The 72089-nt window shown below is 42.0% G+C and overlaps 3 long non-coding RNA genes across 4 annotated transcripts; 2 read left to right on the forward strand and 1 right to left on the reverse strand.

Moving 5' to 3' along the window:
* Nucleotides 1-672: 672 nt before the first annotated feature.
* On the reverse strand, nucleotides 673-59059 carry LOC123584009. Its single transcript, XR_006705111.1, has 8 exons — nucleotides 58151-59059; nucleotides 57755-57906; nucleotides 31748-31876; nucleotides 14777-14965; nucleotides 6448-6641; nucleotides 6086-6189; nucleotides 5448-5633; nucleotides 673-1072 (listed from the first exon to the last, which is right to left on the reverse strand). It is a non-coding gene; the product is annotated as an uncharacterized LOC123584009 (long non-coding RNA).
* LOC123584008 lies at nucleotides 12644-15267 on the forward strand. Of its 2 annotated transcripts, none has more exons than XR_006705110.1 (3): nucleotides 12644-13062; nucleotides 13531-13634; nucleotides 15062-15267. It is a non-coding gene; the product is annotated as an uncharacterized LOC123584008 (long non-coding RNA). The 2 variants fall into 2 exon arrangements; XR_006705109.1 differs by having other exon boundaries at nucleotides 12776-13013.
* LOC123584010 lies at nucleotides 33143-49112 on the forward strand. Its single transcript, XR_006705112.1, has 3 exons — nucleotides 33143-33720; nucleotides 40484-42145; nucleotides 48890-49112. It is a non-coding gene; the product is annotated as an uncharacterized LOC123584010 (long non-coding RNA).
* Nucleotides 59060-72089: the final 13030 nt, after the last annotated feature.

A 72089-nucleotide genomic window follows, 5' to 3' on the forward strand; every position in this document is an offset into this window, starting at 1 on the left:
ACAGGAACTCTGAGGACATCTATTCACGCTTTCCACACATGTTAATTGGATGCCTGCATGTGTCGGGACCTATTCTAGGAGCTTGGGACACAGTGGAGAATAAAGTAGGTAATCAGTTCTGCCCTTGAGGATCTTGTATTCTAATAGGGGACAAGAATAATAAGGGATAAATAAATAATAAATAAGTAAATTCCATGGCAGGTTCAAAGGAGATGAGCACTTAGAAAAAGAAAAAAAAGATTAGGACAAGGAGGATCAGGAGTGGGTGGTGAAGGGCAGTGTGGTATTAAACAGCGTGGTCTAGAGAGACCTCACTAGAGCAAATTTGAAGGATGTGAGGAAGGTCCCAGAGCATCAGCTTGAGGGAGCCGCTAGAGAAAAGACCTTGGGGAGATGGGTCATGGTCTGTTTAAGGACAAGAACAGGTGTGCCTGGAGCTGGGGAGGCTAGGAAAAGATGTAGGAGGGCACTCAGGGAGTTGACAGGGGCTAGATTCCATAGAATTTTACAGGCTTTTTTTTTTTTAATTTTTAAAAACACTTTACTTATTTTTGAGAGAGAGAAAGAGAAACAGAGTGCAAGTGAGGGTGGGGCAAAGAGAGAGCGAGACATAGAATCCCAAGCAGGCTCCAGGCTCCGAGCTGTCAGCACAGAGCCCAACTCGAGGCTTGAACTCACCAACTGCAAGATCATGACCTGAACTGAAGTTGGAGGCTTAACCAACTGAACCACCTGGGGACCCTGAATTTTACAGGCTTTTACTCTGAAAAATGGAGGATGTATTCATTTCCTGTGGCCACTATGACAAATTACCACAAACTTGGTGGGTTAAAACAATAGAAAAACATTTTCTCACAGTTCCAGGAGTCAGAAGTCCAAAATCAGTGTCCCTGGGTTGAAGTCAGAATATCAGCATGGCTGTGCGCCACAAGGGCTTTAGGGAAGAATCTGTTTTTGCCTCTTCCAGCTTCGGTGCCTCCATGATCACATCGAATCGTCCTGTTTATTGGTCAAGTCTCCCTCTGCCTCCCTTTTATAAGCATACATGTGGGCTGCTCCAGTCTCAGAAGTTCTGGGGGGAGGGGAGAGTGGCAGTAAAGGAGCAAGCCTAAGAAGACGTGACAGCAGATGCTAGGGCCTTTGGGGGCCAGAGACAGGAATGGCTGCTCAGCCCCAGATGCCCTCTGACCCAGCACTGGGGGCTTCCTTCTAAAATACCTGAAAAAGAAAATTACCTGACAGAAAGGACCATAAACTGAAAGGGCCAAGCAAACATCCGAAAGTTCAAAAAGGCTGTGACCATTTAGGGGCCAGGACAAATATTCAGAGTCATAGTCTCCCTGGTGGAGGGTGGAGGGCAGCCAGAGCAGAGACATAGAACAGAGATCATGGCAGTGAGTTATGTGACTCACCTGGGGTGAGGCTGTCCCCAGCTGTTGTCACTAGCCTTCTGACCAGGAGGGAATGAGCCCAGCCCCAGATTCCATCTTGCAACTTGTTCTTCAGAAAACGGATATTCTGCCAAGTAGCCTAGCCTCATACAATTTGGCCAGACCTATTTTGGAGGTTGTCTGACCCTTCCCAGCACTGAGAGGAAATGGGAGAGACTAAAGAATGTGCGTTAAGCGCCTCCAGCTGCTGACATGCTGCTGACAGTGGCAGATAAGAGGAGTTGAGTGGCATACGTGAATGCAAGCTCCAATAGTCCTTGACTTGACTGCATTCAGATGGCTGGTGTGCAGTGTACTTGAAATTATTTATGCAGACCCATCAGCTCTGTTTGGGAAGGCTGATTAATGTTTGCAGGAGTTAGGGAAGAGGCAAATCAAATATTATCATGGCTCACACTGGCCCAGCCCACACACCGTCACCCCTGACCCCAGACACATGGTCCTTGAATGGACTTCCTCTTCCTTTTTGTCATTGTGAAAGAGACTTGTGTCTTAGGGATCCAGGCAACTCTCTGACTATCCAAAGGGCAGGTTTGTATGCTATTAACTCCTGTACTTCCCAAGCAAGGAGAATATATCATTTTTATAAGCACCCAAAATGGAGGTTAGAGCAAAGAACTGTAGCACATTGATATAGTAGGCCCTACATAGTAGGGAAAGCACTCTATTCATGAGATAGGGAGTTGGGTCACTACTCATATTATATTGGGTGGGATTAGAAAAGAAACAATTCTTTCTTTTTTCTTCTTTTGCCTTGCTTCCTTCCTGTCTTCTCTCTCTCTCTCTCTCTCTCTCTCTCTCTCTCTCTCTCTCTCATTTTCTTTTAAAGTATGGAACAATTTTCTCAATGATGAAAATAATTGCACTGGCATTACTTCTGTTTGGTTCTTGTTCCTAGCTTTTTAGGGTTAAATCATCATTCACAGAATAATTTATGGACAATCTGGTATATCTAAGGGTCAGTAAACTTCTCCTTTAAAGAGCCAGATAGTAAATATTTTAGGCTTTGTGGGCCATTCAGTCAAGTGAAAAAGCAGCAACTGACAAAGGTAAACCAATGGGAGTGACTGTCTTCCAATAAAACTTTATTTCAAAAAATAGGTGACAGGCTGGATTTGGCTTATGGGCTATCTTTTGCCCACCCCTGGGATAGTTATCCCAGCAATCTCCTTCACTCTTGAACCCTATCAAAGAACTCCAGAGTTAACCTCAGTGAGGGAGGAGTGGAGACAAAAGAACTAGATAACCTCATTTTCCTGACCCTAAACCAATAGCATTTCTCTTACACCCCAGCCTAGTAATAGAATATATATAGGCTCTATAAGGAATATTTTGTATTTAGAAGTAAATTGCTCTGTATTCATAGAGGGAAAAGAGGTGAGAGACAAAAACCTAAACTGTTGTTGACTTACCTGATGAACAAATTGACAATCATTCCCCTCTGCCCCACAGGGCCAATGTCAAGTCCAGACTAGATACTGGAATTTATGGGGTCCTGCCATCTTCTTCTACCACAGCCCATAGAATGTCCCACTCTGTTTTCATAGTACTGGTTATATCAATAGCTTCCCAAAAACCCAGTGTCAGGTTGTTAATTATATAATTAATCTGCCCATGTGACGATGGAGATTCTAATAAGACTCTCAGGTCTCCACTGTTTTATAGTAATAGGGAACACCTCCTAGGCTAATGGTCCATCCACTTTTTCTGAGTACCATTTCTCCCCACCTCCAGGAATCACATCCTATAGGATATGTGCCTAAAGAAGGCCCAAAGCCCCAATTTCCTGCCTCAGGACCTTTGTACATGCTGTACCTGGGCCTAGATGTCTCTTCCCCCAGTTCTTACTCTGATTAATTCCTATTTAAGTTTCAGGCCTCAATTTACATATCATTTCTAAGAATTACCTTCCCTGGCCCTCCAATGTAAACCATTCCCCTTTATTATTCTCTCTTAGCATCCTAATCTCCTCCCACATTTATCATAGGTGTTATTACATATTTAATTTTTGTCTTTTGGTTTAAGTCTGTCTTCTCCAAAAGAACTTAGGGGGAGAATATGAGGACCATATCTCTTTTGTACAACACTGCATCCCCAACGTCTCACACCATGCAGTGAGTTGGCACTTACTTAACACTTGCTGAATGAATGACCCATCATTTTCCATTTTTGCAAAAGAAAAGAGAGACATCGTTCCAGTGGGCTGGAGTCTAAGCACTCTCTCCACTCTGCAATTTGGATTGAGGTTCTGTTATGGACTGCATGTTTATGTTCCTATAAAATTCTTATGTCAAAATCCTAACCACCAATGTGATGGTATTAGTAGGTGGGCCTTTGGGAGGTGATTAGGTCATGAGGGTGGCGCCTCATGTATGGGACTAGTGCCCTTATACAGGAGGCCCGAGAGGACACCCTTGTCCTTTCCACTCTAGGAGGACACAGTCAGCAGTCTGAACAAGGAAGAGGGTCCTCACCATAACCTAACTGAGCTGGCACTCTGACCTTGGACCTCCAGCCTCTGTAACTGTAGGAAATAAATTTCTGTGGTTTATAATCCAGATAGTTTATGGTGTTTTGTTATAGCAGTTGACTAAGACAGGTTCTTACTCATCACATGCAGGACTGCTCACGGGAAGATGTAAGTGATGCACTCTGGAAACTTGCACTGGCATTAACAGGGGAAAAGAGTAGGAGGAACAGTCAGCAGAGTACAATGTCCTTGTTTCCAGAGTGCTAAAGGAAACTTTGGAACTCTAAACCAGATGGGCACGTGTTGTGTCTTCTTCCTCTTGTGGGTTTTCTTCTCCCTTGAGGAGAACTACCTACTCCTTGACATTTCCCAAACATATGGTAACCCTACAACTGTCCCCACTCCCATACGCCATCCCCAACACACCCAGTTACTTGGTCCACACTTACCCATGATCATGTAAAGTCCCTTTCTTGAGAATCCCAGTGGAAACTGAGAGGGAGAGATTCAGTCTCTCCCACCTGTCAGTTGGGTGACCATGATTTATGTAGATCAGGAAAGCAGAAGGGATTTGTCTGCAGGTAAAAAAAGAATCAAACAGATGTGAAGGGAGGAGGAGAGAGAGCACTGTTGGATTCTAGTCCCTGATTCAATTCCTTCCCTGAAGCCCTGCAAATCTGCCCTCAGGTGATTTGAGAAACTCACCTTTTTGATTAGACAGATTACCTGCTGAAAAATGAATTTTAGGTAAATAGAATGATTTCACACAGTGCATCCTCTTTAATCCTCATAGCAGTGCAGCAGGGGAAGAAATTTACATTTTACAGATGCTTTTTGGTTACACAAAAATTAGTCCTGGGCTTGAGTTTTAGTCTAATTTCTATCATAACCATATCATCTGAAGCAAATTAACTTCAGGCTGAGCAGCCTCAGTCTTCCTCAAGAAACAATTTGAGGCTGTGGGAAGGGTCTAGCAAGTGGTTAAGCATGAATCTTGTGTGTAACTTATGAAATCAATGACCCTAACCTAGAAGATTTTGAACAGGTGGGAGCTATCAATAAACTTGGCCTCAGTCTGTCTTCTCGTTCCTAAATGTGTGAATTGGATTATACAGTATCTAAGATACTTCCAGCTCTAACAGCCAACAGATTATTTTCCAGCTTCAATCACCAAAAGGTTTACTCTCCATCACAAAAGAGCTGAAAATGGCCAATAAATTTGGTGGGACATTTGGACAACACAATTATAGACCCACTTGTATCTGCAATAATTCTTTCTGGCTCTGAAGACCTTTGAAAATTTTCCCTTTTATTATGACTACATGGATCATTACTTGGCAAAGAAATTTCCCCCTAATATTGATCTATGAACATCAAGAATTACGTGCCAGGATAAAAAGATATAAAAATAAAATCTATTAACTTATTGAGAATAAAAGTCAAGGCTGAATTTTCATGAAAATTAACCAACAAATGTGACTAGCAAAACTGGATGAGCTAAGAAAATACTAGCTTAATTGACTTACCCTGCATCAGTGATTTTCAAGTAAATGTTTTCCAGTTGTGGGCCTCCAAGTTTTTCTTGATTGTTCAATGGGGAAATTTGATCCCCCAACTCTTAGTCTATTGTTGGCTCACGGAGAGCTGCAGCGTTGGTTGACGTCTTCACTGTTCTAGCCAGGCACTTCCTAGGCACACTTGCTATAGCATTCCTTGAATGAACGAAATACCAGAAAAACCAAGAATCTGTAATCTCGCTACATTAGTGGGGAAACACAAAAACAAACTGCTAGCTTTGGATCTGAGTTCCTAATCTGAAAACTCATTAAAATAGATTCTGAGTATGATGGCCTACCATTTGGATTGAAAGCACTTTCCCAAATTGTCACCAAACTTAGAAGTAAGTGATATTCAGAAACTACCTATGATTTTTAAACATGTGATATTGAGAAAATCCAAAGGCATTCAATACATGATTTTTGAATGAATAAAATAGCTTTACATATTTATGTGACTATCAAAGTTTTTAAGTGTGTATACATAAGGTGTTTATGTTTCCTTACACATAAAAGAACAAAATGGTTTGGTTTGTTGTTTGTTTTGTTTTTGTTTTTTTGTTTTGTTTTGTTTTGTTTTGCATTTTCTGTCTGTTTAAATTCTTTACCTTAGTTTCAATGTCCACACTTTGCTCAGCCATTCCAAAGTATATTCTTCTGTATTTCCTTTGGAGGCTCATCTTCAGACCTTTGGTGACCTCATCATCTGAAACTTGAATGAGAATGGGGAAAATGGGATTAACTGGGCCACATAAGAAGAGTCTTTTGCCTATCCAAGACATATTATTATTTTCTTCCTCTTGTCACACACACACACACACACACACACACACACGGATATAGATAGATGATATATAGATGAACATAGATACATATTTATATAAATAGAGATAAGTAAGACATAAATGGAAATAGAGGTATATTTCAATTTTACCTGCCTTGTAGAGCACAATAAAAATCCTGAATTTACCTCTTTTCCTGCTCCAAGCAGCATGTGATATGGTGGCGTCCTCTCCCTATAACAGAGTTGTTCATCTTCATTAGATCCCCGGGTCACTGGCCTTCATTAGCTTGCCCGTGGCCTCTCATTTGATTTGCATTGCAGGCTTCCCATATAGGTAATGATTCTAATTTAGAAAATCTCCAGAGGTCACAGCAAAGAAGCTGGGCCAGAAAAAAAGATGGACAGAAATGACAGGAAGGTGCTGACTCCCCTCACCTCTGCCTCACTCTGCACCCTCCAGAGAGAGGAGACAGCTGCAGACTGCTTGGGACTGTGGAGCTTCAGAGCTATCCTGGTTTTTCTTCAGTAAGTGGGTACTCTCAGTTAATGCCACAGGGAGCTTGACGAAGGGAACACAGAACCTTAGCCTGAAACCACCAAAGACTTTAAAAAGGTGCCAGCTCCTCTTGTGCCCTCTTCTCCTTTCTATACCATACACCTGCCGCAGCAACTCCCCCCTTCCTTCTTGTCTCAGGGCCTTTGCACATGATATTCCTTGAGCCTAGATCTCTCTTCCTTCAGCTTGTCCCTGATAAATTCCTACTCCTCTTTCAGGTCTCAGTTCACATATGGTTTCCTATAAAAATACCTCCCTTGGTCCTCTAGTTTAAATTTAGTTCCCCCTTTTATTCTTTTCTAGTATCCTAGTCTCCTCCCTCATCACATTTATCGTTAAGTGTTTTAGATTTATTCATTGTCTCTTGATTTGAAATCTGTCTTCCCCAGAGGAAAGTAGAAGCATGCTGTGGACTGAATGTTTGTATCTCCCTACCCCAAATTCTTATGTTAAAGCCGTAATCCCCAATATGATGGCATTTGGAAGTGGAATTTGAGGGAGGCAGTTAGTTTTGGAGGAGGTCTTGGGGATGGAACCTCCATGATGAAATTGGTATCTGTATAAAGAGATTAAGAGAGCAGTGCTCTCTCTCTGCCATGTGAGGACACAGGGAAAAAGTAGCTGTCTACAAGTCAAGAAGAAGTCCCCCACCATAACCTGACCATACTGGCACCCTATCTTGGACTTGTAGCCTCCAGAATGGTGAGAAGTAAATATTTATTGTTTAAGCCATCCAGCCTATGGTATTTTTGTTAAAGCAGCCTAAGCCTGGGGTACCTGGGTGGTTCAGTCAGTTAAGCATCTATTGATTTTCGCTCAGGTCATGACCTCACAGTTCATGAGTTTGAGTCCCATGTCAGATTCCATGCTGACAGTGCAGTCTGCTTGGGATTCTCTGTCTCCCTTTCTCTCTGCCCTTCCCTGGCTCATTCTCTCATTCTCTCTCTCTCTCTCTCTCTCTCCAAAATAAATAAATAAGCATTTAAAACAATTTTTTTAAAGTAGCCCAAGCCTACTAAGACGGGGGAGAATATGGAGAACACTGTATCCCTAGCATCTCATACTGTGCAGTGAATTGGCACTTAACTCATATTTATTGAGTGAATGACCATTAATTGTTGCTGTCGATAAGAGAAAAGGCCAGCATCCTTCCAGTGGATCAGAGTCTGAGCATACTCTCCACCTTATTACTTTGGCAGAGGGTCTTACTGACTGCTCAGTAGACCCTTATGTCCTATGAGGACTGCTCATTGGACGTAAGTGATGCACTTTGGGCACTCAACCAAGGTCCTTGTCTCCAAAGTATTAAAGGACACTTTAGAACTCTAAGGCTATGTGGGCCTGTTCATCTTTCATGTCATGGAGGGGGGGTCTTTTCCCTTGAGAACTACCAACTCTTTGATACTTCCCAAACTACATCAACTCCACAACTGAGCCCAGCCACCCTCTGGCTTGGGCTTAAGTTTATGTTTTATCATTTTCTCCCTCAGTCAGGCAGCACCCAGCCACTTGCATGAAGCAGAGGTGTTCAGTTTTGCAGTCAATAAAGCCAATTATTTGTATCAGTTTCCTGTGGCTACTATAACAAATTACCACAAATTAAACACATATTTATTACCTTACAGTTCTGCAGGTAGACACTTGAAGCAAGTCTCACTGGGCTAAAATTACTGTGTTGGGAGAACTGTGTTCTCTTGTGGAAGCTATACAGGGAGAATCCCATTCCTTGCCTCTTGCCCATTCTACAGGCTGCCCACATTCCCGGGCTTTCACCCCTTTCCTTCATCTTCAAAACCAACAGGTTACATCTCTCTGCTCATTCTTCCATAGTCGCATATTCCTTTCCTGCTCTTCCTGAATTTCCCGCTTCCACATTTAAGGATTCTTGTGACTATATGGAGGTCCACTCAGATGATCCAGGATAATCTCCTCATCTCAGGACCTTACCTTAATCACATCTGTAAAGTCACTTTTGCCTTGTAAAGGTTCCAAGGATTAGAACACATGAACTAGTTTGTGGGGACTAGGGTGGGGGCATTATTCTCTCTACTGCACTGGTAAATTATTCCCAGGACAAGTCTCAAAAAACAGGTGAAGAGGTTGTAGCTCCACAACTGACAGTTCCTCTGAGGATTCAAGGAATACAATAAGAAAGAGGTGAGGATTGGAACACTGATTAATAAATAAAAGGAGTGGTAGAATCCTCATGCCAGTGAGACCCATTCTCTAGCACATCATCCACTGCAATCAATAAAAGCCAGCTGTGAAAACATTTTAAGCCTGAAGAAAACGATGTTAAATAATAGACTCAAGAAATGGGAAGTCTCTGATATTTGCTAATAACAAATTTGGGGTATTCTGGGGTAAATCTTAAAGCTATTTGTGCCAGGAATTATTTCAACTGCAAATAACAGATGCAAATAACTGCAAATATTTGCAAATAACTGCAAATAACCACATGAAAATGGCTTAAGCAATAAAGACATTTTATTATTTCATGTAACAGAAAACTCAGAGGTAGGTAGTTCCAACATACGGGCAGCAGCTGAGCATCAGCCAAGACCCAGGCTCTCTCATCTTTCTGCTCTTTCTCAGGTCAGTCATGTCTCCCCTTGTGGTAGTAAGATGGCTGCCACAGTTCCAAGAATCATGTCCTTACAGAACATCATCCCAAGCACAAGGGGTGAGCATGGGGAAGAGGACCCTTTCTTCTCCTCCTGCTATCTTTCATCAGACATGAAAACTTTCCCACAAGTAGCCAGTAGACTTCACCTCAGATCTCACTCTCAGTGGGCCAGTTAGGTCACATGCCCACTCATTGGCTATTTCTTGGCAAAGAGGAATGACATTCCATAATTGGCCTAGACTAACCAGAGTTGTCCCTCTGGGGGTGAGCACATTGCCACTCCAAGTAGAACTGGGGGTCTCCTAAAACAGAAGAAGGAGAATAACTATTGGGTTGACAACCAATGGTGTGTGTCTCAAAAACATTAGCTGCTATTTATTTTTCAGTGTGCTAACACATAAGCAGGTGGCTCTCCATTCAGAACAAAACAAGTTTTTTGTTTAGATCTGAGATACATATCAAGCTAATCTTCTCATCAATTTGGACCAGAATGATTATGGTAATATACACAGTTAGTCTAACTTTACCTAATTTTGTGTCAAAAATAAGCAAAGACATTAAAATTTGTATCCAGGGACAGATTCCTATGTGGTAATCATCCATTGTAAGCTATTTATTAAATACCTGTAATATCCCTGGCACAGGAGCTAAGCACTAGGTTTAAGATATAGTTCCTCTCCTTGAATAGTTACAATAGAGATGGTTAAGTATTATTACAGGTGCAAGTACATGGAACAAGGAGAGCCCTATGTTGGGGTTATGGAGAATGTTTGGAGGATGTGACACTTTAGAGATAACTGAAGGACAAATGGGGTTAGCCAAATGAGGCATGAGATGGGGACTAAGTTCTGGGGTGAGGAGAGGATGAGGAAGTATTCCAGATGAAGGAACTAGCTGTGAAAAGACCTAGAGGTAAGACTTCTTTTTTGAAAGACTTTATTTTTGAAAATAAATATAATTCAATATGGCAGGACCAGAGTGATTAGTGGTGTGAGGAGATAGACTGGAGTCACATCACAAATTCAGACTCTCTCTCAAGGACAGTGGTGAGTTACATAATCAGATTTGCATGTTAGAAATCTAGCTGTTGGTGGGGCACCTGGATGGCTCCCTCGGTTGGGTATCCAACCTTGGCTCAGGTCATGGTCTCACAGTCCGTGAGTTTGAGCCCCATGTTGGGCTCTATGCTGACAGCTCAAAGCCTGCTTTGAGCTGTGTCTCCCTCTCTCTCTGTCCACCACCCCCTCCCGTCTGCTCTCACTCTGTCTCTCTCTCAAAAAAAAAAAAAAAAAAAAAAAAAACACATAAAAATTAAATCTAGCTGTTGGTGGAAAATGGATTAGAGAGGTCCAGTGGTAGACTGTATTATTGGCCCTCTTGCTTACTGCTCCCTGCATCCACACTGTTACCATGGCCTCATAGCGAGCCAAATATATTTCTCCACCTTTTGACTTTAGGCCAGGACATGTGACTTGTTTTGGCCAATGGCATGTGGGTAGAAGCAATCATGTGCCATTTCTAAGCTGAGTCCTTAAGAAACCTTGGGTATTTCCTCTCGCCCTTTTGTACCTCTGTCTTTGCCATGAGGAGAACGTGCTGTGGCCGGTTCACTGGGTCCAGGAGGAAGAGAGGAGACAAATGGAGCAGAACCACTCCAGCTGCTATAGTCTAAAGCATAGCCGACTCAGTTGCCCCACAAACTCATAAAGGTTTTTGCCTTTATGGGATGTTGAGATTCTTCACTATGCAGCATCATTGTGACAACTACTAACTAAGAGAAGGCCACACTAAAAACAGAGTGGTGTATTAGGAGACTATTGTAGCTGAAGGAGAAAGCTTATAGTCACCTGAACCAAGATAATGAGGATGGGGATGGACAAAAACAGATTCAAAAGATATGAGAAAACAGAATTGCTATGACATAGTAGGTATAGAAAGGAGTTGCTTATGAAAGTCCCCTGAGGTTGTTTCTTGGATAATTATCCACTGAGATGGGGAGCACGAAGGGAGGATGATGTGTTTTGTTATGTTGAATTTGAGGCATCTGTGAGATATCCAAGAGAAGAGGTCCAGTAGACATGGATCTAGAGCTTGGGAAAGGTCTAAGCTGAGCCATAAATGAACATGCAGGTGGTCAACAAAGCCATGGGCCTAGATAAAGACCCTTGAGAAAAAGTACAGAGCAAAAATGTGGAGGATAGAATTCTAAGGAAGCTGCACTCAAGGACAAAACTACAAGAGTCTTCAAAGAAGACCAAGGAAAAGTAGCCAAAAAAGAAAAAGAAATACCCAGGGAGTGTAGTGTCTGGGAGCAAAGAATAAGAGGGCTCTAAAAAAAAAGGAGGGTGTGGTCAATTGTGCAGAAAACTGGTGAGGAAAGAGGTAAAGAATTTATGAGGAACCACAAAGAATCTACCTAATTTACAAAGAAAGGAAAGATATTTTCGCCCCAGAAAGTCAACATAGTCCTAACCCCAAGGTCAGACACTGAGATTCGTTGAGATGTTCAGAAAGTGAGCAAAAGCAAGATTCAGGGCATTTTGAGACATTATCCTCTCCTGGTCCCTCTGGATGAGCGGTGCATTGGAGAAGAACTTTGCTTTCCCTGCAGCAGGTTACCATGTCATCCATGCTACTCTACCAAGAGGTCTTGGCAAGCCTGACAAGTCCAGTAGAAGCAGTGTCTGATAGGTGCCAGGGCTGTCCACAGTCCCTCTGACTCATTTCCCATTAATTCGGGTGAATTTTCTGAATGCCTTGGAAGCCTCTAATCGATCCAGCCTGGCTTCTGCTGTCGGGACCCATGGTAACGCCTGCTTTCAACAGCATAGTTGGCTCTTTCCCCTTGTGTTCTGGAGTCTGAGTTCTATAGACCAGCTGGGGGCTAAAATATCAATACTCCTCTGAGGGAGGACAGGAGGACACGCTGGAGAGGAGGTGAGAACGTGGGCATGTTGAGGAGTGAAAGCCTTGCATGGCTCACATGCAAACACACATGGCCACAGTGCCCAACACAGGATCTGCTGGGGCTCTCAAACAATTACCACATTTATGACCTCAGTGATTGCTCAGGTTGGGGAACACCAGAAGTTTGTTTTCTTTTTCAATTGGAACTGACATTTCCCCACGATTGGATTCCTTTGAAATCACGGAATTGCAGCCCAGATAGTTCATAAATATATTCTGTTCCACCTTGTAGCATTTATTACGAAGACCGATCAGCCAAAGAATATGGCCTTTCTGCTTTTTATTTCCTGCTTTACTGCAGTCACTTTTAAGATACGGTGGTGTGGTTGGCAGGATGGGGGTGACTCACAGGCAGTGGTAAGTGTGTGACTGAGTAGAGAGAGGCATCCTGTTGCTCTCTGGGACTCCATCTGTTGCCTACTCCAGCCAGTCTCCTGGAGGAAGGGTCTGGAAAAAGATATCAAGCGTCCTGGGGGAAGCAGGTGCAGAGGGGAAACTGCACACCACGGTGGAGGCCACCCCAGAAGAATTAGAGTAGAGCAGCCATTCTCTCCCACCTCCACCCCCTTCAGCCATCTTTGAGTCTAAAGGAAAGAATCATTGGTTAGAGTGTTCTGGAGAGGAATTCTGGGACTTTGGGCAGCTGAAGTTTGTGAGTCCTCATGTGCATATGTTGGGGGGGACGGTGTGAGACAGAAAGACTTATTTGTTATACAAACATTTACCTACTAGTGGCAGACTTTGGGTGAGAGCATGAGGACTCAACATTGAATTGTCTCTGTCCTCCAGATGCTCCCAGTCACACGGGGGTCACTGAGCTGAGAGTCAGGACAGGGTGGGCCCAGGGTGCCACAAGAGCACTAGGAAGAGCTTCCCGGAGGAAGTAGAGGCTGCTGCTCGGAAGGCCCCTTTGATGTGAGATAAGTGCCCTCCAAGTTGTTAGGCCCCAGGTGCTGAATAGGAAAGAAGGTAGAGGTGCAGGACCAAAGCCCATTCCAAGAACGACAGTTGTGTATTTGGTAGGCTAGCAGGGTGGAGAAGAATTCTCCTGTGTTGATATTGTGGCCCTCTCATTTGCTGGCTCTGTGGCCATAACGTTTTTGTATCTCTATTTCTTTAGTGTATAAAGTGTGCGAAGATAACTTGCCTCATCGGGTTGCTGAGGGGACTGAGTGAGAAAATCCACTTAAAGTCCGAGGAGTGCTTTCCCACCAGGTGCTCTCGGTAAGTACCAGCTCTTACCAGGGCAGGACCCGATGCTGTATGAGTTTCAGAAAGGACAGGGAGAACAAGGAACACCAGGGTCTGCACCTTTGTTCCTTGGGCCCTATTCACACAGAATGGGTGGCCGACCCCATCAGAATCGGCCCGAGAGTTAATGTACAATTACTTTAAATGGAAAAAGGAGAGCAAAGTTTTTCTTCATCTCTTGTCTGCCTTATTCAGGGTTTAAATACCAGTCGTAATTCTCATTCATTTCCTTGTGAAATAAATGGCAAGGAGCATGGTCTACTTCTCCTAATGGGGAGAATGAAACCTCCCATTGGTTAACTAACTCATCCCCAATCCCACACTGAGATTATTGAAGAGTGGGGACCTGAACTCTGATCCTCTAAACCACAGGCTCAGGCCTCCTAATAAATCACCAGGCTTCCTGTCTGTCATTTACTACCCAGCTAGATCTTCCCTCCACCGTTGCTGAACTGCTCACACAAGGTGGAATGATTTCATTGCGCAAGTCACGGCTCAGAAACAGAAAATGTTGCCTCAGGCATTTTCTTGGATGTTTGATTTTAATATCAAAGCTGGTTCTGACCATAAGGAGCAAATACCAAGTGACTGACTCTCTTAGATTTCTCAGACAGCCGAGAATGGAGGCTAGAAGCAAGCTAGCCTTAAAGGGTCAGCAGAAGGGGACAGGGGCACCAGGTGACTTTTATTGGTGTGAGTGGGAACTTGACTCTGCTGTCTAACTCTGCTCTGCTGTTCACCCAAAGGAAGACTGTGGCTTTTAATTACAGAAAACCAGTAGCTAGAATTATTAATAATAACAAAAGAAGCTGTTTGCACAGCAAGTAATTTGTGGTAATGTTTTGCAATTGATAGTCATTTCTATTATTTAAACACTAATTAATTCATGGACTCAGGAATGTATTGACTTTACTTACAGTGTTATGGCAGCCCTCCTAGCTTAAAACCATTCCTTACTGGTTCCTTTAGATAATTCAAATGCACTGTTTATTTGTTCTAGTTGAGGGTGTTTATAGGGCTTGCACCTTCTGAGAGAGCCTTATGGGCAGTTTACATAAAAATGACCACTCATAAGGTCTGGTCCTTCTGAAGAGTTAGTCTGATGCTTTTCTTACCAGTAGAATTCCCAGAACACCCCTCAGTTATTTGTTGAAAAGTCTATGGCCCATCTGCAAACTGAGAAGAGTGGATTCTGTGAATGCAGCTGTCATTTTGCAGCAATGTCCTGGCAGGTCTGGCTTTTCTGCAGACAAGTTTCACAGAAATCCTTCCACCTCCCCAGGCCCACAGGTCTGCTCTCTGGGCTGCAAAATGAGGGAGATGAAGTGGTCAGCCTTGCAAGTTTTCGAAGCTATAAATTTGAATAAGTTAAGAGAATAAGTGAATATGCTTTCTTGCAGGTACATTGAAGGTTCTCACTGATGGCAAGGGAAAAAACAGAGGAAGATTCATGGGCCAGTGTCACTAGAGGATTCACTGCCGACGGACATGAGCTGCCTGTTCCAGTTTAGTATCTCTGCATCTTCCTGAAGGCTGAGTTTTACTATTTGACTCCTATCCCTTTAAACAACACGCTGCGCATAAAATAAAATCTACTGAATCTCAACTGAGGCTCTAGGCTGCTATTTTATAGAAGATATTCCAGAATATTTTTCCAAGTTTATTTACAAGATGGGAGTCTTTACATTCCATTTATTGGACATATTAATTTTGTTTTTGTTTTTGTCTCAGGAAGACAAAGGAAGGCATTTATAAACTGTCAGGCTTCACCTCACAAGGTCAGAGCTGAAATCCCCATTTAGAAAAAGTCAACTCTAGAATGCAAATATGTTGTACTGTTACTGCTGGCTTGTGGCTGTGAAAGTCAGCTGGTTTCAGTCACCTTGAGAGATCACAATCATGGATTAATGTTCTTATAATTCCATTAGCTTTGTTCTGTTTTATGGTTTCATACCATAGTCCTAACTTCACTCAGCTCTTACAAATGTGTGTTACTGGTTGTAAGAAACATTTATTCTAAACTGAAGTTTGGTACTGTGTTCTTGTTACCTGTGGATGGAATTTCTTCTCATCTTGGACCTACCAACGTTGAGCACTTTCCTGAATCACAAGTGGAAAGGTCAAGTCTCTTGGTATAGGAAGCCTTGTCTGCCTGGTTGAATCCTGACTTTCATATGGCATCCCCCAGCTCAATGGCTCTCCTATCATTTTCCTAAGCAAGTCTAATGTCAGGTCTAAACCTTACCCCACACTTCTCTGCCGAGCCTTGAATAAGCTGTTGTGAGCCTTGCCAACCCATCATGAGATGCAGCCAGGGACAGAACCTCTTAGGATATTGTACAACATTTGGAAGAGATCAAACAAGCAGACATGGTCACATTTTAAATAAGGAAATTGTCAGAGAACCAAAGGGCTACCCAAAAAATTGACTTTGGACTTTCCTTTTGCTGGAATTCATCAAGAAATAATGTGGATGAAAGCAACTAAGCTTTGGGGCTGCTAGGTGGCTCAGTTGGTTGAGCATCTGACTTTGACTTAGGTCATGATCTCGTTGTTTGTGGGTTTGAGCCCTGCATCGGGCTCTGTGCTGACAGCTCGGAGCCTGGAGCCTGCTTCAGATTCTGTGTCTCCCTCTCTTTCTGCTCCTCCCCCACCTGCACTCTCTCTCTCTCAAGAATAAATAAATATTACAAAAATTCTTTAAAAAAAAAGAAAGCAACTAAGCTTTTCTTTTTTAATAAAATAAAAATAATGAGGAGGGACATGCCCTAGACTTCAAAATATACTATTAAGCTGAAAAATAAAATAAATAAACATTTTGGTACAACTAGAAAAATACACATATTAAGAAGACATAACCTAGATATAGACCTTGAGATTTATAATTGATCTATAATAAAGGAAGAATTACAAATTCAACAAATGGATTTGGGGTAATTAGATGTTTCAGGAGGAAAAGAATTAACTTAAATATTACTCCCACAGCATTTTATAAAATAATTTCAAATGAGTGAGATATATGAGAGAAGTATACACACACACACACACACACATACACATATGTACACACACATACACACACACACACACAATGAAACTTAAAATATCATAAGAAATTGTAAAAAGATTTTTACGTGACATCTATATGGCAAAGGACTTTTTAAACATAAAAATAATAGAAGTTCAAATAGATTTGACTAAATAAAAATTTAAAACACTGTGTCTATTTAAAAAAAATCATTGTCAATATTCAAAGACAAACTATGAAAAAATGCTTATCAAACGAGGAAAGCAAATGACAGTGGATCAGTTTTTAAGTCTCCCAGAATTCCCACACAAAGATGAAGCAGCTAGAGAGCAAAAAATTAAAAAGCCATGGACAACGCTTCCAACAAGTCCAAGCAACAAGGTATCCCCAGAAACCCCAAAACACAAGTAGGCAGGGCACGTCACCAGTAGCTTCAAGATTTGCAAGGTATTAGCAGGTGTATCAGAGGAAGCTAAAGGAGGGAGGGGAAGCTGACAGAAGTACAGCCAATTTGAGAACAGCAGCTGAATCTAGAAAGGAGTTTGCCCAATCCAATAGCGGTGAGTGAAAGGGGGTCTGGGATGAGGCCTTGAGGGGTCCCGGGGCAGTCTTTACACTGCCTACTCTCGAGAGTGACCACTCGGAACTCTCCCCTGGGAGAATTGTCAATAATTATATATGTTGTGGCAATTTTTGTATTGTTATTCTGATAATGTTGTGTGTGTGAGATGGGCTAAAGCTAATGAGCACTTATGGAATGTTCTACCATCTCCTACATCCTTGAGAACCAGGATTTTGGCATGGAGGAAAGGAGATACAGATGTACTACAGAAGAGGTTAAGTAAGTGGAAATCTTACAGCCCTGAAATTGAATTGGAAGGATGAATACGAACGCACGAGGTGTGTGCATGCAGAATATGATATACGTGGTCCTAAGAATGATCGCCATGTGCAAAACCATTCCATAAAAGCCACAAGGCTTATGGCAGAAATGAGAATAAAGGCACAACACTCAAACACTTCATCGGTGACATTTTTTTAAGGGTAGACATTTAGCAAAGATGGTGGCGCAATTCTATACATGTTAAATTAGTAAGAAATACATAAATAGGACAATAAATATGGCACTTTGCCTTGAACAAGACCTGAGGGTTGCTTGTGGAAGGGGGCTCGGAAGGGTGTGGCTTGTTGGTTATTGTGAAGCAGTGGGAAGGAGGCTTAGTTGAAACTGGGTAGAAAGTTGGAATACCTGCTGTGTGTGGGCGGCTGGCTCATTAGCCTCTGTTGGGCATTGGTGCTAAGAGTTCCAAGATCTTTTGTAGCCTTAAATCCTGGGTCATGTTTTTCTGCCTTTGAGATGGAGGCCGTTTGAGCATTGCATTTATAATAGATACCTGTTTCATCACCATCGAGTATGTGACCCGATGCACAGCTCCTTCGGGTAGCTTCTGTGTCGCTGCTGGAAATTCTTTTGCTGCTTTCTAGTCTGTACTTGTGGCTTCACCTGACAGCTGAAAATTCTGGAGATTGGAGATATTCCGAACCACCAAACCAGCCACTCATCGCAGCAAAAGATGCCACTTCTGCAGGATTTGGCAATTTGGGTTTAAGGCCTTTGTGTATAGCTGTGCTTTCTCTCTGTCTGTTGGAAAGATTAGTCCTGATTGTTTTTTCACTGTTTCATGTATTCTTAAGCAGCTTGGATCAGCTGGGTGCGGTTTTCTGCCTTCACCCAATATTTCTCCTGTATGAAACCACCCATAGCCAAACACAAAATCTGTGTTGGGCTCAAATTGTTCCTTAATATACCGATCATGTTTGAACAAGTTTACATTTTCAAAACAAGCATTATAGCAGAACTGACTGTACATAGATATGCCCCCCCCCCCCGCCCATTAATTCCTTAGGTCTGTCCACTGAAAGGACTAAAAACAGTGACTAATATTGTAGCAAATTAGCAATGAGTATCACTGGCACCATATCCCAGTCTAAGAAATCAGGGCTTCTTGGAGGAAGGGCTGGTTTTGGGTCTGGGGCAGGTATATAAGCTGAACCTCATCATCCTGAATAGCAAGAAAGGCATCAAAGACTACTGGCACCATGCCCAAAGGTTTCAGGAGCCAACTGAAGAAACTCCCACTTGCCAAAGATGGCAAGTTTGTATTTCAATAGGATAATAATTGTAGAAATATATTTGAATCCATCAAATATGTTTAAAGCCATAGTTTCTAGTGATTTTTTCTAGTGAAAAAAATTTAACTGATCACTAGTGAAGGATGAGAAGAATTTACTCATTATCTGGAAAACTGATACATAAAGACAAAGAATCAAGCATTTGGCTTGCCTTTGTGAATGATACCACTGGGTAACCAAATTGTAGATGAGAGGAAATATCTCTTTGTGGAAGTATCCAACAATAAATGAAAAAAAGAAATGATAGAACATCACCATTTTGCCACCCCAGTGAATGAGTGGATCCAGGCATTAGCCATCAACAGCTGCTAATATCACAAAAAGGGGACATGCAGACACGATGTGCCTCCTGATGAAAAACACACCACCATCTATAATCTTGCCAAAGGGATCAAACTTAAGCCTAATCGAGCCTTTGGATCCTGCTACTAATCTGCAGGAAATACAGTCTCATTGGAACATATTAAACTGTTCTTTGAATATGCAATCAGCTAACTCCAGACTGTGGGAAACTTGACAGGTTAAAAGGCTCAGGATCTCAAACAGAAAATTTATAAAAAATAAGAGGGAGTTTGTGGAATTTGTAGGTTAAAAATGATTTTAAAGACCTACCACAGTTTTAGAAATTGGCAGTGCTAAATTATAGTGTTTTAAGGGATGCACTTTTTAGTGAGAAAGCTATCAGGAAACACAAGGAAGTAGTTGCTGGAAGAAACAGGAGAGTCAGTAATTAAGCTAAGCTAGAGAAAATAACAGAAACTGTTCCCTGTGCAGCTGGGGGTATGGATTGAGCCTCATGTTCAGTATATGTCTCTATGGCTGTGTTTTCCCTAATCAGCCTTGTCTCAGATGGTGCATAGGTTTGCCTCTCTAGCTGGACTGGTGTCCCCTGTGGTAGCAGCCATGGGGCTTCCGACCCGACAGGGCCTGAGTGGTCCTCTCCACGATATGAGCCCTTGCCATCCTCCTGTGGTCTGAGACAGTTTCCTGGGAGGAGCAGAGCCACCACTTGATCCTCAGATCTCCTCTCTAAGGTTGCAAATTCAGCCTTTGCTTTTTTCCTCCCTCCATCCAGGAAAACAGAAAGCAAAAACAAATGCTGGGCCTGTCTGAACCATTCTCCTCACCATCCCTGCAAGAGCCCGTGAGTCCTATTTGGCTGTTTCAGGACAAGCCAATTATATCATGACTGTTAATCAGAGTAATGAAGGGAGAAGGAAACTGAGAAAAAGGAAGGAGGGAAGGAACACAGCAGAGGCAGTCATGGAAGACTATGAGTGCTGCCCCCCTCCCTGCTCTGATGTTTTATTCAAGCTATTTGCAAACGAGCCAGTGGAAACAGCATTAACAATAAATGAGGTGCAGGAGGCTGTGGAGGGGAGGGAGGGAGGTTTGAGTGCAGCTCCTCACCAGCCAGGCTCAGGGACACCCTGTATTACCCACCAATATGGGCCCTTCTTCCTTCTCAGGTGGCTTTACCTGTTCACCCACCTGTACGCAGGCCTTCTGAAGAGAGTTATGTCCCATTTAGCAAATAATATGAAGAAGTTCAGAGATTTTTCTAGCACACAAGAGCCAACCTAAAAGGCAAAGCCAATATGTCATTGCCTTGAGGGCGGGAAACCTTTACTCTCGGTCTCAGCATAGCATTGAAATTGTCACAGCCCAAAGGATCTGTTCAGTAATTGCTCCACTTGATTAAAACAGCTAATACTTGATTTGTGCTTTACAATTAACCCAGCACTTTGGCATGCATTGTCAAGTGTTTCTGTAATAACCCTGTAAAGTAGCGGTACGACCAATTGTATAAATAAAGAAACTGAGCAAGGTTCCTCAGGGCCCAAAAACCCCCACTTTAAAGAATTCAGGTGTTTTCATCATCCTTTCCCTTGGGAAGATTTCCATGAGCTCAAATCCGCCCATCTCCTAACTTTCCTAGACTTGTGTAATCCCTTCCTTCTGTCCAACAAATGTGTACCGAGCATCTCTGTGGGCCAGGCGTTGAGCAGGCAGGGAAAAGGAGGTCCCAATGGCTGAACAGTCCTGCTGTTTTATTCTATAGGCTCTTAGGCTACCCATCTTCCTCTTGATATGGATTCTGATTTTACTATGATTAGTACGTCCTGTTAAAAAAAATAACAATAGCCATCATTCATTATGTACTAAGAGCCAAGCACTGTGGTAAACAGTTTACAAATTCTATTTCATTTAAACATGTAAGCCCAGAGCTCCTGCTTTTAAATGAAATGCTATAACACATAATCTTCTCTTCCAAAGGAGAAAATTTTACTTTTCCATATTAACTCCCTAACCTTGTATAGTCTCAGTGAGACCCACCTCCCAGTAGAGAGACACTATCCATCTGTCTGACCTGGAAGCATGATTGTTCCACTGCAGACATACCCCATTTCATTGTGCTTTGCTTTATTGTGCTTCATAGATATTGTGGGGTTTTTTGTTTTGTTTTGTTTTGTTTTTTATCAATTGAAGGCTTGCACAGCAACCCTGCATCAAGCAAGTTTATCGGCACCATTTTCTAACAGCATTTGTCACTCTGTGTCTCTGTGTCACATTTTGGTAATTCTCACATTTCAAACTTTTCATTATTATTATATTTGGTGTGTATATATATATATATATATATATATATATATATATTTGTTCAGTAAGAATCACTTATTGAAAGCTCAGATGATGATTAGCATTTTTTAGCAAAATATTTTTAATTGAGGTATATACATTATTTTTCTAGACAATGTTGTTGCATAGCTTTAATGGACTACAGTATAGTGTAAATATAACTTTTATATGCACTGGGAAACCAAAAAGTCCATTTAATTCACTTTATTGAAATATTTGCTTTACAGTGGTGGCCTGGAACCAAACCCGTGATATATCCCAGGTGTGTCTGTATATCTTTTACACCGTATTTCCTCTTCACACCCATCAGCACTCTGAGTAAGGGGCTTTTCAGCAAAGGGGGTAAAGGAAGGCCAGGTTTCCTTCTGGGATAAAAGCCTCCCTTGGCATGCAGACATTGGATTCCTGTTGGCTAGACCAATGAGACCTTGGAAACTTCAGTTAGAATGAGGTACCCCCTCTTTCTAAGGTCATCCAAAACATCCCCTAATATCCCAAGAAGGCATAAAGGGAGGAAGAGATCTCTATCAAAGAGGACCAAGGCTCAAGAAAGTGATGGCTTACCTGAGTCTTGCTTCTGAGTATGTGGTCCTCACTGTGGCAGCCTGGGCACCAAGCTCCAGTCCAACCTACTCAATCTGAGTCTAGGCTTCAACAACCACATCATTGGAATACACATGAAAATTTGCATATGAGGGGAGACAGTGTAGTGTGGCACAGTGGTTCCCAAGGTGTGGTCCCCACAGACCAACAGCATTGGCCTCACCTGGAAACTTGTTAGAAATGCAGATTCTTGGGCACCACCCTAGACTAACTGAATCAGAAATTTTGACAGTGGGGTCCAGCTATCTGTGTTTACTTTACTATGCCTTCCAAGTAATCCTGATGCATGCTCAAGTTTGAGAACCATTCGTTTAGACAATTCCCTCATCCATCCCTGGCTCCTTTCCTTCTTATACGTCACTTAGGCCGCAATCTTGGCTGACACTTGGGGAATGGAAGGAAAGGCTTGTGTGCTTGGTTTTCCCTTTGCCATTTTATTACCCTGGGGATGGTTCTGAAAACTCAAACTTCTGAACAAAACCTTTTTTGCTTGTACTTTAATCCATCATTTGCATTGCCAATAATGTGGGAGGAAAGAAGTTCCTGGATACCAACTGGCTTTTAAGTGCTTTATTGTATCTGCTCAGAAGCAGGCTTGGAAGTGGAGGGCTCAGGTTTCCCAGGCCAAGAATAAGTGAGGCCTTGAGGTCACAAGGAAGAGGGGCTCTTATGGTCACAGGCTGGGGGTGTGTATGGGCATGGACACAACAACACTGGCACAAGACAGAGCCAGATTGGGGGAGTGTCTACAGACTGAAGAGACAAGAGGATATGAATATCCCCCAAGTCACAGAATTGCTGGCTGTCAGAGAAAAATCTAGTTTACCCCCTAACTCTGATTGGTACCTTGTCTACATCTCTCCAGACCCTGGACCTACATTTCTTTGGTCTGGGGAGGTGCTGACACCACTAGCTGATATTAAAGGAAAGAGCATGATAACATCCATTAATTTTTTTCAGCAAGTCTTGTTTCAGATTGCCCCATGTGCCAGGCACAATGCCAAGTAAACAAAGACAGACACTATTCCCAGTTTCACAAGATGTACATTCTAGTGGAGGAAACGGGCACCTATCTCTCAGTTAAGTTTATAATTACAGCCTGTGAGCATGGCAGGGGAGTGTGTAACAGGGACCTGCCAAGTCTCAGGTAAGGGAAGGCTTCCCTGGGGATGGGGCTGTTTGAGGCAGGGTCTAAAGGTGTTTACTAGGCAAAGGTCAGTGTTGTGGTGGTGAGAACAGTACAGGCAAAGGCACAGGACATAAGCCGAAATGGAACATGGCAAGTTTGAGGCTCAGAAAGAAGACCCAAGGAAGGGACACAGACAATGGCAGAGGGAGGCACGGTATCAGATGACACAGGAGGGACCCTGCAGGTTATGTAGCTTGGCAGGTTTATAAAGCTTTTGGTCTTTATCCTCAAAGCAATGGGGAGTCTTTGAAGGATTTCAAGCAGAAAGGTATCAGGGACAGAATCACAAGTCGTAACCCTCACTCTGGCTGTGCCATGGAGAGGGGAGTGCAGATGGCAGGAGGGTACACCAGTTATGAAGCCAGTAGAGTGGTCCAGGGGGTTCTGCTGAGTGCTGGTGGTGGGAGTGAGGAGAACACAGAGTACAGAGACGTAGATGAAATACACAGTCCTTGGGCATGGATAGCGAGCGCGTGTGGTCAGAGCCGGAAAAAGCATCAAGGGTGTCTCTTAGGTCACTAGATAAGGGCTGCATGTGGTGTGGGAACTGGATTGGGAATGAGGTAGAGTGGATCAGCTACAACTGCAGAAGTGATGTACCCAGAAAGGACAAGTGATATAACTGGAACAGTCTTCAGTGAATAAAACTCACCTAGTGTTTAATTAAAGCAGGTGTCCAAACTTCTCTCAGGTATTCTTGGTGATCTCATGTATTGATCAGGGTCCCTTCCTCCTAATGGGATCTCTGGGCTTTGTTCACTCATACCTCTGCTGCAGGTGGAAGGAGAAGAGAAGGGATGGGGTGGGGCACCAGGTCACTTTGTCATGTGTATCTGGTGGAGAGATGGGCACCTATCTACTTGCAGTGCTTGTTTATTGTGACTATTTAGCTTACAGAACAGCATTCCGCTCCCTGAAGGGGAGAGTTGCCTAGAAATGCAATAATTTACATCTGTGGCAACTTTCTACAACCATCTCTCAATGAATTAGTCAAACCATCAAGGCATCAAAATTGGTTCTTGTGATCCTTTCATCTTCCAGGTTGTTTGCCTTTAAAGTTTAAAATGGAATTGAAGAGCATTTATAGCAATGAGACATTTCTGTGAGCCTAGGGGAAGGGGTCTTTGATAACTAAACACTAGAGAATTACAGAAAATGAACCCAGCTATTGAGGGTTTTTTTAGGCAGGTTTGCAATGACTTGTACTGGCTCTTGGAAAAGCGTGTGGGCAGCAGGCACCACTGGGCTTGGAGATTGTGTGTGCATATGATAAAATTTTAATAGTACATTTGATCTGTTTCAGGATGAAGATCCAGATAGATTTAGGTTTCTGCATTAGTCTGGATTGAGTTGGGGCAGGGATCAAACAGTACACTCAGAAGAGATGACTAAAGAGAAGTTAATAAAGGACTAAAGGAGGCCAACCCAGGGTTAGAGAAGCACCCAGGCTATCTGGAAAGCTCTAACACCCCAAGGCATGAGAGGGGAAGAAGAGAGAGTGGTTAATTTTTCCTATAGCTGTAGGACTACCCTGAGTCTGCAGAGAAATGAAGCTGCTGCCAGCCACAGCCCAGCAGGCAGGGAGCCTGGGGAATAAATCCATAAACCTCTCTTCTTGCAGGTGCTTCTCATCAGTTCATCCAAATCAGAAACCAATGAACAAGGAACTGCGACTCAGTTCGCACAGGCAGTCTCCCCGGGCACAAGGCAGGGCCAGAAAGGTGGAGAATGGATGAGCAGGGACAACAGAGACAGCCCAGCACGTGAGCTGAGAGGCTGAGTCAGATTTGCAAATTTGTGTGGTTCAATATACTTATCAAAATCTATGAATTTCACCACCAAATCTCTTCTGGGTTCATGATGATATCGTTAATCCCACCTTGGATGGTATTAACCAAGAAACAAGAAAACACCTGCTAGCCCAGGATGTGCCTGGGGTGAGGTGGGGTGGGAACTGTACTGAATAGCACTGCCTGTTGTTTCCTCAGTTTCCCCTCTGAAGAAGACAGGGTTTGCATTATTGATGGAATCAAAAGGATAAGTTTGGGGATTGCATGTTTCCATCCTGCTTGCTGTTTGTCCAGTAAATCACATTTCCTCCATAGAGCTTGAGATTTCATCTCAAGTGTGTGGACCAGACATAAGCAGACATCAAAGCTGCCCTTGGAGAAAACCTTCTGTGATCCTGGCTAACTTTGATCAGTTCTTCCCCAAATGCAGACATAACACACAGACTATACCAGGACACTTTCCCCTGGGTCCTGTTTTATTTCCCACCATGTAGCACACTTGCAACAGACTTTGCTCCTCATCTTTTCCCTGACTAGACATATTTTCTCTTCACTGGCACTTGCTAATTTTAGAGCAGTTAAAATGTTCCCTTTGGTGAGTCAGGGAACCCCTGAGGGTCCCAATATAGGGAGGCACACTCGCTCAGACACTGTCCTCTGCTGGAAACTGTTGGGATTGCTCAAGTCTTCAGTGAGGATTGTGTGACAGTTCTGCGATGTCAGGGTCTAAACCTCCCACCTGGGTTGGGCAGCTACACCTGCTATGTAGGTAATGCCTTACATACCTAGAATATTCTTCTCATGAAGAACCTAGATGCAAAGAAATATTTTAATATGATGCAGGAAGATGTTTTTCATGACTTGGTATAGAAAAGGAAACAAGGTACAAAAACACATGAAAGACTGAAAAATTTGACTACCTCAAAAATAAGAACTTCTGTATGACAGAAGACACCATAAACAAAATTAAAGAAAAAAAAATGAGAAAATACTTACAGCAAAGGATCAGTATCCAGAGTATATAAAGAACATCTACAGATCAAATAAAAACAAAATAATCCAATAAAAATATTCTAAAGATATAAAATTCTAATTCACAGAAATATAAATGCAAAATATAAGTGTAAAATTTATGAAATAAAAAAGTAAAATATAAATAAAAAGGAAATATGAATGGCTGCAAAATGTGTGACCAAAATGCTCCATATTGGTAATTAGAAAAATGGAAATTCAAACATGAGGAATTTTTTTTTACCTACTAAATTGGAAAAAGTTAAAAAGAAAAAAAATTTTTCCATGCTGTATCAGTGGGATTGTAAGCTGGTATGATCATTTTGCAGAGTAATTTGGCAGTATCTATTAAAGTGAAAAACGTTCAAGGTGCCTGGGTGGCTCAGTCGGTTAAGTGTCCAACTTCAGCTCATGTCATGATCTCACAGGTTCGTGAGTTCCAGCCCAGCATCTGGTTCTCTACTGTCAGCGCAGAGATCACTTCATACCCTCTGTGTCCCTCTCTCTCTGTCCCTCCCGCACTCACACTCTCTCTCTGTCTCTCTCAAAAACAAATAAACATTTTTTAAAGTTAAAAATGTTCATACGTTATGAGTCAGTGATTCAGCTTCTCCATATCTCCCCCAGAAAAACAATTATCCACGTACTCAGAACGCAGGTCCAAGAATTTTGTGGCAACTTTGTTTGCAATAGCAACAAGTCCATGGTCCAAAATGACCATCAAAATGGGATTGGCTAAATAAAATGTAGTTTATCCATACCACACACACGCACACACCTGTATAGCAGTTTTTAAAAAATGTACTATATGTACTGACATGGAAGGACCTTCAAGACCTATTGTGGTGTGAATAAAAATCAAGCTGTAATATGACACTTAATATGATAACATATATAAACACACTCATGCACATTAAGTGATATTATTTTTTTTTCTATGGGTATAGATACCACAGGTGGTATAGAAGTGTAAGTGTATAGAAGATGACACATCAAACTGATGGCGTGAGTCTTTCCTGGGGTGGAGGTGAGGGCTAGACATGGTGTTCAAAGAAGATATCAGCCTTACCTGTAAAGTTTAAGGTTTTTAAAAAGAGAATATATTTCTGTAATACTTGTATAATTAAAATTAATAAAATCTATTCTTATACTAAAAAGAAGAAAACATTTCTTAATCTTTATTCATAAAACTCCTGGAAGAGCCAGGGAATCTGAGCTATAAGCAAAATGGTGCCTTGGGTGATTTGCCAGGAAACCTGCTAAGTGGAAGGCACTGTGGTTGTCATGGAGATGGCTATCCTCACCACAAACCATCCTATGCTCTTAGCCACATGTCAGCTTCTCCCATTCAGTGTCATGCTTTTAAATCTCGGTTTAAAAACTCAACTGTAATAATGCAATCCCTATCACTTACTGAAGGTGTTTGACATTAAAATGTAATATCTTATTTAATCCTTTAGCTTCTCCCTCTCTCTGTCTCTCTGTCTTACTCCAGCTGAGGTTATGTACCTTTAGAGATGTTAAATAGCCTGTCCCAGGTCTGCTGACCAATATGTGGTAGAGTCTGTCCTAACCCCAGGGGCTATACTTTCAATCATGTAAACTGGGTTACAAAGTCACAAACATCTTTGTAGTTTTGTTAAATTCAGAATATCAACTTCCTGTCAGGAGTTTTCCTGGGTTTCTCTGCCACTTAGGTCATGGCCGCCTGCTGCATTGCTTTGTGACAAAATGACAGCTGGTTCATTCTGGGAGAAAAATCTACCATAGCATGAGGTGTTATTCAAGCCAGTGCAATGAAGAAGCTCAAAGACAACTACATACTAAAGGAATTACTAAGAGATTAGGAGTAATCCTCAATTGCAAGACTACGTCAAATATGTTTTAAGTTAATTTTAGGAACAAAACTAATCAATATTAGCAGAGGTTAAAGTCTGACAATAACGTAAGCCTTGCAAGATTCTCCTAGGATACAATGTGCTCCCTCCTCTAAATTCTGGAAATTTTTTTATATCAAAATTAAAGGTTTTCCAGTGCTTCCAGGCCTGCTCTCACAGCTGAACCATTCCTGTCAGGCAAAGAACACAACTGAACAACATCCAAGGTTACAGAGGCGTGCCTCTGGCCAGAGGTCCCCACAGCAGGCACCCTGCTGGAGATCTCCTTTGGAGAGGAGGCAGGCTTTTGCTGTGGAGAGAAGGGCTTTTGAGAGATGTTTTGGGAATAACTTCTGAGTGGAGGGGGCAGTGGGTTTACAACCAGAGCTGTGATTCCTTCTCTTCCGATTTAAAAAAAAAAATAAATTAATCTCTATTTGGATTCTTACTTGAGAACAGGTGTGTCTATGAATAATACATAGATGGGCAGGCCACACACAGATCTGAAGGCCCAGAAACCTGAAAGTAAATGAGACCCAGAGTGTGAAGATTACACAGTAGATTTTAAGTAGCATCACGTAAGCAAGGAAAAACCTGGGAAAGCACAAAACACACTCTGCAAATAATAAGCACATCTAAGCCCCTGGCTATGTACGCAAGCACATCTCCTCTCAGATAATGGTAATTGCAAGTCGCTAGGTTCCCATTTGAGGAGAGGGGAGATAAATCAAGAAATGCAATTTAAAAAAAGATTGAAGCATTAGGGTTTTAATGAACGATGTTTCAGGGCAGAGAATTAAGGACATTTAAATCTTCCTTTCTGGGTTAGAACTCCTTCCTGCTCCTTAAGCTCAGCAGGGACTGGCATAAGAGGAAAAATGGTTGGGGCAGCAGATGCAGGGTGGGGTGGGTGGCTGCAGAATTCCTGGGTCCATTCCAAGATTACACTCCTGGCCTCCGACAGCTTACCTCTGACTGGTCTGCCCACCGAGGCCAAGATGTGTGGTTTTCATTTGTTAAACATGACATAATGCCTTGACATCATATGGATTAGGGAGATTAAACTCCGGCAAAACCTTGTGATGAGGGATTTCTAACCAGCAGGGTCTCAGCCTAGAGCTCTCTGGGAGAAACAGGAAGAGGATCTAGAAAAATGTGCCCTCGGCCAGCCTGAAGAACATGAGGAAGGATCTCCGACTCTTTGATTTAGTCCTTTGAAGACCCACAGTGTTCCCAGATAAAAAGGAAGCCTTGAACATCACTGAGACTCCTCTTCTTTCCAGTAAGGAAGTACTGCTGGCCAAGAAGGGTAGTTTGAGATCTCAACAGCTTGAATGTGCATGCTTGCATGTGGGCACGTGCACACACACACACACACACACACACACACACAATACATATGCTTCTTATCAGCTCTGTTGTGCAAAGACTTTTCATAGGTAAAGGATTTGGGTTTTTATCTTGCCCAAATCCTTTCAGGTATTGTCTTGAGGTAGGACAAGTTCCTTTAACCTTGCCTCATTTGAAAATGTAAGAAGGGAAATATTATCCCCTGTCCACCCTGAGCCCATAAGTAAAATGACCCCACATTTATGAGCAGAAGATATTTGGAGCTATAGCAGAAAGCAGATTAATATGGAACTGAAAACAGATCCCTTAAAAGTCTGCCCACAGTGCAGAATTGGTAATAGATGAACCTCTTTCCCATTACAGCAACAATACCACAAGGCAGGATTTGTTTGCAAGAGAATAGATTGGCAAACAACCTGGGACTAGAAGGTGGCTCCCACCTTGCTCTACAGCCTGAGCAGGGCTGAAGAGGAAGAGGAAACCAAGGTGGTGGCAGGCTCCCACAGGAAGCAGAACAAGGGGCTGCACAGAACACCCCAGCCTGTTCTCTCTCTCTCTCTCGATGGCTGGCCTTACAGGTGGAACCACCCCCCCCCCCCCACCAGGTCATTCATGGTTAGAGCCAAGGAGGGTTGGGCTGGGTTGGGTTGGCAGGTAGCTTGCCCTTTATTCTCCCCCTGATGGAATCATTTGTCATGGTGACAGAGGCATTGGAGTGGAGGGATAAAGGGCACACTGACATCTGCGACCCAACTTTGTATTCTGGTTCCACTGTGTATGAGCTGTGTGACCTTAGACAAGGCAGAATACAGCGTGGCCAGAAGGCAGATGAGAGGAGGTGAGTGGTAGGAAGGAGCCCTAGAAAGGGCTGCAGAGCCTTAGGTACTAGAGATGGGGTGGCAGCTTTATTCTGGGGCACATACCATGGGTCCTTCCTGGGAAACCCTCGCCCTGGCTCCCAAGCCCCAGCTTGCCCATCTTTGTGAGTCACTTTCTAATACCTCTTTCCTGACTCTTCTCCGGGCCCTCCCACACACCCATTTAGCACTGCCTGAGGCAAGCCACCCGGTCACACAGACCTTTAATAGCGAGTGAAACAGTAGCAGGTGTCAGAGCTGAGAGAGGAAAAAAAAAATCTCAATCCCCACTGGAGGGCGAAGATCATTTTCTTTCTGCATTTCCATTTAAAGGGAGAAGTGAAAAGCATGAAATCACATGCCAACAGGACGAGAGAGTTTAAACCAGAATAACCTTGACAGGAGCAGACACCTGCAGCTTCCAGGTCACAGTTCCCAAAACTGAACTCCTGGGGAGGAATGGAACATGCACACAGGGAAACACAGGCGGAAGTCACCCAGCCTTCCAACCTAGGTGCCAACTCTCTACCCACTGGTCTGCTGGACCTTTCTACTTGGATGTGCCTCAGGCACTTAGGCTCACCCTGCCCCACACTCATCCTGTCATCTGTCTTCCAAATCTGCTCCTCCTTTGGGTCTCTTGTCACATGATGACTCCTACCCAAGCCAGAAGTCCAGGGGTCTCCCAGAACTGCCTATTCTCTCCCTATTCCTCCTGCCTTCCTGAACCACCACCAGCTAATCAGCATCTCAGCCCAGCTAGTTCTGTCTCTGTCTCCTTCATGCACATGGCCTCTGTCTGGCTCCATCATCTCGCATGGACTCTGAGGCAGCCTCCTGCCAACCCCCATGCCACTCTTTCTCTGATCTAGCCTCTATTTTTCTCCCAAGATGACCTACCCCCTGAAATGCAAATCAAATGATGGAGCTTCCCTTCCTAAATTCCTTGAGTGGTTTTCCTTTGCTATCAGGATAAATTCTAAACTCAGGCTAGTGTACGAGGCATTGCAAGCTTTGCCCCTATCTAGTGGTCCAACTTTATCTGCTTGTCTACTTACCCACCCCCAACTCCATTCTCAACTCTTTCCCTCAGTGTTCCAGGCCCTTTCACACATCATGGCTCTTTGCCTTGTCTTCCTGACGAATTCTTGCCTGTCTCTCCAGATTCTGTGCAGGTGTCTCCCCATGGACCCTTCCCCCCATCACCTCACGCATGTCCTCTATCACACCAGTGGTTCTCAGGCACCTTTCTGCCTCCCCGACCGGTTCCCTGAGAGCAGGAACTCCATCTTGTTCATTTTAGATCCTCAGGCCCAGGACAGAACCTGACACAAAAGTCTGAACAGGGGTCCATGGAAGGTGTGAGCCTGTGAATTACTCCTTCTTGGGCAGAGACACACTGTGGAGAGAGACCAGGGACAACTCAGGGCACACAGTGGGCCTAGAATCTTGCCTGGACAAGTCCTGGGCCTCTAGGGCAAGTGGGAAAATTGAGTGCAGACACCAAAGACCATCAGAATAACAGATGAAACATAAAAATACCAATACCTTGTCCCCATGGTGTCACAGGAGAGAAATCGTTGCCTGCTCCTGGGATTAGAGAGACACCGATCTTGCATTTTGTCCTATTCTGCAGGAGCATTCTAAAGTGGATTCAGGCCTATCCAACTTCAGAATCTGTAAGAACCAGGACAGAAGGACATCTGAAACACCACTGCTTCACTACTCTGTATACACAGGAGGCTGAAAGATGACTTTGCTCACTTTTCTTTTGAGATAAAATTCACAACATAAAAATTACCATTTTAACCATTTTTCAAGTATATAATTTAGTGACTTTCATGACATTCGCAATGTTGTGTAACCATCAGCACCGTCCACTTCCAAGATATGTCCATTACCCCCAAGGAAACCCCTACCCATTACGTCGTCACTCCCCATTCATCCCGTCCCAACCCTTGGCGGCCGCTAACCTACTTACCGTCTGTAGATTCACCTGTTCTGACCATTTCATAGAAATGAAGTAACATAATATGTGGTCTTTTGTGTCTGACTTCATTCACTTTGTGTGGTGCTTTGCTGGCCATCCATCTTAAAGCGTGCATTAGCACCTCCTTCTAGCTTTATGGCTGAATGATATCCTTTTGTACGACGATCCAATTTGTTTATCCATTCATCAGTCAATGGACGTTAGGTCGCTACCACTTTTTAGCAATTACGAATATTTGGCTGCTATGAAATTTGTGTACAAGTCTTTGTGTGAACATATGGTTTCGCTTCTCTTGGGTATATAGCTGGGAGTGAAATTGCTTCATCAAATGTTTAACATTTTTTGAGGAACTGCCAATATGCTTTCCTCAGCAACTGCACTAAATTTTACAGTCCCACCAGCAATGTCTAAGGGTTCCAATTCACTCACTTTCTGAAATCTTAGCTATCTAAGCCAGAAGTCCAGGGGTCTTAACTCCTCATATTGGTATCTTCCTTATAGACCTTCCAAAAATACAACCAATTGGATAGCGACAGAGTCCAAATCTAACATCTGAAATGGGGAAATGGCCTCCAGCTGAACCTGAGCTGATAGCCAACACCTCATCACACATCCTGAGAGACACTCTCCCTGCAGCTGCCCCTGAAGCAGGGCTTCTGAACAGCTCAGAATTGCAAGGACACCTTATGCCCCGTCCCCTAGATCTGTTAGGTATGAACGTGCAAGCATGGTGTCCCCAGGGCCCCCACTTGCAAATCAGATGAGGAAAGAAAAGGGGAGTCTAGATCTCATTGGGAAGTAGAAGGAGCGGAAACAGGTCAGATTCCGGGGAACCATTTTATTAGCCAGAAATTAGTGCTGCTTTCTGCAGAAGCCAGAAGACCGGGAACCCCCTGGGGCAGGGCAGGTGGACCAGCAGCAGGGCACAGAGTGGCAGGCTGCCGGAGAGGCAAAGAGCAGCATCTGCCCCGTCCAGTGGGAGGTGATTCACTGAGGTCTAGGCAGGCGTCTTGGCACAGCCTCAAGGCATGGGCATGAGGAGCAGGGCCAGGCCCTTGGGCGACAGATGAGAACGAGGCAGGGTCCTGGCAGGTCTGAGAGGCTGAGCCACAGGACTTCACACTGCCCCTGCCTGCTGGTTTCACCTCTAGTGAGACACTGTCCCTCCTCAAATTGCATCCCAGTGATTGAAAACAACACTTCTCTCTAGATCCCTGAACACAGGATGCCCCCGCCATCATTTACACCATTTGCTCCCTGAAAACTTACACCACCCTCCCCCCTTGGAAAACTCAGGTCTCAGCTCAAGCACATGGCTTCTATGACACTCCCCCCCACACACATGTCTATGCTCTCTGATGGCTTGGGGGGCTCCGACCCCTGCACCCTCTGCCTTGTGGCACTGTGCAACAATGGCCTTTCTCTTACTGTCCTGATTTGTGGCTGTCTCCTCACAGTGGTGAGCAATGCCAGGGCAGGGACAGACACTTCTCCAAATCTAGAGCCCTAGGCAATCAAAGGCACTTTTGTGGTAAGTCTGCTCCTGGGGAACTGGACAGAGAATGACCAGAACTGGTGACAGAGAACCAGACTAGGGGTTCAGCATGAGAATAGCCACAGGCTGAGTGGTTTGGCAAACTATGGCCCACAGGCCAAATCTAGCTCACCTCCTGTTTTTGTATGGCCTGGGAGTACAGATTGGATTTCATATTTTAAGTGTAAAAAAAAAAAATAAAAAGAATAGTATTTCATGATGTGAAAATTATATCAAATTCAAATTTGATTATGTAAATAAGATTTTTAATTTTCTTAAAAGTTTATGGCAATTTGTTTTTCCTCTTGTTCTATGATTACCTACATAATATTCTTGATTTTGCTTCTTGGCCCATGAAGATTAAATTATTTGCTATGTGGCCTTTTACAGAAATAGTTTGCTGACCTCTGCTCTGAATGGCTTGGCATGATTCAGTCCTAACATCCACCCCCAACCCCACAATCCACCCAAGACCAAGCCTGTGAATCCCCTTCCTTGAATGGCAACATTGTCTGTGGAGAAGGACTCACTCCCTGTCAGTGCTTAACTCCATGCTCCCAACCACACACACCTCTTATTTGGTATCAAAAGGCTTCAGGAAAATACAAAGCCATTACAGCTCACAGAAAGATTAACAACCCTCCCCACAATCAGTGATGAAGGTGGGATAGTCCTGAAGTTTCTTTGTTTATTGACCACCTACTACATGCCAGGCACTGCATGAGATATTTTAAAGACACCATTTTGAGTTTTGGGAACCTCTTTAGAAGTTCTCATCCTTATTCCCCTCATATATGTGGAAGAACAGAGATAATGGTCCCCTTTTCCCCTTTTATTCTCTTCTATCTTCACTCTGAGTGGAAAAGGAATCTTTAGCATAAAACATCAAGTCACAATAACTTATATAGCATTTGTCATGAGCAAGGCATTGTTTTGAGGCGTTCTCAACCATGTCACTACTGACATTTGGGCTGAATAATTCTTTGCGTGGGGGGTTGTCCTGTGCATTGTAGGATGTTCTGCAGCATCCCTGGCCTCTATCCACTAGGTAAATGCAACTCTTCCTCCAGTTATGACCACCAAAAATATCTCCAGACATTGCCAAATGCCCTTTGGGGGTGAAGGTGGAGGCAAAGTTGTCCCCAGTTGAGAACAACTATCCTGCATGTTTTACATATAAACTCACAAAAACTAAATGAAATAGGTCTTGTTATTATCTTCATTTTAGAGATAAGTAATCTAAGGCACAGAAAGGCTATGTAACTTCTTCAGGGTCACACAGCTGGTAAGTGATAGAATGGGACAACAATCCATATTGTCTAGTTCCTGTATCCATGCTTTTGCTACTGTCGATTTTATTAAGTCTCAGAACCCACCAAGCTGACCCCACCTAGAAAACTGTAGGGGATACCCCTTTTGCCCTGGTAGGATAGAATCGAAGGCCTTCTTGGCTTGACCACAGGGAGCACCATTAAGATAAAACAGAGACTGGGAGAGGGCTAGAAAAGAGGGAGTAAAGACAAGGCCCCAGAAACACAAAACTGCTAGGCATCCATTGAGGCTGACTCTGTATGGCCTGATGGGAAATGAAGCAAGTCCTATTTTGCACCACACTCTGTGCTATGGATATTCATGACCAGCTGGGAGAAATTTCTTTCCTGTTGCTCTCCTCCCTTCATCCCTCCTTCCTACTGTTCTCCCCCTGCTCCTTCTCTTCCTCTTTTCTTCCCTCTCTCCCTCTCTCCTCCTTTCCTCGCTTTCTCTTCCTTTCTTTGATGCTGTTAATGGCTGTGCACCTGCCTTTCCAGATATTATGAGATACAACAGGAGACATGAAAGTAAATAAATAAACTGAGGCTCAGAGCTTAATGAGGTCAAACACAGACATGCATACACACCTCCCTCACCTGACAGACCTACTAGTACAGCTGGGGTTTTATATCAGTTATGATTGCTGTGGGCTCCAGGTAAGAGAAAGAAACCAGACTTAGAGTAGCTTCACTAAAAGGGGGACAATTATTCTCTTTCCCAGAAGGGTCAGATGTAAGCCCTCCAGGACTTCTGAGTGGTTTTGCAATGCTATTGACATCCCAGGCTCCCTCTGTCTTTCTGCTTCTCTATACTGCCATATGGCTTTCATCCCTTTGCTCACAAGAAGGCTATTGAACTTCTAGGCATCACAACTGTAATTGGGCAGTAAAAGCAGGGAGAGGACAAGATGGAAAGGTGAGGGCCAGCTGAGTCTGTCCCTTTGGCTTAAGTCTCATTGGTCAGACTGGGTCACACGACCACTCTACCTACAAGAAAGTCTGTGGAGGTGCTTATCTTTATTTTTACTTTTTAGGTTTATTTATTTATTTTTGAGAGAGAGAGAGGGAGAGAGAGAACGCACTATCAGGGGAGAGGCAGAGAGAGAGAGAGAGAGAGAGAGAGAGAGAGAGAGAATCCCAAGCAGGCTCCACACTGGCAGTGCAGAGCCTGAAACGGGGCCCAAACTCAGGAAAGAACTTGCACAAGATCACGACCTGGCCTGAAATTAAAAGTCCAAGGCTTAACCAACTGAGTCACCCAGGTACCCCCGTAGGTAGTTTTAATTGGGCATGTTATACCACACTGCAAAAATATTTGGGTTCAGTGAGTAAGGAACTAGGGAAGAATGAATATTGAGGGGATGTCTAGCAGTGTCTGCTCCAGATTCCGAAGGCAGTGTCCATTCCACCAGGGAACACTGTTTGCTGAGAGCCAGTGGGCTGGAAAGGAGATACAAACTCTGGGGATGGTGGCTAACCTTGAATCTTGGCTGTTTCCTTTGCTGTCTGTGCGACCTTTGGGCCAATTGCTTTATATTTTCCTTCCTTACTTTCCTCATCTATAAAATTTGGGGGGGGGGGTGGAATCCCACCCAACTCACAGTATTTCATGGGGATAAAATCAGTTAGCACATGTAAAATACTTAGAATAGTGTCTGGTGCATAATAAGCCCTCGATAAATATTAGCTATTTTTAAGCTGTAACTATTTAATGAATATCTATTATATGCCAAATGCACCAAATTATCTTTTCTAATCCTCACAACAAATGCACAAGGGAAATAAATGTCCACCCACATGGTATGAGTTCAGGAGGGGTCCCAGGCCCCGGTACCTGTCATTTTGACATTTCATTGAAGACTTCTAATCCTTAAGAAATTCTTTAATGAAAACACCTCTATGAAAGGTCTCTATGCACTTTTCAGCAAGCAGCTTAACATCTGACACCAAGGCAGAGATTTGTAGCATCAGCACACTAGGATGTCAGACAGAGCCTTTCCCTGGCACTTTCGAGTAGGTCTTGCCCTGGGTTTAGTTCCAAGTTTTGAGGGAAGATTTAATCTAATTTCTGTTCTTTTTTGCTTGATCTGCAAATTGACTCACCCATCCCAGATACTTAAAGATATGTGATAATGGTGCTCTGGGAATCAAGCAGGGGCTGACGCACCCAGAGCTTTCACGGTCAATTAGGACAGGGTAGAATCTATAGAAATGTTCGAGTATAGGAGCATAGGGGAGAGAGGAGACTGAGGGTCACAGATTTCAGCAGTTGGCCCCTGGGTAGGGTCAGACTAAGCTGGAGAACAATCAAGTTCAAGCCCCACACCCTTACTTTAGGGAGATGCCAGGTGCTGACTGAAGAGCAGTGATGTCTAAGGCAGCCAGCAGGAGAGAAGGCATCGGTTCTGCTATGGAGGTGAAAATAGACATGACTCCCACCAAGCAGCCCCTTTGTGCTTGCCACGCCCCCTAATCAACCATCAGATTGGGGCTGACTCCTAGATGATTTTTCACTATGGCATTATTTTTAATAGTGACAAAACTGGGAACAACCAAAGCATTCATGAATAGGGGGCTAGTTAATTTATCAAATACATATTTTTAAAAACACAGATGGGCATCAGACTTTATTAACCTGAAAATTTATAGCTGATATGTAGTTAAGTAGGAAAAAGCCCAATATGAAGCAGCATGTAAGGTAAAGACCATACACGTGAAAATAAAAAAATTGAATAAATATATATATTTAAAAAAATATTAGCAGAAAGGCAAGAACATGAACTGAGATGAATACCGAGATGTTTGGAAAAATTTCACCCAAATGTTAGCATTGTTTATCTGCATAAAAAAATTCTTGCAGAACCAGGTTTCTCGCTGTTGGAGTTGAAATTTACAAATAGGCAAGGGGAGGAAGCTGGAATAATCCATATGTTAATGGATTAGAGTTTGAGGCAGCAGTATGAACTCATGTTTAGCTTAGTATAGACACAGATGGTGGCATATAGAATATTTATAGATATGTGTACACACGCAGGTTAATATATGCACACATATTTCTTTGTTCTGTCAGCTGAGAGGGCCTAGAAGAAATGACATACCAGTACCAAGGAGCATACCTCATGCCCACGTCTTTATTTCTAATACCATTCTCCAATAAAAGGAACCAGGGCTCCTTAAAGAAATGGCTGATTCTAGGACTAGGGTGTAAAACATACAAGATGAGCCTAGAGCATCTTCTAATGCCATAAAGTAAAAAAGGACTAAAAAAAATTAACATGAAGTAACCCATATGGATGTGTATGTCAAAGCAGTACAGAATTCCCCATGGCCAACATTGGAACAATGTGAGCAACAACGTAAATAAAGTAGCATTGGACTATAATCCAAATATAAAATAGATACCTATGAGCCCACACTAATATAAATAAATTATAAATGGTAGGGAGAGGAGACAAAATAAATCTCGTGCAAAAGAATTCCAAATAATTTCTGTAGATGCTCGGCCCTAAGAGAGGGAGGGCACAATTTCCCACTCCTGTAATGTGGCTGTGCACAGTGGCCTCCTCGCAAAGAGGACAGCAGGGAAAGAGGGAAAAAGAATAGCTTCACAGTGGAGAAGACTGACAAGCTCATCTCAGTCTGGTGGTCAAGGTCAACATCAACAGTCATAAATCATGCTAATAGTATGTAACCTTGGTATCATGTGATAAAGATGACACTTTGCCCCTGGGATCTTCCTTCTCAAAATTCACAACCCCAGCCTTGTCATGAAAAAAATCATTAGATAGATTCTAGTAAAGGGGCATTCTCCAAAATGCCTGACCAAGGTCCTTAAAAACGAGGAGAAGCTGACAAACTGTCACAGCCAAGAGAAGTCGAAGGAGATGGGTAAATCTAAAACTGTTTTAAAAAAATAACGTTTTTCCTTTTTAAAGTTCCCACAGAATGATTTTTCCCTAAACAAAAGGATCAAAGTGAATTTTGATCTCAACCTTTAACAATGCAGAAAGTCAGTAAGGGCTTTGAAAATAAAGCTTTTCTTTAAAGGTTTTCCAACATCCTGGATCAAATTCTTACACGGGGCCTTAAGGTCAAAGTTCTTGGGCTTTCTCCAGGAAATTAAAAGATTTTCCCAAATATATCAGAGGCAGGCACAACCCTCACTAAGGGGAGGGCCTGAAGAAGGTTGAGGTTTCCTTTCCTGGGCTCTCAGTGTTTTTCTCATCACACATACCTGTAGGTTGCACATGTACATCTCAGCACAGCCATTGTGACATGACAAAGCCTACTGTTTCCAGGGACATTTACAACATTTTTATCAGCCCCTAGTCCACTTTTATCAGATGGTGTTGACCACTATCTGTCCCTAGAACAGACACAGAGGAGCTCTTCAGAGAGGCCGTGGAGTCTCCAAATAGAAGTGCACCGGTGATGGCCAAATACTGGCAGTCCCATAGCCTCAGGCCCCTGAATCCGTGGGGATGGTCTGACACTTTGCCATGAGCACATCTGGAGGACAGACTGATTTATGAGATATCCCCAAGATTCTCCCAGCCCCCACTTTAAATGAGAAAGAAGAATCCTCAAGCTGAAAGGGGCAAGTCATGGAATTGTTTTATTTCTTATTGATTTTGTACATATGCAACTCAGCTAAGTAGAATTATAGCAAATTGTGTTCCTGATGACCCAGGAAATATGCTAAAAAAGTAATACTTCTGAATAGTCAGAAAAGTTCCAGAAGTTAGCCCTAGGATTTAGAAACAAGGTCAGAAAATGACATCTTTGAAAACTGGAAATGATAAAAATCAATATACAACGAATGGGATTAGTCCCCTGTAGTTATTCATCCCCTGTAAATCATCCACCTCAGAGATGCTCAGCAAACATATCTTAGAGAAGACTGGAGTGCCTCCCCAAACCAGTCAAGGGCCCCAGGAGACTTCTGCATTGCCACCGGAAACTACTAATCTCAAATGGACCTTATCTTATTGAGATAAACTATAATTTTGAAAATTGTAACATGCTAATGACAAACACAATGGAAAACTCTCCTTGGAATCTAGAGATAGGAGACAAATAGAAAAGTCCTGGTCAGGGTTTTAAAAATAAATCTAAAGGAATAAAAGTCACAATATAGGGAATATAGTAATATAGTAATACTATAATAATGTCACATGGTGATAGATGATAGCTACACTTGTGGTGTGCATAGCATAATGTATAGAGCTGTTGAATCAATATGTTGTACACTTGAAACTAATGTCACATAGCATGTCAACTGTACTCAAAGAAAATAATTTTTTTAAATGGAAAATAAGTCTAACCAAGAGTGAACAATTTATGGCTTTGGTTGGTGGAAAAGTGTCCTCCCCTGAAAAAATTGGGACAATTCTTCAGGTTCTGGAAGAGCTAGTCCTGTGAGACTAGGTAAACCCTCTCTTTGATTTCAGTTCTCCAAGGAACCTTAGGATCTCCAGGGAAGACACTGTGAAGGAGGCGATCCAGATAAGTGGACATGAGTATTCAGTTAGTAGGAGTCCTACAATATTGTGTCTCTAAATCAGTGTCTCATGAATTTGGAAAGTGGCCCTCCATACTTCAGAGCTAGCACATACTGGAGTGCTCCTTGGAGGCAAGGGAGTTCCCAAATTGCAAGGCTAAGGACTCACATGCTGGACCAAGTTGTCCTCCTAGTGGTCACTTCATGAGGCCCACATGGGCCACCAGCCGGCCACATTAAAAAAATCATATCCTACATCTTCCATTCTATAAGACAGCCTATTTACTTAAGATGTTTCTTAGAGTCTTCTCCTTTGGGGACTGGCTAATGTTACAGTAGATGGATGGGTCTGACCTACCCAGATCTTCCTCTGTTGATTTTTCAAATTCATCAGAGAACAAGAGAGTTGGGTACTTTCTTAAATGCATTGAACCACTTGGTGGCCCCTATCTAGTAGTTGGGTATCAATGAAGAAACCATGACAAGACATGTTTGGACACGAGCAAGAATCCTTCATTCATGCTGCACACACAGGCTTTACCATCCATTTGTATCAGTATCATCCATGACCTGAAAACAGCATTACTTCACGGACGCCACAATTTTTCAGTTACAATTTAAAAATCAACACTCACAAGAGGGGAAATTGTGTTAGTCTCTCATATGCAGAGAATAAGCCATAATTTCCTTGAAGTTTTACCCATGGGTTACAGAGAATGTAGGTTTTAAAATATTTGCCTGTATCTGAGTAGAAACAATCTTACTCCTCAGTGTATGCTCTTAAAAAAAAAAAAAAACAAAAATAACCTTATTTGGACTCTATTCTGCCTTCTAAGACAACAACTATCACTTCTCCTTCCCTACTTTGCCCTCTTCTCTCTGTCAAATGTCTTTTATCACAAAGAAATTGCAAGGCTTCGGGTCATACTCAGCTTTTCCCTTGGTTTCAGTAGGGCTCCTTGGTGAACACATACCCTGTTATGATTAAAAACATTTGCCAGCTCAAAATGTCTTCTCCAAGCCCCTCTATAAAAGAATATTAAAATCAAGGCTCGTGCTGTTATGAGTTTCTGGAACAACAGTCCCAGAGGCAACAGCTGCTCTTTCTTATTGTTGTAACAGCAACTCTCTTGGCAGCACTGAGATGGGCTTTTATAAACTTCCCTGGAGGGAACCCACTGAAGTTCAAAAGTGATCCCCACCAATTCCTGACCTCTGTGTGATCCAGAAGACGCCCTGCCAGCCACCAGCTAGCTATGCAAGGTGGGGCCCATGAGCCCCTCCTCCAATGAACTACACAAGAAGGAAATGAAAAAGAGAGAGAAAGAGAGCTCTCCAAGAGCCTGGACAGCATTCCTCTGTATCTAATGGTCCTCCTCTGAGGCAGCTGCTGCCTTCAGGCATGACTTCCCATCTGGATACTGGGAAGGCCTTAGGTCAGGCGTCAGCACTTTGCACCAGAGATACTCATGAGTTTTAACCTCCAAAGGAACAAGGCAAGGATCCTCTTTGCTGAAGAGACTCCAAAAGAGAACAAAAATTGAGCTTTTGGGGAAGAAGCCTGACCTGACAGGTCTCTGGTTTGCTAAGGAGACAGCAGCACCACTTGCAGGTAAGAACACAGAGAAGGAATGGGACTCCTGCAACTTGAGAGGCTCAGAAATTAAAAATTGGGGGTAGTGCAGCATCGGACTCCTGCTTTTTGACTCAGTTCTAGATGCAGAGATGAGCGTAGTTCACCTCTCGAATGAGGGCAAGATTATTTTTTTCCCACTACTTCTGTCATCCTTGGGAGCCCAGTAGATAAGCCATTTTAATACATAGCGATATTAGGTATCATTTATGTTTTATATACATTATATTATTAAATCCTCACAATGAGCCAATGAGATGAGTATTATTATTTTTATTTTGTACATGAATATCTTGAAAATATTAGGGGATAAATAGCTTATTTGAGAATATGCAGCAAGTCAATGGCTGAGGAGGGATTTGAACCAGGCCCCAAAGCACATGTTCTTTGTCAGGCTATCTTCCCTCTCTTCCTTCCATGCCCTCCCTGCCCAGAGTGACTGCACCTCAAGTCTTGGGCCTGTGACCTTGTGTATGCCAAACCATCAGAAGAAAATGATCTCTATAACATTCCTTGAGGTCTGTCATCTGAATATTTTATGCACTATTTGCTGAAATTAAAACCTACATTGGTCTATCTCATATGAATGAAAGTCCTTTTTATTTTTTATTAATTTTATACATTACCATTTATTTATTTGTTTGTTTGTTTGTTTGTTTATTTATTTATTTATTTTGTTTTCGAGAGAGAGAGAGAAAGTGACCAGGGGAGGGGAAGAGGGAGGGGGAGAGAGAGAGAGAGAAGAGAGAATCCCAAGCAGGCTACATGCCCAGTGCAGAGCCCCATGCAGGGCTTGATCTCATGACCATGAGATCATGACCTGAGTCAAAATCAAGAGTTGCATGCTAAAATAACTGAGCCACCCAGGTGCCCCTGGAAGTCCTTTTTAAATGCCAACATCTCAGAGATGCAAGTCCCCAACAGAGGCATCTAATTTTCATATACATCTCAGGAGTTCTGCAGGTTACAGTGTTGGCCTTTTCTGCAGGAGGGTCAGATAGACCTGCTCAGAGAAATGGTACAAAATATGGGGAGGACTTCTAGTAAATCCTGGATATTGAAAACACGTAATTAGCTTTGCTTCCCATGGAACGATCTCAAAAATGACAGTACAGAAATGTAAAGGAGGGGTGCTTGACCAGCTCATTTGGAAGAACATATGACTCTTGATATTGGGGTTGTAAGTTCAAGCCCCACATTAGGTGTAGAGGTTACTTAAAAATAATCTCTACTTAAAAATAACTTTTAAAAAAAGAAATATAGGGGCGCCTGGGTGGCGCAGTCGGTTAAGCGTCCGACTTCAGCCAGGTCACGATCTCGCGGTCCGTGAGTTCGAGCCCCGCGTCGGGCTCTGGGCTGATGGCTCAGAGCCTGGAGCCTGTTTCCGATTCTGTGTCTCCCTCTCTCTCTGCCCCTCCCCCGTTCATGCTCTGTCTCTCTCTGTCCCAAAAATAAATGCATAAACGTTGAAAAAAAAAAAAAGAAATATAATGAAAGAAAGTACATGGTCAAAGAGAATGGATGGCAAGATGATGGGAATCAAGACAATGGAAAGTGAATGGATGAGTGATACCTGCAGGTCAGAGAAAGTTCAAACCCAACTGCCTTCAGAGAGATGGCCAATGACAAGCAAGCAGATGTGTTCCATGGAGCCCCTACAAGGCTTTGGCTTTGAAGGCACCAAGTACCTCTAAAGGCAAGGATGGGGAGTGGGTCTGGAAACAACCTGAGAGGCAAAAGCCTTCATGAGGAGCATTTACACCTCAGCCCTGTCCTTTCCCATACCACATGCAATCAAATGGCCAGTGTTCCTCTACCTCTCATGGTCAACAAGAGACATATTCCCTGGAGAAACTGAGCTGACACGTTTTCAGGCCTGGAGACACCAGGTTCAATAAAGGGTAAAGTACTAAATGCATGAATGTTTACATACTGGACAGTCAGGCTCCAAGCCCTGTCTCAACCCCTCCCCGAAGGCTGGCATACAGGTGCTTTGGAGAAAATAAACAACACTAGAGAAAGACTTACCTATGATGACATTTCAGGGCTGCTAATAGAAAGACACAGCATCTGACAATTATTTCACTAAAAATTTTTAAGCTTTTCATTTTGAAATAATCTGACTTACCAAAAAGTTGCAAATACAGTACATAGAGTTACCACAGAACCTTCATTCACCTTTCCCAAACGTTAATGTTTTACGTAACTACAGTAAAGTGATCAAAATTGGGAAATTAACACTGATACCATACTATTAATTAACATACAGACCTTATTCAAACTTCACCAACTTTTCTTCTCTGGTTCAGGATCTAATCCAGGACCATGCATTGCACTTAGTTGTCATGTATCCTTAGACTCCTCCTATAATTTAGAACAAATGCTCATTATTTCTCTGTCTTAGATGACTTTGACATTTTTTAAAAGGACTGGTCAGCTACATTCCAGAATGTTTATTCTAAGTGCATCATATTAGGAAGCACATGATATCAATATATCTCATTACTGGCTATGTTAACTTCAATCACTTGGTTAGGTGATATCTGCCAGGATTCTCCACTCTATTGTTTCTTTTCTAATTAATAACTATACTGTGGGGAACAAAATATCCTGTTTCCCACACACTTTAATTTGCTAATTTTATCATCCACTAATGTTCTTGATTATAACAATTATTACTGAGTTGTTTGCCAAAGAGTGATTTTTTAAGATTTCCACCATTCCTTCTACAACTTTATTTTTGTTGTTGTTGCTGTTTTAATAACTTATTTTCATGTTAGCTAATATACAGTGTATACAGTGTAGTCTTGGCTTTGAGAGTAGATTCCTGTGATTCATCACTTACGTACAGCACCCAGTGCTCATCCCAACAAGTGCCCTCCTCAATGCCCATCTCCCATTTTCCCTGCCCCCTCCAACCTGTCACCCCCACCAACCCTCGGTTTGTCCTCTGTATTTAAGAGTCTGTCATGGTTTGCCTCCCTCTCTGTTTGTAACATTTTTCCTTCCCTTCCCCTATGGTCTTCTGTTAAGTTTTCCAAATTCCATATATGAGTGAAAACATTTGACATCTGTCTTTTTCTAACTGACTTCTTTCACTTAGCATAATACCCTCCAGTTCCATCCACATTGTTGCAAATGGCAAGATTTCGTTCTTTTGTATATATATATGTGTATACACACACACACACACACACACACACACACACCACATCTTATTTATCCATTCATCAGTTGATGGGCATTTGGGCTCTATCCATAATTTGGCTATTGTTGATAGCACTGCTATAAACATTGGGGTACATGTGCCCCTATGAATCAGCACTCCTGTATCCTTCTACATTTTTAATTGAAATTCTGTAGTTAGAGCTTTATCTTTTCCCCTAACAATTTATTTATCTACTAAATCATTTATTTATATCAGCATAGACTCACAGATATTTATCTTATTCTATTCTATCTTATCTTTTTTTTTAGATGGAAGTATAGTTTCTACACAATGTTATATTAATTTCAGGTATACAACATAGTGATTCATCAAGTTTATAGGTTATGCTATGCTCACCACAAGTGTAGCTACCATCTTCTATCTTACCTTATTCTACTCTTATTTATTTCATTGCTCACATTGTCCCAGATTTGGCCAGTGAAAGCTTTTTGTAGTTGGCTCCTCTGTCCTTTCAACATGTCCCCACCATTTTTTGAGCACTTTCTCACTTTCTGACACCATAAGATTTCCATGCTTATCCCATCCTTTTTCTAATTTAACCTAGAATGAGCCATTTCTCCAAGGAATGCCAGTTGCTTTTACTAGAGAATGATATATAAAAACAAGGGTGAGCCCTATGTGTGATTATTGCTATTGGGGTGCATCTGTTTTAGACCCTCTCAGCAGGCAGAGCTAGAAAATAAGTGCATGGGCTCATAAACACATACACACATCTATATTCTATAGTTGTATTAAAAATAGAGACTCAAATCTTAGATTAAGATTGACATACACTAAAGTCTGCTTCCAGGAGGAAGGATGGAGAAGCAGAATACAACAATGGCTCAACTCCTCAGCCTTCTCGATTCCATGAAGTTGTAAATGTTCTTTCATATACCTTGACATGAAACAACTATGCAAAAATAGATTAGTAACATGAGCAAGCTGCCAAGGGTTTCTTCCTGAAAGCTATTTTTCTTTATAGTTTCTATTTACACTATTTACATAGTTTACAGAATATTTACATGGGTTCAAAATTCCTTCCCATAAAATACTTATTAATTACAAGGCAAAAGGTAAGCTTTACAGAGAAGCCTGGAAGATACATCCTTCATCAAATAATCAAAGGTAACATCACCAGTAATAGGACAAGTCAAAATCATGCAGTGGATATAGTAAGAAGCACCAGTACCCCTCTGTGATATTCCTACCAAAGATGCAAGACCAGACTACTCAAGAGGAAACATCAGACAAACCCAAGTTGGGGGAAAGTCTACAAAGTAACTGAACTGTACTATTCAAAAGTATCAAGGTCACAAAGGAAAGACTGAGAAATTGTTCTAGATTGAGAGACACTAAAGAGAAACACATAAATGCAATATATGAATCCAAGTTGGATATTTTTGCTATCAAGGGTCTTCTTAATGAAACTGGAAAATCTTGACTGAGGCTTTAGAATTAGATGGTAAAAATGTACCAATGTTAATTTTTCTGAGTTTTATTGTAGTATTGTGGTTATGTGGGATAATATCATTTTGTGGGAAATACCCACTAAAGCATTTGGAGTTCACGGAATTATGTCCACAGTTTGCTTTCAAATGCTTTAGGAAAAGAACAGTTCTTTCTAGTATATCTGCAATTTTTTTATGGTTGAGATTTGCTTTAATTTTTAAAATTAAGTAAGTAACCAAGAGAAAAATCATGAGAGAAAAGATTTTTGAAAAGTTATACGTTTAGCCCAGGAATTCCAACATCCAAATACTACAAGCTCCAGAAAGACTAAACAGAGTAAACAGAGGGGGACAAAATTATCAAAGAAGTGTAATAGGAGAAAATGTCTGAGGTGTTTTTCCTACAGGATACCATTTCTCAGATTAAAGGCCCCACCAAGCACTTAGTACAATAAATGGAAAAAACCAAGGCATATCATCATGAGATTTTAGACATAAAAGAAGATGCAAAGAATTTCTGGGAGTGGGGGGGGTGAGAAGTCACATACTCTTTATGAAGCCATTTTTGAAAAGTAGAGCATTCCCCTTTGCCAAGCCGCAAATCAATAAAATTCTTTTTATAAGACAGTGAATGAAATGTTCAGAGCTAGAAGAGACACACATCAGTCAAAAGGGGCTTTTCAACAAAATCCTTCCATTTTCTACTCAAGATAATGTTAAATTATAATCAGAAAATACTCAAACTAGTTTCTCAGCCCTTTCCTTTAATGAGATTGCCTCTTGAATGGTGCCAAATGTTAGAGCAGAGATTTGAGACCCACTTGCTGCCTGTCTTGGGAAGGCTGAATGAAAGAGGGTAAGGGCATCCTACATAGAACATAAGAGGATACAGCAAATAAAGGTCCAAGGATAAGGTGCGTGGACACCAGTTGCTCACTGCTGCTCTCCTGGAGGTGAACAGCCTCGTTCATTTCCACCCAAAGATGTCTAACAGGGATGCCATCCAATCACAACTTGTTCTTTGCACAACATGCCCAACATACACGGCAGCTCTGGGCATTTGGCCTAACCTGGTCTTCAGCTGGTATGCTGAGCCAGAAGCAGGTCAGGTGGCCCTTCTGGCTTCTTCCCTGAGACTTACATCCTGACTGAAGCCTCAAATTCTGGCTGTTCTGCTGGTGAGAAGAAGCACCAGACACACACAAGAAAAGAGGGCATTTCTCTCTCAGGCTTTGGACAGCTGGTCCAAGCCTGTTCATGCTTTCCTCTTGCCTCCTGCCCCACTTTTGTTCCTGCTTGCAGTACATGAGCAGGGAGCTGGCCTTCCAACCAAGAGGCTGTCCCAGGCCCACAGCTTCTGGAAAGAAGGTCATAGGAACTTTCTCTTAAATTAATCCAGCGGGGAGGAAGAAGATGACAGCAGGAAGAAGGGAGCCCAAAAGTATAACTAAGGAAAATATTACAAAAGAAGGACAATTCCTTAGAAAGCAGAATTTTTAACTTCTTTCCTTCTCCCCCAAATCCTACCCACTCTTTTTTTTTTTTTTAATTTTTTTTTTCAACGTTTATTTATTTTTGGGACAGAGAGAGACAGAGCATGAATGGGGGAGGTGCAGAGAGAGAGGGAGACACAGAATCGGAAACAGGCTCCAGGCTCTGAGCCATCAGCCCAGAGCCCGACGCGGGGCTCGAACTCATGGACCGCGAGATCGTGACCTGGCTGAAGTCGGACGCTTAACCGACTGCGCCACCCAGGCGCCCCCCCACTCTTTAAGCCAAATCAGTGGTCCTCAAGCCAGTCAAAACCAGGGTGTAGGACTGACTGTGGAGACTTTGCTTCCCTAGAGGCTGGAATGTGATGCCACAGCCATCAAGAGCCAAGCTATGCATTGGTGGCCATCGGAGGAACTGAATGGTGCCAAGTAGAACACAGAGGCCACCAGCAACTGTGTCAGGGAAGAGAGACACTTGGGGTCCCAGCAGTCCCATTGTCTGAGAACTCATTGTCAAACATGGTTTCTGTTATCATTCTAATTGTTACACTTTTTGAATGTCCTTCTTAAGGTTAGTGTGGCCCCGGGGAAGCAGAGGTTACAATGCAGAAGGTTCCAGACACATCAGTCCCATCTGGATGACAATCTTTTGAGACACAGCCCCCGTAGCTCCCCATTGCCATGAGAAGTGCATAAGACTTGTCAACAGCGTGTCAGTCCCTTTGGACAGCTCCAGGGTCTTCTTCTCATCATTGTGACACAGAACATCCATTAAATTTATCTGTACACCAAGAGAATTTAGACTCAGCATTCATGAAGCCTCTGCTCTTTCTATCTGCCCTCAAGCAATCCGCATCATTGAAAAGAAATCATTCCTGATTCCAGCAAGTAGATTTTGAAATTTTCTATCCATCTTCAGTTATTCTTAACCATTCTCCTTCTTGCCCTGTGACCTGACTGGGAGCAGCCTTGAGGGCCCACACCCCCATATAACCCATCAGCCATCAGGAATGCATTAAGTTTTTTCTTGAGCTAATTTCAGTCTGAATTTGAGAGCCTTTGGTTATCTTAGAAAGTTCTGAGTCACTTGTCAGGAGTCTCGAGTTTAGGCTCCCATTGCAGAGACATTACTGCTTGCTTAGTTACAATAAAACGCTTCCAATTGGCCAGTGTCTAATTAGGCACTAATTAGAGTGAATTCTCACCTACCAAGTATAGGACTCAGTCAGGTCTCCTTCCTTCCCTATGCCTGTGAGCTATGGAGCCAGACTGCCCGTTCAAATCTTGACTCTGCTACTTCTTAGCTCTCCCTTTGAGCAAACCTCTGAGCAAATGCCTCAGTTTCCACATCTGAGAGATGTAAGTAATAATGGTTTATTACCTGTGATGTTATTGTGAGGAGTAAATGAGTTACTATATGCAGAACAGATAGCACACTATGTGGCATCATTAAGTACTCTATAAATAATAGCTGCTATTACTATTATTACATAACTTTGGCCCAATTTGGGAAAAAGTGTTCATCTCAAAGTGCTATATGAGTACTTACATCATCCCTAAAAGACAATAAAAAGAAATCACATTACCCCCCAAAACCAGAACAATAGCTTACTTTCTAATATGGATACTTCGTAAGCAAGTTATTTTGATAAACCACTGCCACAGTGCTTATGGGCCTTTAAGCCCAGTGAAGCTTCTGAGTTAACAGTAACATTCAGAAACAAAGAAATTTTTTCACTTCTCTAGACCTATTTCTCCAATTCCATACCCTCTCTGACATCTCCATCTGAGTTTAGCCTCCAGGGAAACAAGCTTAGTCTGACCTGGTCAGAGCTGATGGCAGGAAACAGCGCTGATGTGCAGGAAGAATCACATGGGGTTTTAGTGCTGGATGCTGGTGTATCCCTCCCTAGAAGACTAAGTCCAATCCCATCTAAGCTCCCCTTGGTGCTGCTGGATGTTTGCAGCTCTTAAAGAGACAGTTGGTTACAAAGGAGCTTCTGACTGGATGTGAGGTTCTTTGTGGCCTTGGTTTCCAGGGGTTTGGGAAGCAGAATTGGGCTTTATTCTCAAAGAAAGGATTAACTTCAGATCCAGTTTTAGCACTGGTTTGAGACAGGGCTAGCTTCACTGTCCTGCTAAACCAGGATGAGAGGGATCAAGAAAACGGCGCTCTAGGAAGGCTAATCTTCCATTTCTGTGCAAGGTGGACTAGAGAACATAGATCCAAAGACGGGAAATGGTCCAGGAGGGAGACAAACAGGACTGGGCCAGGTAACACCAGCCATAAGCATGTAAAGGAAAGAATGGTTTTCAGTCCATTCAGTCTGCTATAACAAAATACCACAGACTTGGTAGCTTATAAACAAGAAACATTTATTGCTCACAGTACTGGAGGCAGGAAGTCCATTACTTTGCATACTGACAATATGTAGCTTTGTGTGTCACATAGGAGGCCACAGATGTGCTACCAGGTGAATAATTCGGATGCTGGTGCTTGCTCAAAAGAGTCAAATAACGTTTAATTTAAACACAAAATAAGTGTAGTTGACACTTTATAATACTGAAACAGGTTCCCTTGTTTGTGAGCTCTCTAAGCCTTTCCATACTCTCTCTGTCTCTTCTCTTTCTGGTCATTTTCCAGTTTATTTATTTTCCTCTTCTGTTTGAAGAACATAAGACAAAATTACCAAGAGGAAGATGTTTGCTTTTGGGAGAGGGCTGAGGTCTTCGCTAGGTTAGACATTTGGTGAATCCATTGGCTCTGTGTTCTTCATTAGGGTTGGATAAATGAGAATTGGCTTCAGGCAGGGGTGGAAGAGGGAAGCTATCAGAGTACCTGGTGAGAAATTGAATTCAGAGAGAGGGAATGAAGTGGAATATGTTCCTTTCAGTCCCATTGATCTTTCTTTCCATCAAAGCATCTCCTGCAGGCTTCAGTTAAGGATATAGAATTATAGGAATTAGATATGTTACCCTATCTACAATGATGGCAGGATCATTTGTCAATGAAAAAAATTCAATTGGAGAGTTTCTGGAACACTCTGTATGCTTGACTTGTTTTTGAGACCTTTTTAATTGGATTTGAGTCTTTTGTTTCTTTGGACAAAGTCATTAACCCCTGTTTCACTGGGCTGAAAGAAGAAATGAAAGGTACTTGACCGTCTAGGAGCCCTGACATACGTAGATGCTGAATCTGGGTCAAGGCCTTGAGACCATTTGTGAGATCACAAACCATAGTATGCTCCACTAATCCTCCTGTCCTAAGTCTTTTGTGGAGAGTGGTTGGCAACACCTTGAAGTCCTTGTGACAAATGGGACTTAACGCAGAAATCACTAAATCTGCACAGGGCAAGGCAGTACTAGTCCTTGCGTCTTGCCTCACTTCTTTCTGGCCCACATCCCCTACTGCCATTGCCATGGTAACCAGCTTTGCACAGGGATAAGCTGAGAGCATTGTGCCTCAGTTGTGCTGTGTCTCCGGGTTTCTTGGACACAACAGCATGCAGTCCAGCCAGGATCTGCAAGGAAGTTAACAACTCACAGCGCAATACCGAAGTACTCGATGGATGTTCCTCCCTTCTGTCACTTAAACAGACAATTCTGGGCACATTCCGCATGACTCCTCAGAGCAGCCCAGTGGGGCTGAGTCCCAGTAGCCTGCAGGAGTGACTCAGTCAAGAACACCACCTCTAGTGCCCTTCCCACCTTCTCTGTTGCAAGCTTTCCAGTCTCCACCCCTGTGCCCCAGAAATCATTTCCCCAAATTGGCTGCCCACACTAAAGGTCTTGACTCAGCCTTTCTCTGAGAAAACGCAGGCTAAAACATACACCTGGGGGAGGTGGAGGAGGAGCTGCAGACAACCACAAAGAGGAATATGCAGGTAAATAGAGACTGCAAAAAATCACAAAGGAGAAAGGTCAGAGGAGAGAAGCTTCATATTCCAAGACCAATCAAATCCTAGCACAGTTTCTGGCTCAGAGAGGCAGCATTGAGTTTGAAGTAGGAAGGAGAGGCCAGTGAGGAATGTGGGTGGAGAGGGAAAACCGTCCAGAAAACTGTTACAATCCACACCACTCACCACCCCTACCTTCCTTCCACCCAGATTGCACAGCCATATCTCCAAGCATCTCTGCTGCAGAAAGGACCACACATGGCAGAGCCGAGGACCCCTTCAGGGTAAGGCATCCTCCTAGAGGAGGCAGTCTGAAGGGCCAGGTCATAGATGTGGATGGGCTGAGCCACCCACTTCAGGGAGAACTGAAATCCAAGCTTGGGAGACAAGGCCAGCTTCCAGGGGCAGGAGCAGAGTCATAAATAAGAGACCAAGTCAGGGATTCTAGGCCAAGCAGAAACAGGAGTAGAATGGGAACAGGAGGGAAATACCTGTGCACCAGCAGGGACAACTCCTATCTATGACTCTCCTTGGCTGCATGTGACTCCCTCAAGGGTACAGAGAAGGATGGCTCAGGGTCAGTGACACAAAGGAAAAGCAGTCAGTCTTGCCAGGGTGGTAAGGACTGATAACAGCTCAGTGCACTGTTCCAAAGGTATTTGCACTTTAATGCAGTATCTCTTGAAGACCTTTTATCCAACCAATATTTATTGAGCACCTACCATGTGCTGGGTAGGCACAACAGCGAACAGAACTAATGGAGCACAGTCTCGTAGGGGAGACATGATGACTTAGTGTAAATAAATGATGCTGAAAGAATTCCAAGCAGAGGCAGGAACATGGCGGGGGGGGGGGGGGGCGGGGGGGGGGTGCTGTCCTGGTGTCCCTCAAACCATACCCCAACAATCACTGTTTAGCTACTGGTAAAACTGGCCCAACTTTAAGCCCTGTAAATAGAAACTAAACCTACAGCATCACTGAATCATCATGATGAAAAGTGAAGTGTCTCAGAAATAGCACAAGGGGAGGGGTGGGTCCTGAGACAGGATGACAAAAGTAGGCCCACCCATGAGCTAACAGAGAGTAGGTGTTAGTCAGAGTCCATAGGCCTACTCATGAAGTCTGCACCTGGCCCTCCTTGTGGTTGAAGGGGAGTTCCTTTGACATGGATGAGTCAGGATTCACAGATAAGGAGACTCTGGTGAGCCTTATTCCCTCTGGTTCAGGTTAAGCTCCTTTCCCTACACCATGAGTCCTCACCTATGGCAGGCGTAGGTGGGAGGAAATGAGGAGAAGTAGGTACAGCCTCAGAATGCGCCCCCAGGATTCTGCTGAGGCTCCAAGCCCAATCCTTCCTTTGGGACAGGTCAGTCCCTGCCTTCCCTGTGTCTTCGTGGCTCTAGCATCGACACCCATCCTGCATATTTGGTCTCATTTTTCCTAAGTCACACAGTGCACAGGCTCTATAGAGGGCTCTGTGCCTACCCTGGTCACAGAGTGGCTGTATTCGCTTGCTGCCCTGAGCCGGTGTCCCAGGGATGAGTGCCAGGTGACCCCTGAACTATAGCCTTTCCCTCAGCCTCCTCCATGTTTACCTGCTCCCTAATCTGGTCTTGTTTCTAGTTGCTCTGGTTCCAGCAACCAGCTCCCTTAGCTGCATGAGGAAACCTTACCTGTCCCCTGTTTTTCATTACCCCCTGGAGTCCTCTTCCAAAGAGAGGAATCACTTGTAACCACAATGCTGCCACTGCAGACCCCAAGTACCATTCAAGGTACTTGGCTACTCCTGATGCCACACCTCATCCCTCAAAGTCACTCTGAGTGAGCAGTCTGAGTGGCTAGGCTAGTTCAGATGATGTCGTTTCAGTGACCTTTTCCTGGCTCTTCCTTCTGCTCAGCTCATTCCCAGCCTGACTCATGCTGAGCAGCATGGATTTAGATAGCAATGACACTTCTGGGCAGGAAACGAATATATTTATTTGTATATTATATGCACACATATATATATAATATGAGATATATAGATATAAACAAGTGAAACCTTTTCCTAATATAAAGATCGAAGGCTTTGCAATGGTTTTAAATTACCCTATTTTCCATAGCAAAGTTACACACACACACACACACACCCCCCATATCCTAAATATAAGTTCAGAGGGTGTGAAACTGCATCTCATTTACTATATAATGAAACACTCTAATGATACTCTTAGAAATAATGCCTTTTCTCTGAACCACTTTTCTTTTTAGTATATAATGTACGTTATCACCACAATTTTCATCTGTTTTTCAGAAATACTCTGCAAAATCCATTTTCTTGTTGTGAAACTAAACCCAAAGAGCAGGGATTCCTGTCTGCATTGTTAACAAGTATTTTGAGATTTCTTTAGAAATGCGTAACTCCACAGAACTGAGCATACAGACCTACAACAAGATGTTGAAAAGGTGTCACATCAGTAAGGATGCCTTCCGGGCTTTAAATGGGCAGGGTTTCCTACCCTCAGAAATCTTTGCTTTGCTGGTTATCTGAGACCAAAAAAGTTATAAAGGCAAAACCATTAACAAAGCAAACAACCAACAAATAATTTTTACATCGATCAGGACTTGCCTTTCAGTTGAAGTGACCAAAATACAACTCAAAATAACTCAAGCAAAGAAAACCGGGGGAAGTGGACAGTGGGGGATCAGGTTCCAACACACCCAAGTTTAGGAACTCACAGGAAGTTCTCTCCCTCAGCTCTACTTCCTTCAGTGTGATAGCTTCATTCTCTCTGACTAAAGAAAAATCTTAGTTGTAGAAAATTCTAACCATCATCCCAATACATTCCAAAAAGCCCAGAGAAGGACTCTGCGTGGTCCTGCTTCAGACACATGCCCACACATGTCCAATAACTTTGACCTGAGGGTGGAGCACTGATTGACCAGACTTGGGTCACATGCCCACACCCATGGCTTAATGGAGCAGAGCATCATGAATAATTGTCCCACCAGCATCACACAATATAGAAAAATGGGCATTTCCCTAAGGAAAGGGAGCGCTGGAAGAAGGATGGAGGGGAAACTAGCAGACAAAACAATAGATACCTACTTCAAAATTTAATGAGTTGGTTTTCCTCAACTTAGACTTAACCTCCTAACAGTTTCTCCTGGTCTCATAAAAGTGGAAAAGAGAATTTATCTATATTCATCTATATACACAGACAGAAGAATGAAGAGAGACCCAGAGAATGCTCAAAAATCTACCAGTTGGCATTACACAGAGAAATCTCTGCTTCTGGAGAATGAGCCAGGTCAGAGGTGATGGATTCAAGCAGGAAAACTCATGTCCTGCAGGACCATTCAGGGGCAAGTGGAAGAAGTGTTTGTCAACACTGTGAAACCACAGCAGAGTCAGGCAGAGTTCAGGGGGAAAGCTGTCATTACCACCCCACCGTGACCAATCCAATGCAAACAACTACCTCATGCAGCCCAGCATGACCACATCTACCCACCTCCACTGAGCACTTTGAACCCAGCACAGACTGTAGCTCCTTTGGCCCATCTTCTTCCCATTCTCTGCTAACCAGGATTTAACTATCCTTTTGGATTCTGCTTTCTTGCTTCTGTTCCACCAGGCTTGGATTTCATAATTTGGCTGACACTTGCAAAAATAGTTTTAAGGAAACTTCCCACCCTACTAAAGTAATTATGTGCTCCTAGCTCCTTCTTAAACTCCCCAAATCCTTGTTCTGGAAAAACAGAACTTAATCACCCTTTCCAGTCTTATCCCTACTATTTTCTTCATAAATACTTCTTTCAAAGCCCTACACTTTAAATTATGGTTCTTCAACTAGTTTTTTACATCTTAGTCTTTGGGCTTTTGCCTGTGTTATTCTTGTTTCTTGGTGGTTATTTCTCCATCAAAATTCCAGTCATTCTTCAAATTTACCTCAAAAACAACTTTCCTCATGGAGATTCCTACTGCTCCCTCAGTGGGAAAAGATTGCCATCACTGGTATTAGAATCTGGTGTTGGAATCAAGCTATTTTAAATAGCTTTCAAGTATGAGATTCTTCTACTTGTCTGATACTCTGTCACCACTTTTTGAAAGTGATTTCATTAAACTCTGGCCAGAAAAATCAAAACATGGTCTGGGTCTAAAGAAAGTATTACTTTTTGGATTTTTTTGTGAGAATTTAGGATTTAGAGGGGACTGTGAATGTGCCATGCAAAATATGAGCCTTCGTCTCATGAGCTTAGGGTAGCAAATTTATGTGAATCTATGAATCTCAGAACATATCAAATGTGTGAGGATCTGATACTACAAGGGTTCCTCATTTGAAATTTGGAGATTTTGCTATCAGACTTCATAAACTACAGTACCTACTGATAACTACCTTCATTAGAAGTTTAGCCAGAAAAAGACATAAACTATGTTCCAAGGGAATCCAATATACAAATAAGTTCCTAGAAATTATAAGTCTTGTGACAGAGCAAGCACACTAGCAGCCAGAGCTTATGAAACATGTAAACAGCTTCTAAAATATGCTTCTCCTTTATAAAATTGCCCTAACTTAACATAGATTCATTTTCGAAATTGTCTCTACACCAGAGCTTCCTACCTGTTAGTATTCTGTTCTTTATCACAGCAAGCCATTCCAGAGATTTCCCTGTTGGGCACTTTAGATTTATAGATATCTTTTAAAAACATATTTCAAAAAAATCCAGTAATTTCCCCTTGCAATCAGATTTCTAAAAGTTGTTCTTGCCTAGTTTTCACCTTGTCACCCACTGCAGTCTGGCTGCTGGTCTCACACCTAAAAACCTCTCACCAACTTTATAAACACCACCTGCTGAAAAACCTAATGAGAAACATTGGGGTCCTCTGTTACTTCACTCTGCTGTGGTGTTGACATTGGGGGACATTTTCTGGCTTTCAAAATGTATCCCCTAGAGCTCATTTTCTTTCCTCTTTCCTCTCTTTCCTCTACTTTCTCCAGAGGAGCCTTGACTGCCAATGGATTCAACTCCCCACTGAACATCTTCACCTTAACACCCACCTCACTGATCCTCCCCCAACTTTCTCGTCTTAGGAATGGCACCACCTCATCTGCCCTGTTGTTGGGAGTCGTTCAAGTTTCTTCTTCTCAGCCCTCACATCGGATGAGCTCTTACTAGTTCTGCCTCCGCAAATCCCTCAGTTGGTTGCCTCTCTCCTGGCCTTTGCTGGTGCCTCAGCACACTCATCATCGTCTCTTGCCAGTGCCTGGGAGCCTTCTGGTTGGTCTCTCTGCTTCTATTTCTTTCCTTCTCCTCTTATCCTCCCAATGCTGCCCAGTGATCTGAGAGCATTTTTGTGTCATCCCTGATCAGAATCACTCAATGACTTTAAATTCCCCACAGGACAGATCTCAAACCCCATCATGGCATATAAATGGGTCCCTGTTTCCCTGCCCTTTTTCCTCCCCAGCCTCTCCCCCACCATACTCTCTGACCATGACATTCCAAACCACAACTGGTGTCGCAAATACACCACCTCCCCCATGCCTCTTTGCTCTCACCTATGTTGTCTTCTTTGTCTGGAATGCCCTCACTTGGCTGGTCTTCCTGGCAATCCACTGCTTCCTCTTCAAGTCTTGACCTACATGCTACCTTCTCTGAAACATTTGTGACTCCCTGGACAGTATTAGGTTCTCTTTCACCTCTGTTTTCACTGTATTCAATACATGATGACACTAATTTTCATTCAATATACATTGAATAATCAATCAATCAATAAACTTTACTGAGCGCATATAATGTATGAGGCATCATTAAAGCACTTTTACAACTTAAATGATCACATAATAAAATATTTTAAAATTTAAAAGAATCCTATTTTATAGGAATAATATTTATTCCTATTTATAATGAGGAAACTGAGGTACACAGTGATTAAATAACTCACCCAAGCTCACCTGAGTAGTGACCATGTCAAGATATGAAGCCGGTAGCCTGTGCTCAAGAATATTTGCATTCTCCGGCCTTCATTAGAGCAATCACATTCTTAGATGGCAACCATTCCTTGGCATGTACGTGTTTCCTGTCAATGCCTTTATTATCTTTGTTTTCTCAGGAACTACACAAGTCCAGGCACACAGGACTTGATGCGTATTTGGTAAAGGAATGCATGAATGAATATGTGACTGACTGAATGAAAGAAGAAGTGAGACAAGTGTCCACAGTACCTCTTATGGGCATTTCTAATTAGTGCCTCCCAAGTCTCTGATCTGTTCTTTCTTCAGCATGAGTGTATCCTGCAAAACCTGACAGTACATTCAGTGCAAACAGCCTTTAATGAATAGCAAGAGGCAAAAATCATTAATCACGCCCTACCTGCACAAGAATCAGCTGTGGAGAGTTCTGCTGAGATATGTCACAGCCACTGCAGCTCAAGTGTACAAAACAGTGACCACACAGATCAGAGGCAGCAGCAGACACATCTTCCAGGGACAAGAGTGGACTGAGCTGAAAGACTCACAGTGTGGGCAATTGGCCTGGGGTTTTGTTGCTTTCTCCTTTGCTTGTTGTTGTTGTTGTTGTTTACCCTAGAGAAGAATGGAGAAAAGAGGACATCCAGGGAAGAGTTCATTTGTACAGTTTTCAGCTTTGCTGATTCTACATCAGGTTCTTTCCATAGGAGCTCCATGCCCTTTTCCCCTACCTGCCTCATTCCTGCCCTGCAGAAAGCCCTAGAGCACACTAGAAATGAGGTCACTGGGGCTTGATCCTTTCTCCAGGGTTTTGGTTGATGGTTATGGTTAATGGTTACCAAAACCACCCAGGGTTTTGAAGCTGACTACAGTCTTAAAAGTTGTCCAAGCACATGAAATTGTATGTCTAAACAGTTACACACCGAAACTCCAGAGCCCAGCTATGAATCTCAGTGCCACTGCTTACTAATTCTGTGTGCAAGCTTTTTAGACTCCTGATGCCCAGTTCCCAAATCTGTAAAATATAGATGTCATAGTATACGTTTCATAGGTGGTTGAGGGATTAGAACAATATGATAGATATAAAATGCTTAGATAATTGCCTGACACATAATAAGTGCTCAATAAATTCTCATTTTTATGATTATCATTAATAATAAGTACTGAGTCCTTAGGGAGTAGTGTATCCAGTGTTGTGGGGAGATACAAAAAAAATGAAGAGACCACAGGAGTTCATTATTGTCCCCACAAAAGGGGGAACAAGAACAAGAGTTCGTGAACAAAAAAGAAGACAAAACATAAAAGCAAGAACTTTCCCAAGGGTATAGAAGCAAATGACATTTCTGCCAACAGGAACATTATATATTTTTTAGTAGCTTAGCACATACTTAGAATACAACTCTCTTCAAGGGAACTCAGAAAACTTGGGAGACATTTTTCACTCATCTTCGGCAAAGTTACTTTTGGGTCTATTGCAGTTCCTCAAGTTTGGCACTGTTGACATTTTTGGCAAGATAATTCTTTGTTGTGGGGGCTGTTCTGTGGATTGCAGAATGTGTTTTTTTTTTTTAACGTTTATTTATTTTTGAGACAGAGAGAGACAGCGTATGAATGGGAGAGGGGCAGAGAGAGAGGGAGACACAGAATCGGACGCAGGCTCCAGGCTCTGAGCCATCACAGCCCAGAGCCCGACGTGGGGCTCGAACTCACGGACCGCGAGATTGTGACCCGAGCTGAAGTCAGACGCTTAACTGACTGAGCCACCCAGGCGCCCCGAATTGCAGAATGTTTAGAGGCATCCCTGACTTCTTTCCACTAGATGCCAAGAGCACTTCACCCTGCAGTGTGACAACTATAAATATCTCTGGGTAATTGCAAATGACACCCAGGTGACACTGCAGCTGGGGTTCACACCCCAGTTGAGAACCACTGGTCTATTAGGATTTTAGGAACAATACCCAGTGTGAGTTTGCTATAGCAATAGGGTCCCATTTCACTACCCTCGACAGGAGACATTGGTCTTACCATTTCATCTTGCCCAGGCTACCTTTCTTTGTTGATAGAATCAAGTTATGGACAGCCTCTCAGGGTTGGGTAGGCATAGGGACTAACCAGATTTTGTTTGTGAGGCCACTTTAACCATAAACCATCATTCCATGTAAAAAAATATCATTTTAATCACCCAGAGGACTATTGTTCCGCTGTGATTGTGTCTCTGTGTGGACAAGTAAATTCAAATCAAAACACTGTCACATTACAGTCTAAGATTTCAAACACAGATTATTCTGAAGTTAATTCATAAATAGTTACCTAGGGCCTCCTCAATGGTAGGCACCATGCTGTGCCTTCTAGAGAACTATAGATGGATTAGGCACAGACTTTCCCTCAGGGTGCTTTGATCAACAAGTATGTTCTCTGTTCTATCATCACCCATGCCCAGGATTGGACAAATCAGCCCTTCAATGTTCACAACACCAAACAAGATAAAATTTGAGTTGCAAGGTCCTATCTAGTTCTACTGCCTTGTGCGGTTATCTGACATTGGGATTTCATGGGGACTCTAACTTAGACCTTAAAAATCTCTCAGAGGACAGGAAATGAATATTTATTGAGTCTGTATCATGTTCCAGATTCTTCTCAGGTTCATCCAGGACTGTGAGAAAAGTATTATTGCCCTGTTTTTTACTGATGAGGACATTGTATATCATAAAGAAGAAAGTCATTTTCCCAGTGTCACAAGATAAGTGGTAAAACTGGAACTTGAACCAACCACATTGATCTTAATTCAAAGCTTTTGTTACCACACCATACAAATAGAGGTATATTTGGAAATGACACTATAGATAGTAGGACAAGGTGCATGCATTTCTCAGACCATCTATCCTAGGGATGTGGATGTCAGAGGAAGACATTCTGCTCTCCCGTGCTAGTTAAATGGCTTTCACAGTGGCCTGCAATTCCTCTGTTGAAGAAATATCTTCTAGGCTGAGCCAGTAGAATCTGGATACAGAGTATCCAAAAGAAGCAATAACAATGGATGTTCCAATCTGTGGCTTCTTAGAGCCCAGTTCAGCCCAGTCTGCATACAGGGCATGAGGAATACAGCATCTCTCTAAAGCCAGCTCTCCAGAAATCAATCAGGTGAGAACAAACCAGTACAGCCAATGCAAAGGCGTGGAGTGGAAGACATGTTGGCCACAAGGCCAGACCCATAGGAATCATGCTCATGTCACCCTTGACAAGTAACAATAGTGTTATGATTGTGCAACACTGTAATTTCTATTACAATACATGATATGTTTGGGGACCAAAGAAAGACAGATTGATAACTTCATTTAGAGCAAATAAACTGGATTCCACTGACAGATTCATGAATCATCCAGGAGATATAGGAGGGGTATCAAGGAACACTGAGTCTTCTCTCCTGGTGATTTTTACAAGCCTCATCAATTTCTGTCAAAAAAACACTCCCTTTGGGTTATTAATATAAAAGTTCTAGAATTCATGAAGTTAAATCTTACCTAAAATTCTGACACCTTTGCCAGCAAAACATTGCTGTCACACCTTTGATTTAATTGACATGAGTAAAGGAAAACTATGACTATACAAATGTGGGCTGGTTATCCATGACACTTAGAAAAAAAAAAGCCATAAAGGCAAACATTGTCAGTGTCCATAAAACCAGTGTCCTAGAAAAAGTAAGACTTAAGTGGTCCAGATGCCCTTATCAAAAGATCTTAGCCTTATACCTTTATAGACTTAAGCAAACATTTCTTATTCTTATCCCATGTGGATTTCTTGAGTTGGAACTGGCTGAGTTAGGTTATGCCACCTTCTCCAATATATCCATGTATATTCCATGATTTACATAAAGGGTGAAAAGTTGCTGTGGTGAAGTCTCAAATTCTGGGGTTCAGTTATAAACAACACGTCTGGTGAACATAGACAATAATGAGGCTTGGTACAGTGGTAAAAAGGGGATACAAAGTGTCCAAGGTAACCTTCATATTGTTTTCCATATTGGTTGGGTCAATTTACATTCCACCAAAGATCTATCATATGATCTAGATTCCATTTCTTGGTATATACCCATAGGAAATGAAAACAGGATTTTGAAGAGATATGAGCACCCTCATATTTACTGCAGCATTATTCACAATAGTCAAGATATTAAAACAACCTAAATGCCCATCAATGCATGAAGGGATTACAAAGACGTGGTAAATAGATACAATGGAATATCGTTCAACCATGAAAAAGGAAGGTATCTTGCCGCTTGTGACAACATGGATAGACCTTGAGCACATTGTGAAATAATGTCAGATAAGTCAGAAAGAGAAAGACAAGTACTATATGATACCAGTTTTGTGTGGAATCTAAAAAAGTCAAATTCAGGAAAAAACAGAGAGCAAAATGATAGTTACCAGGGGAGGGGGTGGGGGAATAAAATTGATGTTGTCTAAGGGTACAAACTTGCAATGAATAGTAAATTAGCCATAGAGATCTAATGGACAGTATAACAAATACAGATAATGATATGGTATTATAATTATGTAATGTGATAAATATTGCTATAACAAGAATCATATTACCACACCCAGGGCTGGCTCCCCTTCTCCCCAGGTGCGTGAACAGGGAGCTGGCCCCAGTCTGAAAAAAGCCCTGCAGGAAAAAACCCCTCTGACCTCAGCCGCAGCAATTTCATACTTGACACATCTCCAAAGGTAAGGGAATTAAAAGCAAGAATGAACTACTGGGACCTCATCAAGATAAAAAGCTTCTGCACTGCAAAGGAAACAATCAACAAAACTAAAAGGCAACTGATGGAATGGGAAAAGGTATTTGCAAATGACATATTGGACAAAGGGTTAGTATCCAAAATCTATAAAGAACTCACCAAACTCCACACACAAAAAACAAATAATCCAGTGAAGAAATGGGCAGAAGACTTGAGTAGACATTTCTCTAAAGAAGACATCCAGATGGCCAACAGACACATGAAAAGATGCTCAATGTGATTTCCTTGTCAGGGAAATACAAATCAAAACCACATTGAGATAGCAACTCACACCAGTCAGAGTGGCTAAAATGAACATCTCAGGAAACAACAGATGCTGGCGAAGATGTGGAGAAATGAGAACCCTCTTGCACTGTTGGTGGGAATGCAAACTGGTGCAGCCACTCTGGAAAACAGTGTGGAGGTTCCTCAAAAAGTTAAAAATAGATCTACCCTATGACCCAGCAATAGCACTGCTAGGAATTTACTCAAGGGATAGAGGACTGCTGATGCATAGGGGCACTTGTACCCCAATGTTTATAGCAGCACTCTCAACAATAGCCAAATTATGGAAAGAGCCTAAATGTCTATCAACTGATGAATGCATAAAGAAGTTGTGGTTTATATATACAATGGAATACTATGTGGCAATGAGAAAGAATAAAATATGGCCTTTTGTAGCAACGTGGATGGAACTGGAGAGTGTTATGCTAAGTGAAATAAGTCAGGCAGAGAAAGACAGATACCGTATGTTTTCACTCTTATGTGGATCTGGAGAAACTAAACAGAAGACCATGGGGGAGGGGAAGGGGAAAAAGAAAAAAGTTACAGAGAGGGGAGGAGGCAAACCATAAGAGACTCTTAAAAACTGAGAATAAACTGAGGGTTGATGGGGGGTGGGAGGGAAGGAAAGGTGGGTGATGGACATTGAGGAGGGCACCTGTTGGGATGAGCACTGGGTGTTGTATGGAAACCAACTTGACAATAAATTTCATATTAAAAAAAGAATCATATTAAAATATAGAAATAAAGTAAACATTATACACCTTAAATTTATACAATGGTATATGTCAAATTACGAAAGAAAGAAAGAAAGAAAGAAAGAAAGAAAGAAAGAAAGAAAGGAAAGAAAGAAGAAAGAAAGAAAAAGAGAATGAAGGAAAGAATGAAAGAAAGAATGAAAGCAAGCAAGCCTTTTTCAAAAAAAACACTGTGTGTGTGTGTGTGTGTGTGCGCGCGCGTGTGTGTGTGCATGCTTCCTCTCTATACTCTGCTGACACAACACTGAAGTTAGCAGTTAGTGAGTTTCTGGTGCCCACATAGGTGGGTGTCTGGAAACATTGGTCTTTCTTTGCCCCTTGCCACTTCTTTGTCATTTGGTGGGGAGCAGGGAACTAGTAAAATCTGGCTTAATGGAGGCAATAATGGGAGTGTTGAGAACAAACTCACCATAACTGAGGGAGAATTATGCACTAATGAGCTAAATTCAATGCTGGAGCCTGATGTCAGAAGGGGTAGTGGTTCTTGGTGATGTACAACAATTACCATGAGAATCTGTCCTGAATCACGTGCCTGCCTTGTGATAGAGAGGTTGTATAAGTGAACTTACTCTGAGGAATCTGCATAACTAAGAAAAAATATTTCTTCAGAGAAAGGATAAAAGATCCTTGGCCTTGAATCCTGTAGAACTATCGGAGTTTGAATGTGTAGTATTTATATTCATCCAGTCCTGGTAGCTATTAATAAATGGGAGCCAGATACGTACAAACGTAAGAAGCAACTCTGGGTTTCTAAACCTATTTGAGGAAAATAAATTTGGAAAATATTGAGATTCCATTAGCAAGAAGAGGGACTCAGAGCCATGAAGATTTGGATCTTACTGTGACTACATCTGTATTCTCAAGCTGACAAAGCCAGAGATACCTGGGATATGCATGCTTACCACTCTTGCCCACCACAACAAATATTTTCTCTCTGTAAGGTATTGATTTCTCATGTCTTTGTTGATTTCTTTTTCCTATCTAAAGTCAATTCTTCTACATGTGACTACTAGAGACTAGATCCCAAACTCTTCATTTACCCAAAGATTTTGCTACAGCAATTCTTTTCCTTCTCTTACATCATCAATTTTTCTTCTCCCATTGTGTCATCACCATGAGTGTACAAGCATGCTATTATTTCTGTTACCTTTAAAACAAACAAACAAACAAACAAACAAACATTCTTTTAATCTTACTTTCCCCACTAGCTCCAGCCCCATTTCTTTGCTCTCCTTTACATCAAACTCCTCAAAAGTGTTATGTATACTAGTTAAGCACTCTCCTCCCATTCTCTCTTGAATAATCAGGTTCTTGCTCCCCAAATTGCTCTTATCAAGGTTACTGGTTACTTACACATGCCTAAGTCTAATGACTTTTAGCTCTTATCTCACTTATCTACCAGCAGCACTTGGCATGATTTGTCATGCCTTCCTTCTGGACTCACTGTTCACTGGCTTCCTGGAAAAAAGTCTCTTTCTTACTCCTCCTACCTCAGTGGCTTCACTTACAACTTCCTTTGCTCTTTTTTCTTTTCCCCCAACCTTTAAATGTTGGTATCAGTCTTTTCTCTATGACTCTCATTCCCTTGATGATCTGATCCAATCATTGTTTTAGACCCCAAGCTTATGTCTTCAAACAGACCTTTCTTCTTTAGTCTAGGCTCATATATCCAACTGTCAGCTGGAAACCACTAAATTTTCGCTTGACATATCCAAAGCTTAACCCCCAAACTTTACCCCCGAACCTATTTCATGTGCATCCTTTCCTATCTCAGTTGATGGCAACTCTATTTTTCCAGTTACCCAACACAAAAACTTTGAGTTCATTATTGGATCCAGTGTTTTCCTCACACTCTTCATATAAAATATGTCTGAAATTCCTATATTTCAACATATATGTAGAATTTGACCACTCCTTACTACTTCCTTTTCTACCACACTGGTCTGGACCACCATTCTCTTTCTTCTGGATGACCATAACAATCCCTTAGCAGCTCTCCCTGTTTCTATTTGTGGCCTCTCTCAGTCTGTTTTCAACCTAATAGAGTAATCCTTTTTAAAAGTGAGAAAGTTGTTTAACATTTGAAAATCCATCAATGTAATTTATCAGTTTAACAGAATGAGAAAAACCACAGGATATTTTCAATAGATGGCAAAAAAAGCATTTGATAAAATTCAAAACCAGTTTTTGATTTAAAAAAAAATGTCTCAGTAACCTAGGAATAGAAAAGAACTTCCTTAAAATATCTATAAAACCAAGAGTATCTTCAAAAACAAACAAAAAACCCTGCAACTAACACCATACTCAATGGTGTTATACTGAAATTTTTTCTCCCTTGAAGTCAGAAACAAGATAAGGATGTCCACTATCATCATTTCTTTCCAGCACAGTACTGGAGGTCCTAGCCAGTGCACTGAGGCAAGAATAAGATATATAAGGTTTATTGATTAGAAAGGAATAAGTAAAACTCTTTAATTCAAGGATGACATAATAGTATGTTACAATTACAGAAGAATCTATAAACTATTAGAGTTAATAAGTGAATTGGCAAGATTTTATTCCTTTTTATGACTGAATAACATATACATATACATACTCTTAACTATAGAGAACAAACTGATGGCTACCAGAGGGGGATGTAGGTGAGGGGTTGGGTGACAATGGTCAAGGGGATTATGAGTACACATGATGAGCACTGAGTAATATATGGAATTATTGAATCACTCTATTGTACATCTACAACTGATATAACACTGCTTATTAACTACACTGGAATTAAAATAAAATAAGAATAATTTAAAAATAGTCAAAGTCATACAAAAAAAGAATTAATAAGTGAATTGAACAAGGTTGCTAGTTACAAAGTGAATATACAAACAATTAATTATATTTCTGTATACTTGCAAAAAACAATTGGACAAGTAAGTGAAAAAATACCATTTATAACAGTATCAAAATGATCGAATACCTAATAAAAATATAACAAACGATATGCAAGATCTCTGCACTAAAAATCACTGAATATTGCTGAAAGAAATCAAAGATCTAAATCAAGAGGTAAATATTACATGTATTTAATGGAAGACTCAGTATTGTTACGATGCCAGTTTTTGCCAAATTGATCTATAGGTTGAATTCATTCCCAATCAAAATCATAGCAAGATTGTTTTCTGGAAACTGAAAAAGTCATTCTAAAATTTATGAAAATACAAAGAACCTAAAAAGAAAAGATAATGTTGAAGAATAATAACCAAGTTGGAAAATTGCACACTATTAGATTTTAAGACTTATGAAGGTACAGCAATTAGGGCAGTGTGGAATGAGTGTAAATGTAGACAAATAGATCAACAGAAAAAGATCAGAAAAGATCCACATCTATGTGGTGATCACTTGATTTACCGAAGGGAAAAAAAAGCCAGTGCAATTCAATGGAAAAATAATTGTCTTTCCAAAAATGGATGCTGCAGCCCCCAGATACCTGGTGAAAAAAAATTAACTCTAACATCTACCTCACACCATACACATAAAATAATTCAAAGTAGATCACATACCTAAAAGTGAAATCCAGACCATAGTGTAAAAGGAAAAACACGATGAATTAGATTTTAGTAAAATTAAGAATGTCTGCTGATCAAATCTCATTTACTAAGAAAGTTTACAGGCAAGAGGCGCCTGAGTGCCTCAGTAGGTTCAGTGTCCGACTTCCGCTCAAGTCATGAGCTCATGGTTTGTGGGTTCCAGCCCTGAGTCGGGCTCTGCGCTTACAGCTTCGAGCCTGGAGACTGCTTCTGATTCTGTATCTTCCTCTCTCACTGCCCCTCCCCTGCTCACGCTCTGTCTCTCTCTGTCTCTCAAAAATAAATAAATATTAAAAAAATTTTTTTTTAAAAGAAAGTTTACAGGCAAGCTACAGACTGGAAGGAGATATTGACAATACAAATACCTGACTAAGGTCTTGTATTCAAACTATATAAAAGAATTCTAAAAAACAATAAGAAAACAAACTTTTTTTTTTAATGAATAAAATGCTCAGGGGGTGCCTGGGTGGCTCGGTTGATCAAGCTCCTGACTTCGGCTTGAGTCATGATCTCACGGTTCATGGATTTGAGCCTTGTGTCGGGTTCACTGCTGTCAGTGCAGAGCCCACTTCAGATTCTCTGCCCCTCCCACCCAAACTCTTTTGCTCAGAAATAAATAAACATTAAAGAATAAATAAATAATTAAATAAGTGAATAAGTAAGTATGTAATAAATAAATAAATAAAATGCTCTAACAGGCACTTTATAAAAGGTGAATTCAAATGGACAGTAAGTATAGGAAAAAGATACTCAATAATAGTACTCATTAGGAAATTGGACACTCCCATGCCCACCAGAATGGTTAAAATTTTAAAACTGACAGTGAAAGTTTTGGTGAGTATGTGGAGCGATTGGAACTCTTACACATTACAGGGGAGAGTGAAATCATTTCAACGGTATCGGAGATATCTGCTAAAGTTAAATACTTGCCTACCCCATGCAATTGTACTCCCGGATGCAATAACTCTTAGATATGTATCTAAGAGATATAAGTGTATGTGTCTACATACAGAAGAATGTTGACAGTAACCAAAAATTAAAAACAAAGCAAATGTGAACAGAAGAATTGATAAATTGTGTTATATCCATATAATGAAATACATCAATTAAAAACAACAAATTTCTACTCCCAACCCATCAACGAATCTCACAAACAAAATGGTAAACTAAAGTAGCCAGACACAGAGACTACATACTGTCAGATTCTATTATAGGAAATTCAAGAACAGGCAAAATAAATCTGTGCTAATAGAGGTCAGAATAGTGGCTACCTTAAATGGTGGTGGGGGGCGGTGGTTATGGATTTGGAAGTTGACAAAAGAACCTGGGTACTAGAAATATTTTATATCTTGATCTGGATGGTTGTTACAAAACTATATATACATGAAAATATTCATGTAGCTGCACTTTACTATAAATTATACCTCAAAAATACATTATGTAACTGAAATATTTACTGGTTAAATGGTATATCTGGATTTAGAAAGGAAGGGAAGTGAATAGAGGTATTTATTATTTTTTAATGTAATTTATTGTCAAGCTAGCTAACATACAGTGTATACAGTGTGCTTTTGGATTCATCACTTACATACAACACTCAGTGCTCCTCCCAACAAGTGCCCTCCTCAATGCCCATCACCCATTTTCTCCTCTCCCCTGCCCCCCTCATCAACCCTCAGTTTGTTCTCTGTATTTAAGAGCTCTTTATGGTTTGCCTCCTTGGTCAATACTATTTGTCCCTTCCCTTCCCCCATGGTCTTCGTCAAGTTTCTCAAGTTCCACATATGAGTGAGAACATATGATATCCATCTTTTTCTGATTGACTTATTTCACTTAGCATAACACTCTCTAGTTCCATTCACGTTGCTACAAAAGGCCATATTTCATTCTTTCTCATTGCCAGGTAGTATTCCATTGTATATATAAACCACAACTTCTTTATCCATTTGTCAGTTGATGGACATTTAGGCTCTTTCCATAATTTGGTTATTGTTGAAAGTGCTGCTATAAACATTGGGGTACAAGTGCCCCTATGCATCAGCAGTCCTCTATCCCTTGGGTAAATTCCTAGCGGTGCTATTGCTGGGTCATAGGATAGATCTATTTTTAAGTTTTTGAGGAACCTCCACACTGTTTTCCAGAGCAGCTGCACCAGTTTGCATTCCCACCAAGAGTGCAAGAGGTTCCCATTTCTCCACATCCTCTCCAGAATCTAGTCTCCTGAGTTGTTCATTTTAGCCACTCTGACTGGTGTGAGGTGATATCTCAGTGTGGTTTTGATTTGTATTTCCCTGATGAGGAGTGACATTGAGCATCTTTTCATGTGTCTGTTGGCCATCTGGATGTCTTCTTTAGAGAAGTGTCTATTCATGCCCATTTCTTTTTAAAATTTTTAAAAAATGTTTTATTTATTTTTGAGACAGAGAGAGACAAAGCATGAGCAGGGGAGGGGCAGAGAGAGAGGGAGACACAGAATCTGAAGCAGGCTACAGGCTCTGAGCTGTTAGCACAGAGCCCAACACAGGGCTCGAACCCATAAACTGTGAGATCATGACCTGAGCCGAAGTTGGACACTTAACCAACTGAGCCACCCAGGTGCCCCTCTTCTGCCCATTTCTTCACTGGGTTATTTGTTTTTTGGGTGTTGAGTTTGGTAAGTTATTTACAGATTTCGGATACTAACCCTTTACCTGATATGTCATTTGCAAATATCTTCTCCCAGTGAATGGGGGTATTTAAAAGATTGACAAGTTGGTAATTTTATAATTGAGTGATGGCCGCAGAGGGTTTATTATACTATTCTGCCTGCTTTTGTTTAAAATTTCCATAATAAAAAGTTTAAAACAAACAAAAGATCAATGAAAAAATAAGTCAGATCATGTCATCTCTCCCCTTATAATCTTGCCTTGATTTCCATCTTATGCAGAGTAAAATGCCAATGTCTTCATAAATGGCTACAAGGCCCACCCATATGCTTGTTGTCCTTATAGCCTCTGCTACTACTGTGACCTCATTCACTCATCCCATTAACACTGGCATCTCTCAGGGCCTTTGCTTAGACTGTGCTCTCTTCCTAGAATGATCTTTCTCCACACATCTAAAACTCCTTCAATCTTTGGTCAAATGTCATCTCAGTTAGACCATACTAACCACCATATTTAAAATTGTAACCCACTTCCTTGGTATTCTGTACTTTATTTACTCTGACATATGTTCCCCCTTTCCCTTTAAAGAACTAATACCTTTCTAACACACTGCATAATTTACTTATTTATTTTATTATTCCATACCTACCTTCCTCTCTATCCTAAAATACTCTCTATCCTAAAATACTAGCTCCTCAAAAACATGTATCTTTGCCTGTTTTACTCACCAAAGTATCCCAAGCATTTAAAATAGTAACAAAGTCCCCAAAGAGTACCTGGTACATAATATGTGCTCAATAAATGCTTGTTTAATGAATCAATGAATGAAAAACAGTGCAATAAAAGAAGGCTGATTCTGTCTTGACTTCCCATGCATCCTAATTACAGAAAAAGAAGGTGCTACCCATGCCACCATAACTGCTTCTGGACCATGTAAGAGTTGTGTTTTTGTTAAAATGACAGATGTCAATCTGTGATGGTATAATAAATGCTAAGCGATATACCTGTTATTCTCATTGTCCTGCTTATTTTAATGCGGAAGATCTTCAGAGCCCTCGAGGGGGAAGATCTAGGAGCCCGTCTTAGTTAGTTTGGGCTGCTATCACAAAGTAGCACTGACTGAGTGGCTTATAAACAGTTTATTTCTCACAGTTCTAGAGGCTGGAAGTCCAAGATCAGGGTGCCAGCATGGTCAGCTAAGCCTCTCTTCTGGGTCATCCTCACATCATGGAAGGAGCAAGGGATCTCTCTGGGGTCTCTCTTAGAAGGGCACTAATTCCACTCATGAGGCTCCATTCTGATAACCTGATCACCTCCCAAAGCCCCATCTCCTAATACCATCATCTTGGGGGGGGGGTAGGATTTCAATATATGAATTTGGGGGGACATATTCTGACCATAGCTGAACCTGGCTGACTTGGCTTCCTCAGCTTCAGTCAGTTTGACTGGACACAGTCACAGGACACAGGAGAAGCCATACCACTGGCAGACCAGGACAAATCTGACCAGTCCCCTTTCATCTTTCAAGAATTGGGACCATGAAACAAGAAACCAGTCAGTGCAGTAGATACTTGACCTGAATAGATTGGGTCCTGCACAGGCAGAGAGTATGGCATTTGAGGAACAAGAGAACAGACTCTGTCCTGACTCTAGTCCCACTTAGAATCCCTGTTCCCACATGGTCCAACAGGACTCTCTCCTGGCCTTGGATGCCTCACTAAATTCTTAAAATAAACCCTCTTTACTCAAGTTTCAGTGATTCTGTGTTCATTGAAAAGGCATCCTCAGACCAAGGTACCCAAGCTCTGATATGCCTGATCCTTGGGGGCATTCAAATGAAGGCAGATCCAGCCAGCTTCCCCTTCCATCAGTGCATCCCAGAAC

This window comes from Leopardus geoffroyi, chromosome B3, assembly GCF_018350155.1.
Source record: "Leopardus geoffroyi isolate Oge1 chromosome B3, O.geoffroyi_Oge1_pat1.0, whole genome shotgun sequence".
In the NCBI taxonomy this organism is placed as follows: Eukaryota; Metazoa; Chordata; class Mammalia; order Carnivora; family Felidae; genus Leopardus; species Leopardus geoffroyi.